The 70,882-nt window shown below is 40.8% G+C and overlaps 4 protein-coding genes across 7 annotated transcripts in view; 2 read left to right on the top strand and 2 right to left on the bottom strand.

The window, feature by feature from the left end:
• The window catches only part of GTF2H2 (general transcription factor IIH subunit 2), a 17,391-nt gene extending 16,167 nt beyond the window's left edge, over positions 1-1,224 (top strand). For all 4 annotated transcript variants that reach the window (XM_053408175.1, XM_053408176.1, XM_053408177.1 and 1 more), the window contains exon 16: positions 1-1,224. This exon is cut by the window's left edge and continues 50 nt beyond it. In XM_053408175.1, coding sequence (XP_053264150.1) covers positions 1-70 — 70 coding nt within the window. In that variant the 3' untranslated portion in view covers positions 71-1,224.
• Positions 1,225-2,953: 1,729 nt separating this feature from the next.
• On the bottom strand, positions 2,954-8,976 carry LOC128423295 (survival of motor neuron protein-like). The gene is made up of 9 exons (XM_053408296.1): positions 8,865-8,976; positions 7,726-7,797; positions 7,013-7,138; positions 6,229-6,426; positions 5,093-5,230; positions 4,800-4,871; positions 4,431-4,541; positions 3,950-4,011; positions 2,954-3,531 (listed from the first exon to the last, which is right to left on the bottom strand). Exons 1-8 carry the CDS (start codon positions 8,916-8,918, stop codon positions 3,955-3,957), a joined length of 828 nt encoding a protein of 275 aa, XP_053264271.1. The 5' UTR covers positions 8,919-8,976; the 3' UTR covers positions 2,954-3,531; positions 3,950-3,954.
• A 4,551-nt stretch (positions 8,977-13,527) lies between these two features.
• LOC128423337 (small EDRK-rich factor 1) lies at positions 13,528-16,460 on the bottom strand. Its single transcript, XM_053408392.1, has 3 exons — positions 16,335-16,460; positions 14,548-14,656; positions 13,528-14,094 (listed from the first exon to the last, which is right to left on the bottom strand). Exons 1-3 carry the CDS (start codon positions 16,339-16,341, stop codon positions 14,022-14,024), a joined length of 189 nt encoding a protein of 62 aa, XP_053264367.1. The 5' UTR covers positions 16,342-16,460; the 3' UTR covers positions 13,528-14,021.
• Positions 16,461-19,649: 3,189 nt separating this feature from the next.
• Positions 19,650-67,644, top strand: BDP1 (B double prime 1, subunit of RNA polymerase III transcription initiation factor IIIB). Its single transcript, XM_053409130.1, has 42 exons — positions 19,650-19,897; positions 21,209-21,767; positions 23,904-24,013; positions 24,471-24,530; positions 25,371-25,505; positions 26,289-26,422; positions 28,711-28,805; positions 28,975-29,029; positions 29,384-29,536; positions 30,910-31,191; positions 32,288-32,450; positions 33,211-33,361; positions 34,400-34,467; positions 35,537-35,687; positions 36,436-36,524; positions 37,153-37,288; positions 37,533-37,615; positions 38,346-38,583; positions 39,541-39,737; positions 40,463-40,661; positions 41,405-41,586; positions 42,401-42,584; positions 42,743-42,876; positions 44,185-44,392; positions 45,043-45,248; positions 46,149-46,371; positions 47,274-47,467; positions 47,877-48,261; positions 49,083-49,190; positions 50,688-50,721; positions 51,413-51,496; positions 52,385-52,700; positions 53,491-53,648; positions 53,951-54,104; positions 54,591-54,756; positions 56,037-56,088; positions 57,641-57,839; positions 58,788-59,013; positions 61,575-61,617; positions 62,629-62,923; positions 63,903-64,134; positions 65,400-67,644. The coding sequence occupies exons 1-42, from the start codon at positions 19,650-19,652 to the stop codon at positions 65,520-65,522; spliced, it is 7,212 nt and encodes a 2,403-aa protein (XP_053265105.1). The 3' UTR covers positions 65,523-67,644.
• Positions 67,645-70,882: the final 3,238 nt, after the last annotated feature.

Raw genomic sequence — 70,882 nt, 5'->3', positions numbered from 1 at the left:
TTTTGCTCATGATACTCTGCACTGCTGTCCGGGTTGCATTCACAAGCATCCTACCCTTCCCTGTGTGTGATGCTACCTAATGATCAACAATGCTGGGTGCTTTTCTGTGAGTAAAAAATTCAGCTTGACTGTTCAGTGAAGGTCTTCAGCAAAATAGCTTAAGATGAGGAAGAGCACCTTGCTGAATGCTTATGTAAATATTACTATTTTCACACCCAGTTTGAATATACATGTGTGTACAGCTATTTGTATGTGGAACTAGTTATTGAAACTTTTTCTTCTTCTGAAATAATCTGAATAGTGCGCAAGTTTGTACCTCTGAAATTTGAAATGGATATGCATCCTAAATTAATGGCTCTTGCTTTCATTTTAAATAATAATCAGCACAATAGGCTACAAGCCACAAAGCACAGTCATGGAGAAGCAAGTTTAATGTAAGTCATTAGGATTTAAAATCTAGGATGCAAAATCCCTGGTGCGATGGTCACTCTAGACCATCTCATGATAAGAGCTGCTTCTCTGTGTTGGCCAAGGTTGAGAGTGATGTCAGGCAATATCTGTTTCAATAAACAGTGTTAGCGTGCTGCGTTTTTTGTTTTTACTATAATGATTACAGATGGAAGAGTCTTTTTATGTTCAATTGCACTTCAGCTTCTGCAGGCAAGAGATAGAACTGTACCACACAAAGTTAAAAAAAGAAAGAAAAAGGTAAAGTTAAGTCCAGTCAAAGGCGACTATGGGGTGCAGTCTTCAGTAGAAGAAATCTATAAAGCACCTTCTAATGAAAAGTTGGTAGAGGGAAGTGCTATGATCTAAATCAGTAGGACTATGAAATGAATTTTTAAAAACTTCTCTTAGACGCATCCTTTAAGAAGAAATAAGGCACATGACCATGGACCAAAGGAATGGCTGAGAGACCTCTGTTGCCTTGCTGCCATGGGATTTTGAAAGAGAGAACTTAACTTTCACATATGTCACATCCCTGACTTTTGTGTTCCACTTGCTCCATTAGGTGTATACTCCCTTCTTTCTTTTCAGTATGGTTCTGGCAAACTGCTGCTCTCACTCTCTAAGCTCTGGGTAGTTAGGGACTCTTTTACTCTTCAAAACTAAGGTGGGTGATCATATTAAATCGTATTTGCAGCCTGCATAGTTGTAACATCGTTTTCTAAAGCACTTGTACTGCTCATCTTTCATTTCTGAATAATAAACCAATCATTTTTACTTTAGGTTGTGGCAGGCCCTTTATTAAGCATACATGTATACATGCTTATTTAATAAACTCATGTTCTGACTCCACACAAGTTTCCATTCCTCTCAGGGTATATGTTGGGCTCACATATGCAGTGGACATGCCTGTGGCTTCAGCCATACCCCTTGTAACAACCTGCAACTCCAGTGGCAGAGCTGGATCTCAGAAGCCACACCAGACTGAACCTGCTCCTACAGGGAAAGTGCAACCCCATTTAGAGCAGGCAGCTTTGTGACTTTCTCCCACAGAGCCCAAATCTTGCCAGGTTTCAGAGTCAGCTTATTAGTTCACATCCAGCCCACCACTACATCTAGACACCAGTCCAGGACCTTCTCAAGCATTCTCACTTCTGAGATTACATAGAAACCGAGCTGGTTAGCATCAGTGTACTGGTGACACCTCACTCCAAATCTCATTACCCCTCCCAGCTGCTTCACATAGGTGTTAAATAGCACTGGAGACAGTATGGCATCTTGCAACAACCTGTAGTTCAACAGTCAGAAGGTTGAGAAACACTCATTCAATGCTCTCTTCTTGAACCATCTCAAGATAAGACTAGAACCATGGCAGAATGGTGCCCCTGTTACCCATCTCCTGTAGATGGTCCAGGATTCCATTGTCAATGGCATCAAAAGCTGCAGGAACAGCAAGATTGATCTCCCCCTTCACCCAATCAAAGTCAGGATAACTAAGGCTGAACCATAATTGGAATTGATGTAGATAATCAGTTTACCTAAAGAATGCCTGCAGCTGCACTGCCATGACCCCGAGTACCTTGCCCAAAAAGAAGGTATTTGTGATTGGGTGGTAGTTATGAAATGCCATTGGGTCCAGGATATTTCCCTAGGAGTAGCTGCACTACTGTATCCTTCAAAGAGGATACACCTCCTTGTACAAGGACACATTCACCAGCTAAATGTTATTAATGAATTGATTAATGTTTAATTGTCAAAAATAAGCTTCAAAGTGGTTTACAAAGTACACAAATTCTGAAATATGAACATTTGTAATTCAAAATAAACAATAAAAATCTCCCTTTAAAATAACACGGAAACTAAAACAGGAGGCTCACAGAAGTTGCCTTATACTGAGTCAGACCATTACTCCATCTAGGACAGTATTGTCTGCACTAACTGGCAGCATCTCTCCAGGGTTGCAGACAAGGGTCTCTCTCAGTTTTACTTGTAGAGGCGGATTTAGGGTAGCACAACCAGTTCCTCCACAATGGGCCCAAGTCTAGGGCGAACAGCATGATGAAGTGAGCACAATGGAAAGTGAGGGGTGGGGGAAGCAAATTTTGGCTTTGCACAGGGTGCCACTGAAATTTGAAAGACCCAAGGGAGAAGAGAGAGGGAAGTTGCTGCCATATGTAACCTAGACTTTCAGAAGCTAGGGTTAAGGAGATGAAGGGTAGTTGTATTTCCGAAATACTATAATCTCATATGGTATTTTATTTAGGAATACTATTACATTCTGGTTTTGAAATTAGTGCTATTTTTTCCTGCTAACAAAATGTTTAATCTAGATGGGTGTGTGCTGAACAACCTAAAGACATCATTGCATAAAAATTCAAGTTCAATTCCCTCAGAGATGTAATCTTCATCCACAACAAAATGTAAAAAGATGTTTGGTAATTTACAAATTACCTAGAAGCTTTCTAAATATAAACACCCACCCACTGACATATTATACAAACACAAGTTGGAAAAAAATAATTTTATTGATCACTAATACAAACCAGTTGAATGGTGTAACTGATAAGTAATCTCTCTCTCAACTTACCTAGGAATTGTTCTAGTCCTAGGATTTGGACTGCTGCATAATTAACCACGTGACTACACAGTTTCTGTTATCCCCACTGCCATCCACAGCTAGAAAGGGACATACATCAGTTTCGGCAAAATATGGTTAGATCCCATAAAACTGACCTCGTTTAAGGTTTAAATGTGTAGTCAGCTTGGCATCACTGAAGAGTTAGAAATGAAGATATTCTACAAATTGAAAGATTGCTTTACAAATCAAAGCAAGTCCAAATAATCAGATTCACTTGAAGAACAGTTCACTTAGTCCAGAATAGGTACCCAATGATTAACAAGATACGGGCACCTTGCAAAAAAAGCAGGGCTATCCATTCAGAAATCTTGCTAATGATGATGAAAACATTGCTGGCAGATTCCTCTCTGAGTTATCCAGTCAGTAATCCTGCTACCATTGAAAGCTTCTTCGCTGACCAATACAGAGTTGGGGTATCCTCCTTCATGGGAATTTTTTTTTTAAACCTAGTTTTAAAAAGACCATGTGGGATAGTAAATTCATTTTAGAAGAAGTTATGCCAATGCTAAGGTCATGTTCTATCAAAGCTGATCTTTATATCAGAAATAGAGGAAACTTAAAAATCTGATGTTGATAGCCATCCATCCCTCATACACATGCACTCTTTTATGGAGAATATACTCATACAAGCGACATTCTAGTATTTGACCCCCCCCCCTTTGCAGCAACCCTGGACTCATTTAGCTACAGGAGCCTATTTTCTGTGGGCTCCCAAGGAAACACCATAAGGTGTGCTTTCCCATCTCCAGAAAAAGCAAAAAAAAAATGTCACCAGCCCAAAACTGATCTTGTGCCTTCAAAATGAAACTAAGTTCAGCTTGCCCTCCATTGCAAGTTAAAGTTAAAACAAAATGCAGTACTTACAACAGCTACTTAGAGTGGGCATGTCTCCCCAAGGCAGCTTCCATGCGGCTCTGCTTTAAACCCTGTGCAATACAAGAGACAGAATGGGTTGTTACAGAGGACCTGTTCATATTTCCGCTCTCTAAATTACTGGGGGTGGAAATCATATTACACTCAACCTGATTATCTAAATGTTCTTAATAGCAGTGGTAAAAGCAGTTCAGTAGGTCTTTGGTTAAGAGACGGCGCACCAGCTGGCACTCCCTATAATCGGAAGATAATACACAGCAGAATTGTCCCCCGATTAAATGTGTGCAAGTCTGTCAGCCACAGTGTTCCATGTCTCTTTAATGAGCTACAGAAATATTTATTTTATGTAATCTGTCAGGTGCTGACCAGCCACAAATCGAAAGATTAACCTATTTAAGCAGTGTTAGCACCTTAATTGGTGACTTAGGCAAGTTGCTTGCATTTTAGTACAGAAAAGATGTATGTTTCTTACCAGATAGTAACCAGTGTGATAGCCACTCATATACCAGGCTATTAACATACTTCCCAATGCTTCGTCGTCATCAGGAGAATCTGGACTGAAAGGTGGTGGAGGTGGTATCAACTAAAAAGATAAATGAAGGACTTCTGAACTGGAATAACTACCTTCTCAAGACATTGAACAAGAAACAATTGTTCACTACAAACATTCAGGACAATTCTTAATGCAAATTTAATTGAATTAGGGAAATAATAATTGTAGGGGAACATTCCAGTATTTAAATCCCCAGCTCAGGTGGTACCATTCAGCGTCTGGGTTATGAACTTTCCCTTTTGTGACAAGAGTATCCCTTTACTGTCACGCATTTTACCCATCACTCACCGGTGGTCCTGATGGAAATGGTGGAGGCCAGCCTGATAAAAAGGGTGGAGGTCCACTGAATTTCATTCCAGTCTACATGAGAGTAATTTAAAATACAATAAAAGGTCTTCATTATACCAATGTTTGCAAAATTAAGCATGCAAGATACAGCAACCCCCAAATCTCACAAAAACATCCATGACTAGAATGGCACCTGTAATTCTGCTTGTAAAGGTAAAGATACTACTCTTCTAAATAGCTGGAACACTACCATATAGTAATTGGATGTCTTTCAGATTTGCTTCTATGCTTACCCTTCCAAGGCCCGGTACTGGTGGTGGTGGAGGAAAGTGAGAATTCCACTGTGCTGATTTAGTACGATTGTATTTGTTTCCAGGTGACCGGAATGAGATGTCACTTTCATCTGTTGAATACTGAGTCTCGTTTTCATTCTAAAAAAATAACAGTAATTAGGAATTTGCAACCAGTATTTGCAAGCCATACGTAGCTATAACTAATGAAGCTCAAAAAAAGCAACATTATTTTCTTCTGTTTTGAATTTGTGACATTCCAAAAGACACCCTCTTAAATGCAAACTATTAAAAGGTTTTATGAACCTGCCCTTCTGGAACTCTACTTTCATCCTTCCCCTATTTCTACTTAAGTTTTGACATACTCTCATCCATGCCTGCCTTTTTAACTATTATTGCTTATGTCCTACTCCTCTGCCTTGATTTTAAAAAAATAAATAAATACTGGATGTTACTTAGAAGCATTTTAACATGCTTCAAATATGCACAATCAAATCCACTCCCTGGCTGCAACAGAAGTAGCCTGCCACAAGCAGCACAAAAAGGTGAAAACACAGCAAAATGCTTTCGATCTTTTGCAAAGGGAGCCAGTAGAATTTTTGTTTTACCTCACTATTTGAGCTGCTTGCCATGTGGTCTTATGGATAGACAGCAGTTGCTCGAGTAAATGGGATCCAAGCTACTACTAGACCAATATACAACTGGGCTCAAGAACCATGGAGATAGCACTGGAATGTGTGGGGGTGGAAATGCTGCCTTTTATTCTGAAATTGCAGGCATGTTTCATCTCCAACCTTTGTGTTGTATGTTTTCTACAAACTCTTTTCTGTGTGCTCTTTAGAGAAGCTCTATAAAAAGCAGGCAGTAGAATTTTAATCTCCCAATCAGAAATTGCTATGCAAACTGGCAGAAAGACTTGCTGTGAGGGTTTCATGTGGCTTGGCTGTCCACCCCTGAAATAAATCATGTGCAGGAGGCCCAGGACTAAATTCAGCTCCCACAGAAAAAGGTAAAATCCTATATTTCATGTGCTTTAGCTTTAATCCTCACACACTGTACTTCCCTGAGCTGTGAAAGACGTGTAGCAATGATAAATTGTTTCCATTTCAGTCAAGTGTAAATTTTCTACTTGGCCTCACCTCAGCAGCACTTTTCTCATTTGTTCCCTCAGCATCCGTTGGTGGTAGCAGATCTGACAGATTTTGCTCTTCCTTATTTCCGTATCCAGTATAGACAACTACACAAGTCCCTTTCTTCCAGTTAATTGAGGTAATAGTTGCTTGGTACACGTTGCCATCTTCAGACCAAACTGCACTGCACGCATCATTAACTCTCCACTGCAATGAAAGGAAAAAAGTTAAGTTGGCGGTGTTATGAATTTATTCCTCACTCTACTATACAAGTTTGATTTCCCTCCTGCATACATGTATGTAATATTTGTGACATACCTGTTCAAAACACCTATGTAAAAATTAACATATTGTAAACTGCACTCTCCTTCAATATTTGTTAGCTACATTTTAAAAACTCAACTTTGGGTATCATGCTACGTTTTACTTTGTATTAATCAGTTTTAAAACTTCATCCTTTATCACCTCTGTTTGAAATAGTTCTGCAGATGCACTACCTAAAAATACTTTCCAGCAGCATAATACATTATTATTGCATATGTAAAAAGTATTTCCCCATTTTACGGACTGGAATACCCGAACTGAACCAAAGGCACAATACAGGCCATTGCAAAAACCAGGTTATTTCCCTGTAAAAATTCAAGTGCAACAAGAAAAAGGTGGCTAAAGCTTTAGGTTTTTGCATATGGGAGCATATATTTATGCTTGAAGAAACAGGATCTTAATTCCATGATTGTAAAAACAACATTCTTAGTACTAGCTCCTGTCACGGTTCCTCTCCCCCCAAAATCACCTGTTTCTGTGGTCCAGCATTACTTTTCTTCCTACTCTTGTTCTTTTTATTATTTTTTCTTTTTGTCCCAGCATTTTGTTCTGTTTTATCCGAAGGCTCTGAACAGTCACCATTCTTCAAAGCATTCTGATGGAAAGAAGATACAAAATAATTATTTTGCAGGTTTCCAACTCCCTTCACTCCTTAAACTATGTTACAGCTATTGGTATTTATTTATTTTTTACTAGTATTAATACAATAATTATTACTTGAAATATTCATATATTTCATCTAGATCATTTGATATAATGATGCACTGTACCAAATTTGATTAATCAAAACATATCAAGCATAAAAACTTAACTTCTAAGCCAATGTTAAAAATATAAAATAGCATAGATACAGAATGTCCTTCTTAGAGCAGCCAGCTATTTCCTGGCAGGCTCCTATAGCTTTAAAAATGTATGTGACAAACTGAACAGGTGACGTTTTCCCTGTCACTGCATTTCTGCACTAAGAACTGTTTCATGGACTATCTGCTTTCAGCCCAGCTGTTAAAGACAACAAGGATGTTGAGAGAAGAAAAATGCAACAATCTTCTTCTGTCCCTTTCTTCCAATCCACCTATCTTTGAGGTGACAGTGAAGGATCAGAATGGGTGGCCACCATACAAGCTTGAGTCTTTGCAGTTCACATGCTGCATAGCAGGTGGGTCAGGCTAGAGTATGTTTTACCTTGAAGGACGCAACGGCTTTATCATATGCTTTTATGAGCGCTGTATCATCCCATATATCAGAATCATCACTCTGTAGAGACAAAACAGAATTGTAGGTTTCCTTTTTATTTTAAACTTTTTAAAAAACCCAAAAGATATTTTGAGAGTTACAGCCAAATCTAAAGGTGCGGCTTCTTCAATATATTAAGATTATCTCATGCTATATACTATATTACTGCTGGCATCTAAAAAGTTAGTTCAGGCATGGCAGCTGCCACATGGTTCCTTTCCTTTCTTTTAACCATCTTTGAATGACTGATTGCCATGCCACATCCTAAGAGCCTTTCCCCTGGTTACAATAACTGGTTGCCATGTGCAAATGCAAGCATCCCCTTGTGCATGTAGAACTTAGTTGTGAAACTAGTTGCATTCCAAGACAGCTTTACAGTATTTTGTGCATAGCTCATGCTTTTGTTGAAGTTGCTAGGGCAAGCCTTTGGAGCAAAAATTCAAGGCCCCACTCAGCAGAATGAACAGAAGCCCCTGCCCCAAGCAACAGGGCTGGTGTGCGGCATTTGCAGTTGGTGTACATGTCTAACTCAGAAGTAACCTAACAGGACCAGGTAAGTGGACTGAAGCCTAATCCACAGTGCCATCTAAAGAAGATATCCCCAATGAGACCACTAAATCCACTCACCTTACTATACCACTGCTTGCTTCCGTTTTGGAAGTGGGTCGACCTTCTTGCCCACCCCACTTAAGCAGTTACTTTCTAATGTGACATTAAGACGGGGAACATGCAGGAGAAATGATTTTGAGGAGCTATGGAAGGTGTGTGTGTAGAATTTGTACTGTTAAAACGGAAAGGGGTCAAACCCTCGCCAGAGGGTTTGGGAGGTTACAATGGAATGGTCTCGGTGACGGGGTGTACAATTTTATTCTTATTTACTTATATTACTTCGTCAAAGTAAAAAATAAAAAAGCAGCTCCTTTTCCCTCAGAATCCGCTCCGCTGAACTGCGAAGCTCAGAGTCCCTCCTGAGCAGCGCCTCACGCGGGAGGAGCGGTCTCGCCTCGCCCGCTCAGCCGACAGAGGCCCCCACGGAGGGAAAGCGAAACCCTATGAAGGGCCACGGAAAGCCCGGCCTACCCCAGTACCTGCCCGGCCCCGCGTCTGAACAGCACCGCTTCGTCGCCGCCGCAAGAAGCCATGAGGGCTCCGGGATGAAGGCGCTCTTCCACAGGGCCTTCTTATACGTCATCAGTCAGCGACCGGAGAGGAGGAGCTCCACCGACAGAGGCCTCTTGCGAGCGCCGCCACCTCCGGGGAGATTGCCTTACTGCCCCCTGCAGGCCAGGAGGCCTCAAGCTCTTCCCGGCGGCCGCCTCCTCCTCCTCCTCCTTCCTGCGACAAAAGCGGGGCGGGGCAAGGGGTGGGAATTCCACAGGTAGCAGCCGCGCTTTTGCTGCGCAACGAGAGTCTGGTGCAGGATTCCGTTTCCAACACTGGGCAGAGAGACCGAGGGATTAAAAAGCAATCCTCGCATCTCAGCTGCCCAGCCCTTCTTTCGATCCACGTATATGGGGAAGGTGTGGGAGACCAAACCCCACCAAGTCTCGTTAGTGGTTGACTTCGCCAGGGTTACGACTTGTTCCCTTGTTAGGGTTTGAGGTATTGTTTCAAAGGTATTTGTTGTTGTTGTTTTTAGTGTGTTTTTAATTCGTTCATACGTAAATCAACTTGAGATGGTTCAATCAGTGTTGATGAGACTGTAGCCTAGCAACATCCGGAGAGGGAAAATTCCCCTTTATCTGCTTCATAGGAAAGCCCGCATGCAGAGTAAATGAATAATACACGCAACAGCCCGCATTTATATGGGGCACTTGATATTCCGATGCTTATTGCCTCAGTCTGAACATTTAGCCATCAAACTCAACCGCTGCTGATAAACCACATCTCAATTGATTTGTATAATGCCTTTTAAAAACGATTTATAGTAGTGGCCGTTTCCCATAAGGTCATGAAACAAATCTGTCCCAGAAATCATCCATAGACTTGTGTGACCAGGAAATCGCAGATAGACACTTATAGTGGCTATCAAGCTATACGAGTTACAAGGCTTACCCCAATTTTGCACTCAGAGGGAATGAACCATTCTTGTGTGGTAAATGATTTCCTTTATATTAGTTGGGGGGGGGGCACCTGTGTCCCTCTAGGTGTTGGAGAGCCAGATTCCTCAACCCTGGGATAAGATATGGTCAGGGATGAACAGAACTGGATGGCCACAAGTTCCCAGTCCTTCCTCTTTTCTAATTGGTGTACCATTTGTATTATTGTGGTCTATTATCAGTTTCTTCACAAATGCCTGTTTCTGCACATTGCCCTTTCCCAGTAAAGTGTTTAAAATCCGTACCTGCTAGATGTAACCTGTAGAGGTACAAACCAAGTCTCCTTAAAGACCTCTCAGAACTGCTTAACTAAAGGTAACCAAGTGCAAACCAGCATTTCTATGGATTTCTGGCAATGTTTCATTGAACTGAGGGAGAGAATGGATACAAAGCTATTCCATTAACTCAACTTCCTTTGTCTATTCCTCAGTACCTAGTAACAGTTATTCTACCAAACATGTCACACATTTAGTTGATTGTAATTCCTGTAAGAAATTCCTTTTAAGAACTGGTGTCCTCCTCGCTCCTGAACCTATTTGTAGAACTTATATTTCACTTTATAGTTCCAAAAAGCTCTCAAAGTAGCTTACAAAAGGTTCTCAAATACTGGAGCAGAAATTACATGCTTCCCACATGAAACCAGAAATATTTAAGCAGCATTTGTTGTCCCTTTCCCCAAGAACTCCCACCCAGGTGCTCTACGGCAACTGAGCAGATGGATCTCATTCAGTCCATAGGAACCATTCTTCTCTTCCTTGCAGTTTATTTTGTGATACAGTATGTCTTTTGAATTGTTAAACTGGCCAAGGAGTGACTTTTTATTGATCTAGGAGTCTATTTAGTTAAGGTGTAGGGTAAAAATGCTTTAATAAATTTAAGTGGGCATAATAAAAAACACAGTTGACCTGAGCAAGTCTCATGAAATTTATATATCAATTTGTATGTGTATATGGGGAACAGTATATTTCCTTCAAAAATACCTTCCCATATAATTTTTGCCAATACCAGTTTCCTACTTAGCCATCTTGTTTTGTATTAACTATTTTTTTCTGATTGCTAGGCAAGTCAATGGATGGTAATAGACCCATTTTTTTATTTTCATCCTGTTACAGCTACAGTAATATGAAAAGTGCTATCCTGTTTTGGGATGCACTAGACCTCTTCAGGTCAGCCACATTTCTTCCATGTACATCTCAGTCTTGATAGCATTTGTACTTCTCTTTTTCTACTAAAGCTCTCCATTAGGTACTTCCCTTTATTAGATATATAGTACTTAACAAAAAGCATCATTTTCAATGGTGGCTTGCTAAATTTGAAACATCTTCCTTAGAGCAGGCTACCTTGTGCCAGTGTTGCAGTCATTCCAAGCACAAGGTAAACATCTGTTTACAGCAACATATAAACAGATATAAATGAATTCTATTGGTTGTATGTGGTTCATTGTATTTTTGTTATGACTGTACACTGCTTTGAAATCCTACAATTTTTTTTAAAAAAAATGTATACTTGCAACAGCAGCATTCGGCAAACCTGTGCACAGCCTCTAGCTAAGTGTAAAAGCAGACACCACATGGGTAGGATTAAGACTGCCATCATTATACAGCTCCAGAGTTTATCTCTGTATGGAAACAGACATGAAATAAGTAAGGGAGTGATTTCTTTATGAGGGAATACTGGTGTTTAGCTATCACAGTTGACAGCTATGACCACAGCCAATGCATCTCAAACAGAAGCTGAACCTTCTATTGATGCAAGCATGGCTTGTATAAAGCACTTGTACAACACATGGTGCATACACAGCTACTTGCCCACCGCAATTTCTTAAAGCTCAGTTTTGCATATTCCAATAGAGAGGTGTATGGGAAATGCATCTGCAAGGAAAAAAAATTATTGAGGAATTAATGGTCTGACATAGAGCCCTGCCAGCTTGTCCCTTCCCCCTCCCTCACTCTTGTTAAGTTTTTTGATGGTGTGAGAACATTAATGTCCTGAGAACTTGGGAGGTGAAGCACCACACAAAGCTGCCTTAATCAGTTGTGGAGGATAATGCTGGGTACCTTCTTTGATGTTGGACATTGTTTTGAGAAAGTGAGGGCTTGGGAGGGGGTGGCTAATGGATGATCTGCACATAGCCTGTGTGGCTTCCAAGACTGGCTATCTATAAAATTGGACTGTTTTGGGCAGTTTCTTTGAAGCTCGTGCGCTGACTAATTGGCCACAAAGCCATGCAAACTGAGGCTACCTGGGGGAGTCACTTCACCGCTTCTTGAGGGCTTCCAAGTGGCAGACTGAGTGCTTGCTTGGTATGTATACATTGCCTGCTGTTTTAGAATAAAATCTTTAATCTTCTCACTCACTTGTGTATTTTGTATTGCTTCTGAATCTCATTTTAGAAGAACCACCTTGCCTAGGGCAAGACAAGAGGGCAGTTCAAAGGTAACTCTAGCCATGGCTTACTGCAAATGAGAAACATGTAGTTTTCCCAGAGAGAAAGTAGTTGTTGCCTTGCTTCTCCAGTTCTGCAGTTGCGATTGAAGCCATGACTTGTCTGATCAAAGCATGGGTCTGGGTTCGGGTAAATCTCTTCAAGACAAGCCACAAGTGGTAAGCTATAGAACACACCTTAGCTATATGTTATGGTTTGTTTGATGAAAGATAAAATCATGAGCTTAGGTTTGGATGCAACACCAAGCCAAACCATAGCTTATAGCAGCACAGCACCAGGAAAGGCTGGAGAAGTAGGGTGGGCTGCTAGCTTTACCTTTTTAAAAAGCTGGACATTTTTAATTTACACACACAAAGTGGGTATGGCTAATCCATCTTCCCTTGAGATAGCAGTATTAGAGAACCATCTATCACTTAGTTACTTGCGATCACTAATATGCCTTACAAGCCAACTTCTTCTCCCCTCCCAAACTTTTACCAAACTAGTAGTGCACCTTGTTTAACGAACTGCTATACTACTGCTCCAAGACACTGAATGTTAGGTAAAATTCCAAAGGGGTCAGTTGCCTAGTCTGTTACAGAAAAGTCAAAGTATTAGAGCAGAGTGTTTGTTGTACTAGAACAACTTATCTAGTATGCTGGATTTCAGTGTCTTTGAACTTCTGAAACCCGAGTTAGGGTCACCCCGACTCCCTCCACCCCAATCTGCTAATATGCTACACAGAGCTCTATTGTTTTTAAGAGAAGTAGCAGGGAACAGAAGAATAAATTTGGCTTAATCCCAGGTCAACAGGCTTTTGTTCTTGCTCACTAGCTGAAGTACAACCATGAATGTCAAATACGTAATTCTGCTAGACCTTTAACATCACTATGGAAAACAGTCAGGCCTAAAAAAAAAAGCAGTAAAACTAAGCAACTTATTCTTGGCTGCCATTTTTATAATCAACCAAGCTTTAGACAAAAGAGGTTATTTATATTTTAGTTCAGAGTACAGATTTTAAGCTGCAGTTATACATAGTAATATATTTAGAGAATCTTGCTTAGCAGTTGAAGAATTGTATTAAGTATTCAGGCTGCAATTGAAACACAATGGAAAAGTTGTGCTGATGAAAGGACTAAGAACCCTCTGAATTGTGCCAAACGTGTCAGAAACAATGGAAAAGCTATTATAACTGTCTGGTGTACCCATTTCCAACTTAGACAGTACTTCATGCAACATTTTATTGTAAAAATAATTTACGGTTAATTTTACAGCTGAGCTTTACAAAGTGGAAAGCAAGAACAGAGACCTGGGCTTTTAAAAGTGGTATCATTTTTGAATGCTGTTGGGCTGCCAGACAGGATTCTCAGTCTATTTGCATATTTAATAACTGGTACAGTCACACAAGCCATTTACCAAGCCAACACTTAACAATGAAAATTGCAGTCAAGCCACTGCTATCATTACTAGTAGACATGCAAAGGGAACTTTGAATCCAATTTTACTGGAACTATTTCTAGTATTTCAGATAAAGCCAAGTCAGTTGCAAATGCACTCTACTAATCAGACATTCTAAAATAAATGCATACTGGACAAATGAGCTTGTAGAAGATAAACATTAACCATTTAATGGCTGGTCACTTTTACAAATATGTCTTTTCTTAGACCCTATTATTCTGAGATGCACTGCAGCATTATTAGGTCCTTCATGCAGCCACAGATTATTTTGCTCCTGTCTGAAGAGTTTTCTTCTCATTAGCTGCTTTCTGCTTTTGCTGCATAATTTCGGAGTCTCTGGAAAAGAAAAGATGAAGAGCGAGTGACGTCCATGTTTAGTGGAAACAATGAATATTTTTCAGGACAATAAGTGTTTTGGTTTCTCACCTTCCTCAAAAATCCCACAACCCTCTAGAATGGATTTTGGAGCACACAATGGGGAAGAATAAGAAGTCCTGTTGAACAATGTTGGTTCTCAATGTTTTAAAGTTCAGTGTTCTAGTTCTAAATTCTAAACTACACCTTCCCCCCCACTTCAATTATAATAAGACTGTATCCATTCCAAATAGCCAAATGCAAGCTTAAGCACATTAAGGTAGCTTCCCAAACATCAAATATATTTTTTCAGTCTAAGACAGGGCCACAGTATAGAAATTGTATTTTATCTTTAAGCATTCTGAGGCAGAATTTTACACTACTTACATATACACCAGGGTATGTGGGTTGTCAGAGATTGCTATGCAAACATACCTCTGTTTCCTTTGAGAAGCCGACAAAGTATCCTCTTTTCTTTTTCCTTTATTTAGTTCTTGGTTTTTCTTCATGTTCTTTTGGCGGGCAAGTTCACGCTGGTTCCCACCTAAAGTTGGAACAGTTTTAAGAGTTAGGCTTTAGGCCAGTTACTAGTACATACTTTTGACCAACAGAGCCAAATATTGTCCATCTCTTATTTGCACAATAGTAAAGCCTGCTGCCGATAATCCAACTTTCCCCCTTTACACTATGTTAAAAGTACCACACTTTGACTGCTCTTTGGTAAATGAAGCTTGTAAGCAAACCCTGTTGGATCAGCTGCACTACTGAGTTCCCAACTTCGCAGCCCACAGTATAGCCAATATCTCAATATTCCCGACAAAGTGTGGCTTTGGTAAGCGCCAGTCACCAAGGAAATACTTAGCTTGCCCAGGTAGTTTGAAATCCAATCAAGTGGGCAAGTATTCAGGCTGGCTTGCAAAGGAATGTGCTTCATCCAATAACATGGTGACATCTTAGCCTACAAGCTAATATAACTGATATAACCAAAGTGGGCTACTGCACATACATGTTGACAAGAACTTGAGCAGCACTGATACCAATGCCCTTTAGGTATGCATGCACAAATATTTTATGCTAGCCTTTTGATGCCATGGATCCCCAATATGAAATATTATATGTGTGTGCGTGCATATAATTTTGCTGCAGGTCGCTTGGAGACCTTTGGGTGACAAGCACCTAATAAGTTGAACAAATAAAAAACAGCCTCTATGCTACAACAACCAACTAATTCTGTAGTAGAAAAAGTTTGAGTGCTGCAGTACAGTTTACATACGCTTCAGCCATATTTCACGCAGCTTCAATCTGTGCTGAATAAGGAACTAGGAATTTAGGAACCACCTTTGGGGGAATGAACTTAAGGGGCTTTTTTCCAAGTAAGCCTGCGTACAAGTCTAGTTAACATTTCAATGAAGCTCTCAGCAAGCCTTAGTTCCTGCTGAGGGAACAAATCGGAGCGCTCCTCTATAGAAATAACACACACTGAGCAGCATCTTTTGTTTCAGTTTAAAGTCACTGGAAACTGAAGTCGGCGCCGCCGCAGCTGTTGTTTCCAAAAAGTTAACGCTGCAGTTTGAAAATACTGTACAGTACAGCCCGCATAGTGCAAACACTTAACTATTGAGGCATATTTAGCATCCACCCGTGGACACCGAGCGTCCCCCGCTAGCTCTCTCCTCGGGGAAGGCAGTTTGGGGCCCCGGATTCGGTGAAAAGGGCCCTTTCACACGGCTCATTCCGAATAGGGGAGACGGTAACGCGAGCGCAGCAGGGACGTATCCTGCTCACAAAGAGCATGTTGTCTCCCCGGTCGAGGAAGGAAAACAGAGCTGTGCTTTCTCAGGCCAGCCCTGCCTATCGCTTCCTCTTAAAAGAGAACCGCTTCCCTCCAGCCAGAGTCCCCGTTCACGCCAACAGACACACACAAGGGCGGCCTCTCCATCAGCCCTCGCCGGGTCTACTCGGGAGCAAGCCCTACTGAAGTCAACGGGGGCTTCTTCCCCGGACAAAGCGCGGCCAGGGTTGCAACGTCTCTGAAGCGAGCTTACAATAGCCGCCCGCCGGGGACCACAACACGGGAGCGGCAACCCACGGCTGGCCTACGATCCCCGCAAGGCCCGCTTCGGCCCCAGGCCGCCGCCGCCGCCACCAATTATACAAGTCCCAACTGGCGAGGGAAGGCCACAGCAGGGCGGTGGCGGGCGCCGCCCACGTCGCATACTTACGGGCCATGGCAAAACAATAACCCCAGCGGCGACGACCGTTACGCGCACGAACAGCAACAACCCCGCTATCCGCTCCAACTGCCAGAACCTTCTGCGCGCCTCGCCCGCCGTTGCGCTCCTTATGTAAGGGGCCGCCTCTGTGACGTCAGGCCGCACGTCGACGCCTTTCCTGTTCCCAGCCGCGCATCTGGAGCCGGTCCCGCGGTGCCCTTACTGCGCGTGCGCGCAACCCACCGATCGGGCCTCAATGCCTGGTATCAGCTGCACGAGTTGAAGCTGAGACGCTGTGCGCGCGTTACGCGGAAGAGAGGCTCAGGGGGTTTGCTTCCGAGTTAACGCGCGTGCGGTTGGGATGTAAATACAGTACCGCTACTTCCCTGGCACGCGCGGGATATGATTTCTGCACGATCTCCAGGTTTCAAATGGGATGCGAGGATCTTGCCCTAAAAGGCGGGATGGAAATGAAATGAACGAATATTCCTGTGTTTTCAGAAGCCCCACTGAGTTCGATGCATTTACCCGTGATTCATCTGAAATTATGGGGACTTTAAAGAAAACTGGGAGGATAAGGCTGCTTTTTGAATTATAATCGATTTCCAAAACTGTGGGATGTATTTTGAGATATACCATTTGTTCGGTGACTTCCAGTGTTTGAATTCTATAATGTATATTTGCACATTTCTGTTGTATTGATGTAATAGGTCAACAAAAAAGGAAGGAAAGAACAACAACAAATGCATTCCAATGTTATACTTTTATTGGCCCCTTCACATCCAGAACTCATCTGAACAGAACCAACTCCTATGGTTCCTCAAATCAACCAAATTCACAGGTCACACGAATGGATAGAATTGATGCAGTCACAAAGCTTAAGCAGAAACCACATTCTGATACCATTTATTGCCCAGTGTCATTTGTAGGTCAGATCAAAACCGATATGAATGAGCACTAAGCCACAAAACAGTGTGCTAGTTTGGAACCACATTGTTCAATGTGACATGAATTTGATTGGTTTAGCTACTCAGAAGTTGGGTGTTCCTGACTGTTCTTCTGCAATATTGTTTATTGCTTAGAACAGGAATGAGGATGTGGTTTCAGTGGACTTTTTGTGGCTTACCTCATCATTCCCACCTGTTCCAATGTGACCTGTGAATGTGATTGGTTTGGTTTGTTTGGAAGGTGGCGTTCTGAGCCATTTTTCTGAAATACCATTTTTGCCAGTAAGTGATATAAGGATGTGGTCTCTCTGGATGTTTTTTGGCATACTGTATAAATCCAATCATGGTTTGGTTAGCTTGATTTGAAAAAGTATAGGTTGAACTCATTAGGACACCATCATAAAATGGGTGGAGAGCTGCAGTCCAAGATATGGTCATGTCTTTTTGGAACCAACCGTATAATAATGGCATGTTCCATAGTTATATAAAGCACTGCACTATTTTTCTGCTGACACATTCCTTTTCATATCTAAAGCTCAGTATATTGGTTACTGTATATCACTATCCAAATGTTTAGATCCTTTTATGGATGTTTTATGTTGACCAACTGGATACTTTATGTACCAACCACATCTGCTCACTAGATCCTTGTCCACCATGGGTTATTAAAGCTGCGTGGATTTAGATGACTGAGACGGGTGTAGTAAATGTATTTTTGTGTTGGAGTGTTGCCAGCTGCCCTTAAAGAGGCAGTTGTGTGCCTACTTCTTTAAAAGCCTACTCTGGATCCATGAGCATAGCCAGGATTTGGGGGGGGGGCAGAACTGTGCTATTTGTGTCATTATTGGTCAGTTAGTTAAGTATTTTTAATTTATTTACTTGATTGGGGAAGGGCAGCTCCCCCCTTGCCCCCCTCTGGCTATGCCCATGTCTGGATCCAGTGGAATGTTACAACTATAGAATAGTTGCCAGCACCCCTTTCTTTCAGCAGTGTGGTGTAGTGGTTAAGAGCAGTAGACTCGTAATCTGGTGAACCAGGTTCGCGTCTCCGCTCTCCACATGCAGCTGCTGGGTGACCATGGGCTAGTCACACTTCTCTGAAGTTTGTTGCGGGGGAGGAAGGGAAAGGAGAATGTTAGCTGCTTTGAGACTCCTTTGGGTAGTGATAAAGCGGGATATCAAATCCAAACTCCTCCTCCTCTTCTTTATGTGCCTGCTGAAAAATTTTTTATGCCACTAAGCTTATGCAGACAGCTTCTTTCTCTAATAGTTGATGATCTCCAATTTTAAATGTTCACACAGTTTTTATTGCATGTAAATTCTTCTGTAAATCACCCCAATATAATTTTTAATGAAATAGTGGTATACAATTATGCTTTATATATGAAGAGTGCAGAATATAACCCTCTAAAAATAAGGAAAATTGCAAAACTAAAAGAAAGTTCCAGATTCTGTAATAGTAGTAGTAATTTATTATTTATACCCCTCCCATCTGACTGGGTTGCCCCAGCCACGCTGGGCGGCTTCCAGCACATATAAAAACATAATAAAATATTAAACCTTAAAAAGCTTCCCAATACAGGGCTGCCTTCAGGTGTCTCCTCAAAGGTATATAAATACTATTTCCTTGACATCTGATGGGAGGGCATTCCACAGGGTGGGCGCCACTATTGAGAAGGTCTGCCTGGTTCCCTTCAGCTTCACTTCTTGCAAGTGAAGGAACCGCCAGGAGGCCCTCGGCGCTGGACCTCAGTGTTCAGGCTGAATGATGGGGGTGCAGACGCTCCTTCAGGTATACTGGGCCGAGGCCGTTTAGGGCTTTAACGCACTTTTGAATTGTGCTCGGAAATGTACAACGTGGAATTACCTTTTCAAAGAATATTCGCTCTAGGAAAACACTAACATTTATAAAATCCAACTCAGGTCAGCCAAACACCGGTCTCCGGGTCCCTTCCTCGGGATGCGGGCTTCACGAGGCAAGAGCCGCCAAGCCGAGAATCGCTACGAATGCACTGGGCTAATAAACTAGCCGCCTTCCCTCTCCTCGTGCTGAATCCCCTGTAAACTAAGGCCTTAGTTTACAGAGGATTCAGTGCAAGTCAAGTTCGACATGAACGCGCGACGCTCCCCTGCGTTTCAGGCGGGTGTCCTCGCCGCCCAGGTGATGTTCCTGTTTTGTCGCAGAGTGATGACGCTACGCCGCGCGCCGTCCCCGGAGCAGCTGACAGGCCCCCCTCCCTCCGCGAGAGTCGGAGAGGAAGGGCGGGGAGCTGGGCTTGGGCCGAGCGAGGCCGGTGACATGAGGCGGCCTCGGCGGCCGGAGGAAAAAGGGGACGGTGGGCTTTAGCGAGAGTCGGCGGTTCCCCTTCGCGGCGCCATGTTCCGCCGCGCCAGGTTTAATGTGAAGCCCAACGTGAGACCGGGGGCGGCGGCGGCGGCGGCGAGGGGCAGCCACCCCAGGGGCAGCCCCAGCCCCTCAGGCGTCGCCGCGGCCCCGGACCCCGGTCCCCAGCCCGGCTCAGTATCCGCCCCCTGCTCTTCTGAGGATGCGGCTGCCTCGGCTCTCCCGTCGGGCGCTGCCGGAAGCCTGCAGCAGGACGACGGTAGCAGCCCCAGCCCCGAGGGGTAAGCTTCGCCTTTGGCTGTAGGCTGCGCGCTTCCTTTCTCCACAAAATAAAAGGAGCCTGTTTCAGGAGATGAGCTGGAGCGCAAAAAGCTCCTTTTTTGAGAGACGCGTTGAAAATCGCGGGAACTGGTTCTCACGTGCACCTCCGACACCTGATGGCCTGCGCCTGTGAAGGAACTCATCGCAAAGGCCGGTGCTTCATGTCGCCTGGGACACAGTGCGGCGCTTTTATCCGGAGTCACTACGCACGTGTAGTTGGGGTGAATGGTGAACCAGCTCGGCGTCTTTTTGTTTTTATTTCAGAAGATTTATATACCTCTTTGATTGTCGTAAACCCTCAAAGCACACAAGTGCACAATCGTCTATTATTTCCTCCCCGCCTTTAACCTGCATGACTTTGAATCTTATTTCGAGCGGTGTGTGTCTCTGTGATTCTAGGGCTTGACGTAGTAGTCGAAATTATAGCTGGCATTAGACAGTGCTACCAAGTTTATGTATTGCAGGTGTGGGGAGAATTCGCAATATACATTCTTTGGTTGGCTGTGATGAAGAGCGATAATTCTAGATTTGAAATAGTTGCTGTCTCCTGGTTCCAGAAACAAGGGTAGCTAAGTCATGATTTTCAAGTTGTTGCTGAATGGCCCCATCATCTCTCATCTTTTGCCATAGTGGCTGGGCTGATGAGACTTGTAGTTTAATAGCATCTACAGGACCACAAGTTTAGCTGCATCTTCACTAATAATAATATGCAATGTATATTATACCATAATACAATGATAATATATAAATATATTAATTATATATGCGGCCATCATTCCGAGCTTTTAGTCATTAATTTGGATTCTTCTGTGCTATGATCTCCGGCCTATTTTATGGTGTTTACCTTTTAGTGATATGGGGTAAGAGTAATTTTTTGTAGTTATTGTAGGATGAGCACCCTTAGAAATTTTGTTCTGTTGCATTTTTTCTATGTATTTGGTTTTTAAATTATTGTTAACCTTTTTGTATTATTATGTATTAGTAAGTCAGAAATGTCTTCTTGTGGAAAGTGATGACTGAAATGTATCAAATAATATAAATACTAGATTGCTAACAGCGAACTGTATGTGGGACTCTAGCCATCTATATTCTAAGTAGATATAAAGTTGTAATATATTTTTTGCTTTAATTTTTTATGTCTAATCAGAATAAGCATTTTCAAAAATAAACTCGTAATATGATGTGATTGCCTTTGTGGGAATACAGTGCATTTATTTATTTTTAAAACAGCCAGATTACAATTTTTAGATTTCTCTCTTTTAATCTTCCAGAAATGAAAAGACCAACGCTAGTGGTGATGGAGATTGTAGTAGACATGCAGAGACACTTCTGCAGAGAAGAAAACGAATATCTACAATGCCTAATCTTGCTAAACCACGAGTTGCACCACTATCCACACAACGTGTTGCCACTTCAGCATCAAAATGTTCTCAAAAACAAGTACCTCATTCTCCTGTTATTTGTAACCCTCCACTTCAGAAGGACTTGCCGCCTTCTGAGAAGAACAATGTGGAGAATTCCCCAAAGTCTCCCATACTTCCTGAAAAGAAAACTCCTGTTCCCCAAGTACCACAATTCTCTCCATTCAAAAAGTCTGTAAGTAAAGAGCCGAATGCATGTGTAACAGGTCAAAGAAGCGACGAAGCCCTGCAGAAGAACACATCCTCACCCCTCAAAGAGAGACCAACGCAGGAAAGTCTGATTCAAGAAGAAATACCACACTCAAAATGTATTCCAGGCAAAGAGAAAAGAATATGTTCCGATCGTGAGAAAATAATCAAAGCTCAGAAGCTAAGGAAGATGCTCAAGGAAGAGTTGAAGAAAGAGAAGGTATAACAACACTTCGGAGATTTGGTTATGAGGAAGAGGGGAAAGTAATAGAGCATATAGCCTGATTTCTGCATAGAAGTCATATTAAATCAAATTTGGCATTTGATTCAGTAGTATTGTCTCTGCCCTGATTTTCTAGGGTTTTGGATAGGAGATTTATGTAGTCTTACCTGGAGATTAGCATTCAAAGCATGCACTTTGCCACTTCCACAAGACATATGGAAGCTCTTGATGTCATGATATGATGCTTCCCTACTAAAGGTAGTTTGCTAAAGGTTTCCAGTTTTTAAAGGTAAAAGCTGGCGTGACCCTCAGCAACATTGTATGATACATCAATTTATAACAAGGATAAGGAAATTATGGTCCTGCAAATCTTGTAGTACTGTACTAACTCCCATCACCCTTGATGCTTGGCCATGCTGATTGGAGTTGTTGGACGGTATAGTTCAACAACACCTGGAAAGAGCAGCTCAGCCCAGCGGTTCTATCGACCAACACATTGCTTGGATCCCTCAATTGCTTTCAGCAGTTTGAGACCCATGGGTGCTGCCTGGCTTTAAAAACAAAACAAAACAAAACAACAACACCTGGAAGGTCACTTATTAGCTTGCCGGATTTAGTAGCTTAATAGCCAGCAGACATTGAACTTTGCTTGTACCTGGGGGATGTCTTTTTGTAAGATTATCATGGTTGTATAGTATGCTCTGAATGAGAAATGATATAATGGAACTGGTTAGTGCCTCTCTTTAGAAGGTGGCATCACATGAAATATGATTTTTAAATCAAGCATGCTACCTTTTAAAATGGAATGTGGGGGGGGGACCTGTTAGGATGGTCTGCCCTCGGAGTCTGATGGATCCAATCAGTTTCCAGGTGACTTTGGAGGATTTTCTGGCTGATATATCTGGCACTCTTCTCAAAGTCCTAGCTGACCTCAGGAACATTCGAATGGGTTGCCATGATCACTCTTGAGCTCCTCCCCTGCTTTGTGGAGCCTATTTGGCTTACTGGTTCACAATAGAGCTTAGGGCAAGGACACAAGCTAGGCGAGATGGCTTCAACACAAGTAGAGGAAAACTCCAGTCAAATGCGGTCAAACACTGGTGAGGGCTCTACATCAAGCCTACCTAGTGGCAGGGGGCAGACAGGTGTGGGGGACTCCATGGTCCTGAATTGGGTAACTGTATCCCTGAAAGAGCAGGTGCGAAGCCTGGGAGTCATTTTGGACTCACAGCTGTCCATGGAGGTGCAGGTCAATTCTGTGTCCAGGGCAGCTGTCTACCAGCTCCATCTGGTATGCAGGCTGAGATCCTATCTGCCCGCGGACTGTCTCGCCAGAGTGATGCATGCTCCAGTTATGAAGGCAGCCCTGTTTAGGGAAGTTTTTTAATGACTGATATTTTAATGTATTTTTAATCTGTTGGAAGCCGCCCAAAGTGGCTGGGGAAACCCAGCCAGATGGGTGGGGTATAAGTAATAAAATTATTATTACTATTATTAATAATAATTACTGAAACCTATACACTGCCTTTCTGCATTCAGTGCCTAAGGCAGCTTAGACTATTATAAAAACACATAAAAATAATCATATTAAAAGAAAACAATACATACAATTAAAACAGAGTAGTTGCAATTACTCCAGTAAAAAATACCGTATTTTTTGTTCTATAAGACTCACTTTTTTCCCTCCTAAAAAGTAAGGGGAAATGTGTGTGCGTCTTATGGAGTGAATGCAGGCTGCACAGCTATCCCAGAAGCCAGAACAGCAAGAGGGATTGCTGCTTTCACTGTGCAGCAATCCCTCTTGCTGTTCTGGCTTCTGAGATTCAAAATTTTTTTGTTTTTTGTTTTCCTCCTCCAAAAACTAGGTGCGTCTTGTGGTCTGGTGCGTCTTATAGAGCGAAAAATACGGTAACAATAAAATGAGCAGTCAGTTAAGGTTAATGAAAAGCTCCCACAAGGCCACTCAGAAAAAGAGCAACCAAGTTGTCATAAATCTGTCTAAAAAAGAAGGCTTTGTTTATATATTTGTTACAAAATACATGAACTTGATTTTAACGTATAGACTCCCAATAAGAAAGCTGATTAAGTCTAAAACCCTATCAAACTCATATAAATGTTAATTTTTGTGTCTAGCAACAACAGAAATATAAATACCCAGTAATTGAAAAAAGCATGCCAGAAGATCGTTCAAAAATGGTTATGAGGGACTTCATATACTATCTGCCTGAAAACAATCCAATGAAGTAAGTACACATTTTATTTTTTATTGTAAATGTAAATTGTTTTTATATATTTGTTATGTCTTCATTTTATCCTTCCTTTAAGATACCCAGGCCTCCTCCTTTTCACTTTTCAGGCTTGTGGAAAATTTGGGATTCCTTGTTAAGTTGCTTTAAATAATATCAGCTTTCTCTATTGTCCATGGGAAAACATCAGGGCTCATATAAAGGAATTTTAAGTAATTAGATTTCTAAATAATTCATAGTTGTCTTGTTCTGACAAGCAATAAATCACATAGATACATTTCCCCCCAATCCCACTGAAGTTTGTGTGAATAAACCTAATTAAATTAAAAGCCTAATATTTCACATTAAAGTGTGCTCTGAGTAGGATGGTAAATCACACAGGTAAACTAGTTGCTGTCTTCAAATTTTATTTTAATAAATGGCTAATGAAAATTGTGCTTTTTATATTTAATAGATCTTCACTGGTGGAAGAAAAGAAATCCGAAAAGCCTTCTACAGTGACTCAAGCAAAAGAGTAATTTTTTTGTCCCTTCTTTCAAATAGAACTAGTGATCTGTGCAATAATTTAGCACAGAGGGATTTGTATGAAAAAGATTTGTTTGTTTAATGTTATTGAAACTGAATTATTGCTCTAAATATTATAATCCCAGAATTTTTTTTCTTTTACTTGAAGATAATACTACTTTGGGCAGTGTATTGTAATAAATTACCCATATGGTAAAACTCTGCTAGGACCAGTTTAGACATAATCCTAGCTAAGACCAAGTACAAGTTGTGTTCTTGGGTACATGGGTTCCCCAAGCTTCTTTCCTCTCACATGGAAACTCACTGTACCTTATCTGCACTCTCTTTAACAGTTGTGGGCAAGAAATTCTCAGCAGAAGTCTTGTGTGCAAGTGGGTTACCAAAATTGGATTCCACCTTTTGCCTGCACTGATATTAACCATGTTTAACCTTAAGTCTTAATCCAGCATTTGATTCTTGATTTCAAATGCTGGCTTAGGAGTCCCCAAGGTTAGTACAAAAATAATACCATGGTTGATGGCAGCAAGAGGAATATTAGTACATCAGAGGAGTGGGTTAGGATTGTGATTTATTTATTTATTGCACTTTCTCATCTGCTAGTGGATGCTGGCTCTCAACAGCCAGTTTAAAATATATGCCTATTTAAAGTGTATGTGCAAGAACATATTACAGTCTTCTGAAAAAAGGTGTACAGTATAATGACAGTTGTTCCAGTGCCATGGTTGGAAGTAACTGATAAGCGCTTGGGCCATAGAAAAGAATTTTTATTTGAAAAGGAAATATGAAGAAAGTTCCCTGCTACTTAAACTGTTATCTCTTCCCATTTCAGGCCTGAAATCATTCTTGAAAGCGAAAATGAGGAAGATGAGGATGAAGAAGAAGGGGGAGATGATGATGATGGCCCTCTTCTTGTACCTCGGGTAAAGGTTGCGGAAGATGGTTCAATTATTCTTGATGAAGAAAGGTTAGGTTTTGTCATTTTGTATCTGCTTTAGGAAAAGAACAAACATTTGCAGAATTTCTTGGCTCAATATATCTTGCTGCCTGAGGCAAAGCTGGAATAGTACTTCCACCTCGGCTAAGACCAGCACTTTAAGAAAGCTGCTGCACCATTCATATACCAATTCTTGCCTTAATTCCTTCCTTTTCTAAGTTTGGAATCTATGAACTCTTACCTGGGAGTAATACCTATTGAGTTCAGTGGAACTACTTTTGAGTAGACCTGCATTGGACATTGCTGCATTTCCCCTCTGACTCTGTTTCGGTCTCACATAGGCACTTTCTTTCTGTTGCCCCCCTTCAATAGCATATGCTCAGTTTTAAACTGCAGAGGACGGGGAGCAGAGATTTGAGGCAGTGGGAATAAGTGGTGGCGGCAAGTCAGCTTGTCCTTAATTATAAAAAGAAATTCTACCTGTGGAAAGTGTGCCAAATCTGTCACCTGAGTGCTTTGCTTCCGGTTGCCTAATAGCCAGCTGGGCCCTGGATCTCTTAAGGCTTCTTGTTTCTCACATTGATCTTAATGGTTGTTGGATTAGTGAACTATATTCATATTGGTATGGAATGATAACTTAAGGCCATACCAGAGTTCACTGAAAAACTGTAAACTGTTCATTAAAGTGTTTGCTAGTAAGAGCAGAAATTTTAGTAAATTTGAGGTGGGAATCAATTGGTCTTCACTATTTATTAAGACAGTTTTCTTGCAACATTTGTTTTGTATTCTAATATCTCTCAATTTCACATTTAGCTTAACTGTGGAAGTTTTAAGGACAAAAGGGCAATGTGTGGTAGAAGATAATGATCCCATCTTTGAGCGTGGATCCACAACAACCTACTCAAGTTTCAGGAGAAGCTATTATACCAAGCCATGGTCAGAAAAAGGTAGGTGCAGCTCAGTGATATTCTTTGCATTTGACGTTGAAGGACCCCTGGACGGTTAAGTCCAGTCAAAGGTGACTATGGGGTTGCAGCGCTCATCTCGCTTTCAGGCTGAGGGAGCCAGCGTTTGTCCACAGACAGCTTTCCGGTTCATGTGACCAGCCTGACTAAACCGTTTCTGGTGCAACGGAACACCATGATGGAAACCAGAGCGCACGGAAACGCTGTTTACCTTCCCGCCGCAGCAGTACCTATTTATCTACTTGCACTAGTGTGCTTTTGAATTGCTAGGTTGGCGGGAGCTGGGACTGAGCAACCGGAGCTTACCCCGTCGTGGGGATTTGAACCGCTGACCTTCTGATCAGCTAGCCCAAGAGGCTCAGTGATTTAGACCACAGCGCCACCCGCGTCCCTGGCTTTGAAGACCTGCACTCTTTTAAGTATCTTGGCTTGTATGGCTTGAGGTGGACAAAGCTAGTGTGAATGGCAAGAGCTGCATGCATCCTTATCTTATTTCTATCCTGGACTTCAGTCACTGCAAAATAATGGAGTTACTGTCATGAAATCTTACTCAATACTGATCCAGTGTAGATTCCAATGTCTAGTTGGCAGAGTAACAATCTAAACACATTGCAGGATTTAAAAAGACAAAAAAAAAAAAAAAGACCAGAGGCAGAGCTTTACTGTTACTGAAGGCAAATGAGCATAATAGTCACAAATCCAATACATTCAGGATTGGCACAGTCCATAAGAAATCCAGTTGCGGCAGACTTAACTTAAACTTACAGTAACTTACAGTAAGTCTAAACCTTAACACTAAGCATACTATGTACAGAAGGAAAAGAGATAGAAAGAGAAAAGTGAAACCCAGGCTCCTTCTGGCCTTATTTTTATAGTCAGCCTGACCTTGACTGAAAGAGATAACAGGACCAGTTTAAGCCAGCTGTACTCAGCTCCTCTGAAGGAATAACCCAAACATCATGAACCTTCTGCTTGTTTCTTTCACACAGAGAAGCTTCCAGAACCCTCTTGAATTAATTAGAATAGGAAAGATCTCTGCACATCAGATCAATACTTCTGCATTAAGAAATGCAAACTGACAGTTACATCATGTAGCATAATTTGTATTTTTTTACAATCCATGGTGTGTGTGTGCATGCATGCAAGTTAATTGCAAGAGTAAGTCTTAGTGGCATTTACTGCTGCAAAGAGTTACAGTGCCTTTGACTTTCTGTGCAAATCTGGCAGTAGCGATCAAATGATTATGTATACTCCTGTATCCATATAATTTCAAATAATTCTCATGTTCTGTTTCTGTTATCATGGGCAACCACAGTGGTGCCCATATACATTGTTGGACTGTAGCTCCCATTAGCCCCAGCCAGCATAACCATTAGTGAGGGATGTTGGGAGTTGTATCCCAACAACAACTGGAGGGCGCCAGGTTAGTTACCCCTACTCTAGATCTACTGTACAGAGTTAAAAATAAGGTAAAGGTACCCCTGCCCGTACGGGCCAGTCTTGACAGACTCTAGGGTTGTGCGCCCATCTCACTCAAGAGGCCGGGGGCCAGCGCTGTCCGGAGACACTTCCGGGTCACGTGGCCAGCGTGACATCGCTGCTCTGGCGAGCCAGAGCCGCACACGGAAACACCGTTTACCTTCCCGCTAGTAAGCGGTCCCTATTTATCTACTTGCACCCGGGAGTGCTTTCGAACTGCTAGGTTGGCAGGCGCTGGGACCGAACAACGGGAGCGCACCCCGCCGCAGGGATTCGAACCGCCGACCTTTCGATCGGCAAGCCCTAGGCGCTGAGGCTTTTACCCACAGCGCCACCCGCGTCCACAGAGTTAAAAATAGCTGGATGCTAATTGACAGTGTTTATCGGTGTGCTTTAAACTTGGTGACTCACACTAATTATTCATTGCTGCCAGAGGAAGATAAGTGTTAGTAGTTTGCTTCTTTAGGCTCCATTTGTGGTCCTGGAGAGATATAACTTAGTTCTGCACCCTAACATTTGGAGTGAATAGCTTAAAATCGTTTTCAATGAGAACACCTGAAAAACAGAACTGTGTTTCACTGAATTGTAAAGCTATGCAACCCTTACTAAAATGCGCAGTACAATGCAGTAGCTAATGTTAGTATGAAATATTATCCATTTCATAATATGCAGCTAAAGGGAGATGCTTTGGCATTTAGCTGAATGTGTACATTTATTGATCATGAGATTAAAACTGATATACCAAAATTGCTTAGTAAAAAATGGCTAAACTGTTTTTCTCTCTCTTACAGAAACAGACATGTTCTTCTTAGCTATAAGTATGGTAGGAACTGACTTCTCGATGATCAGTCAGCTTTTTCCTCACAGAGCAAGAACAGAGATTAAGGTAAGCACTGAAAAACCCCCAAAATCAATTGAGAAGTGATAATCTGGTTGTGGATCTATCGTTTTATACTGTTCTGTTAAACATTTGCATAGATCATTTCAATTGAGTTTGCTTCTGTATCAGCTAATGATCTGAGAATGGCTTATATAGCATAACTTTCTGTTTTCAGAATAAATTTAAACGTGAAGAAAAGGCCAATGGATGGCGAATAGATAAAGCATTCAGTAAGTATTACCACATGTTTAATCATTTTTTTGGGGGGGGGGAATGGTGTGTGCACTCTAGCAAAACTAAACTAAAATTCCATAACTGTACCTTTTAACAAGAGAAACATTTTGAGTAAAGGGTCTGTTTCATCGCTCTGTTAGATCTCGTTTAATGGTTCTTGATATTCAGTAAATATTATGCTTTTTCTTGGTATTAAGTAGCATCAGGACTACATGTATTTTAAAATACTAATTTATAGTTGCATGAACTTTCAGTGACAAATCCTTTTAGGACAACAGAAGCTCAAGACAAAATTATTACTTTTAGCTGGAATGTTTGTACATAAAATAATCATCTCCCTTTTTTTACAGAAGAAAAAACGCCATTTGACTTTGATTTCTTTACAAAACTCCTTGAGAAGGTCCTGGAAAATGAAAAGAGAAAAAAGGATAAGGATGCTAAATGTCAGCATCAAAAAGAAAAAAATCCCAGTGAGAAAAAAACACTCAAGAAAAAGCGAAAAGGTATTTCTAAGTACTTAAATGTATTAAGGAGTAAAAGTAAATCCTATTTATTATTAAACTTCTCTTCTAAGATCTGATGGACCCACCATTTTGCATACCCTTCTGTGTGCAATGTTAGATTTGTCAGTGTAGACCAGGGGTTGGCAATTTTTTTTAGCTGCAGGCCGGTCCACTCTCCCTCAGACCTGTGGCAGGCTGGAGAAGCATCACCGGGGGAGGGGGGGGAGCTAGAAGAAGAGGCGAGGGCGGAAAGTAGTCCTCCTTCCCACCCCCCAGCCGCTGCGCTTACCTTCCCAGGGGCTGCTGCTGCCCCCACTACCACTGCCACCGCCGCAGCTGCTTCTCATGGGTAGGCAGAGGGAGTTCGTTCGCTCTGCTCTCTGGCCCACAGGAGCACCAGGGCGGCGACGGCTGAGGAAGATGAGCGGCACAAAAGGGCTGGCTCCGGAGAGGGGCTGCTTAAAATGGCACCCAGCCAGCTCAGCCCAGCCCCCTTCCTCCTCTAGGCAGGGCAGAGAGAAGCCAGGAGGAGGCGCCGCCGTGATGTGTGGGAGGGAGGGAGGGAGGGGGAATGGAATGTTGCAGAAAAAAATATGGTGCAGCCTGAATGAACAGAATCCCCACGCTGATCCACGGACAGTCCATGAGCTGGATCCTGAAGGCAATTGGGCCTGATCCAGCCCCCGGGCCTTAGTTTGCCAACCCCTGGTGTAGACAGTACTGCACTCTAGAAAGCCTTTCCAAAGGCTTGATTGGCAATGAAGGCTGCAAAAACACTTTGCCTTACAGGCATTTCACATAATGCATGTTTGATTGTTGCTTTTTTCAATGGTAGAATTAGTTTTGTTTTGATTTCTTTCACTGTTTTGACAGGTCTAGGGCTTGTTCTGTCATATCCTTGGGTTTTTATTTTAATTTAATATTACCATCTTGAATAGTTTTGATTGGAATATGTCACATGCATAGTCACATTGGGTGATATCTAATGGTGCCCATCTGCCGGCAGAAAAAAACTTTGGCTTCTCCTTCTCCGTATAGACCTTATGTTCTGGGACACATTTGGTTGGTTGGATAGATTTGCTGCAGAGAAGGAGAGGTCCCATTCTGCTATGTTGCATTTCTCTTATTTTCATATAATATTGGCGTGTGTGTGGAATTAAGACTTTTCCTCACAGCTAAAACTGTCTTTGGGGATGGAGGGAAGGAGGACTGATGGAAGGGAAAGCAGAATACGTTGAATAGTCTTATATGGAGGAAGTAGAATTCTATTTTTGTTCTTGGGATTTTGAAAAAAAGCTTTTTGGTATTTTTTTTTAGCTTCCTTGTTGAGAATTGTCTTGCTGTAGGTATATTTACATTGTATACTTTGATAGCTAAAGTTGTCAATGGACAAGCAAACCATGGTCAGGATGACCCGCAGAATGCCAGAATTTCTGATGCAGAAATGGAAGTGGACGCTGGCACAGCCGAAAAAGAGAACGAAGAATCTCCTAGCATTTTGGAACAGGCAGACGGGCAGACAGTTACTGAATCAGTGATGGTAAAAAAGAAGAGAAAAAGGAAGAAAAAGGATTCTGAACAGGAGGCAGAGAATCTTCCTGACGAAAGAACTATTTCTGCAGAAGTGGCTGAGGGAGAAAAAACTAGAAAGAAAAGTAAGAATCTATAAATTGTTGCTACTATGTCACAGTGTGCATGTGTGCTGATTTTGCTAATCTTATTCCAGATGCTAAACTATTTATTGCAAGATAAAACAGCCTTAGTAACATAACCAGATTTAATAATCCCTCAACTGAAGCTCATTTACTTCATCTTAATGACAAGTGTACAGCATAAATAGAGATGATTTTCATATTGAATTTGAGACTACTTTAAAACCTGTATGTAACAAAATGGCTTGATGTGCACCTGCAAGTAGTTGGATACAATATGTGTTGTATTCCCAAAGATTTGTAGGCTGTGCAATTGCACATCATTGTTCTTTATTTCAGGGTCAATTATGAAAAGCGAGTTTTATAATGGTTTATGATGAATTGTTGCCATAGTCACAAGAATATAGCCACTTGAAGTTATTTTATTAATTTATTTTTCATTAATTTTTATGTCATTTATTCCATTAAGTATTTTCAGGAACTGTTGCCATAGTTAAAGTGCCATATTAATAATTATAAGAAATAATGAAAGATTCAGCTTACCGTTAAATAAACTCCATATACTGACTGGCATTAGAATGGCTGGGTTAGGGAGGACGTTGTGTAATTTTATTTTTCCTTCCTGTTAACTTAAATACATGATTAATGCTTTGTGACAGTGAAAAATCACAGATCACTTTAGGAAATTGCACTTCTTTCACACTAGAGTCCTTCCAGTAAAGGAAACCAGTAAATTAAATGCTCTTCATCAGATCCACTGAATAGAGTGCAATAGAATTAACTGGATCTGGTAGGAAGAAGCTTTAATTAAAAGTATATTAGTTATTCAAAATCATCCTGCCTGCCCATAACAAATAGACCAGTGGTGTAACTGAAATTTACTTTGGGGTGGGTGGGGAGGAAATGACCAAAGATCAATTTGAGAAAATGGGAATGAAACACAGAAAATACTGAAATGTAGTGCTTTTGAAAATTGCCACCTGGATAGTAATTTCAAAGAAAAAAGTTAATGTGGAAGCAACCAGAGGCTCTGTCTTTTAAGTGTGTTTGCGTGGTAATTGCTTCAGTGGACATATAATGTTCAACAATACATTGTCAGGAAAAAATCTACCATCTAATGTGGAGATAAATGGCACAGAAGAAATTGGTGAGGAACTGGAAGTCCCTGATGAAGAAACGCCTGCCAAAACTCTTCCATCTGTTGAAGAAGACCCACAGGTGGATGAAGAGACAGAGGGAGACCTTGGTTCAACTTTATCTGGGTAATAAGATATATTATCTTGGCAGAATTATATGAAGAAGCCTTGATACAAAGTATAAATATAACATCTTTATTACTTCCTTTCCAAAAGTCCCCTAAAGGTTCCCTGCATTGCTGTGTTACATAGAGCCCATTTCATTTGCCACTCAGATGTGGCTGACAAATCTGCCTTAATTTTCTTTATATGGAGCTATTGAGTCTTTTATATACAGAAACAAACATTTTTTTTGTTTGGAGAGTGCATAGGAGCATTCAAAACAAATGTCATAACTTGCTTTCTCTTTGGGCTGGGAGAAAGATAGCACACCTCTATAGAATCTCATAGGCAAATATTGAATAACTGCAGAGTGCTGTGAACTTCTTTTTACTTGCTATCTGTGTGTGAGCAGCGGTCTTCTGCTTGAACAATGTGGCTTCATCTTCTTTCCCCCCACCTGTAGTCCCCTGCCCCATGCAGCCCCACATTTGCTCTGAAAGGTTGCAGGGGGAAGAGAATTGGAAGGCCTATTGTGTGAGCAGAAGTGTGCTTGTACAATGCTGAATTTTGCCTTCAGATACAAAGTTTGAGTATTGGAGGGGGTTCTTTGATAGGACGTTACAGTGCAGTCCTCTTTTCGCTTATCAATCACTTTGAGCAAGCCTCTATCTCAGTTAGCACAGCTGTTGAAAGACAAAAGTAAGAGACAAGAATCTGCCATGAGCCTATGGGGTAGAGTAGGAAAATCATTAATGCTTTCTTCATATTCTTCTTACTTTTCCAGTATTCAGAAAGGTAATGAATTCCTAGACATTGATTCTGGAGAAGCAGATGATTCAGATGCGAGTTCTGAGCACCATGTTGGGCAGCCTTCAGAGTCTCAGATGTCTCTCAAAACAAATAAAGAAGGTGTTGAAGAAAACAGTGCAGCGAAGGTAAACAATATTTACATGCGTTTCTAGCCTACTTCCTATTTCAAAGAAACAACTCATAAAAATAAAACCCACAAGAAGGCACTGAATGCCACACTTAAGGTTTCTGTTCTGATTTGGCATAGATTCCTGCATACGGATATTGCTTTTGGATATGGGCTATTACGTACAGAACAGGGTGGGGGAGGTAGTGCATTGAAGACACGGCACCTGCATTTGCAGGCCTGCTACCAGATAAGGGGGTGTTATCACCTCTGATAGCTTATTTGGACAAGAACTCATACCAGATATTCTGGGAGCTCACTGATCGTTTCCCATTTCTTTGTTCTGGATTTGTTCTTTCGGGTAAAACAACTCAGAATGAGTGGAGGACCAGCTGGGTGAGGAACTGTTTCAGCCTTCTTCTTCTTCTTCCTCCCAGTTATTTGCCCACTTAAAATTGCCTTCGTCTCAAATGCCTTTTTCCCTTGAGGAAAAACAAATAAAACTAGAACCTGTTTCCCTTGGGGAGAAAAGCAGCCTGGGAGAGGAGGCAATTCTAAGAGATGACTTAGGTGAGGAGGAAAGGATTAAGCAGTCATCAACCCACATGGGGAAAACATTCATGTCCACCCAGAGAGTGCCTGCTATTTGTTCAGTGGGGGAGATGCACAGCAGTCTGCAAAGATTTTTGCTTCGTATGCACAAGCTGTAAAAGCTTCTGACACATTATCATCATCATCACTATTACTGTATTTATGTATTTATATATTACATTTATATACCACCTTTATCTTCCAAGGAGCTGAAGGTGGTGTACTTGGGAGCTGACTGAAATTCTACTTTGGTTCAATTTCCCCCCAGAGAGTGAGAGAACAATATGTGGGGTTCCCCCACCTTCAACCATGACACACTCATGAAATTCTCATCAGTGTTCACTTCTGTTTTGTAGAGAAGTCAGCTTAGTGGGTAGAGGTTCTTGCTCCCGGGCATAGCCTCTCCCTTAATCATTAAAGAAGCCAGGACCATAAGATCATACTAACTGTTCTGATTGCCTTGCAGAATGATGTAGCAGACTTAGATCAACCAGATGAAAATACAGCCTTTCCAAGTTGTACTGATGAGCTTATGTGAGTAAAATAATTGGATGTGATTCCCATTTCCCCACATATAATGAAACTAATCCTATAACCTGATTTGGGGGTGGAGGAGGCTTTCAAACAAGTTTGGAGTTCAGGTGATCTCTCTATGGATAAAGTAGGAAGGAGGGTCATGTCTATGATCTCATAACTCCTATTCCTGGTTCTCAGCCTTGCTTTTAATTTATTACATGGGCTTGGTAAAGTTGGTCTGGAGATTTTAGAAAAGAAAACTCACTACTATTTGAAGTGAATAAAATAACAGAAAAGAGGTGGAAAATATATGATGGGTGTGAGGTCTATTTGCCTAAAGGAATCTGTCTTTTTAATTCCATATTTGCTTTTCTAGAGTGCAATCCTATGTATGTAGATTCAGAAGTAAGTCTTTTTGAGTTCAGTGGGGCTTACTTCCAGGTAAGCACATAGGAATGGAACCTATTCACCTTCCTACAAAGGTGTGGCATTGGAATATAATGTTCCTTTTGGTCGGTGAACTAACAAAGGCTTTGTCACAGAGACTTTATAGACCTTGTGAATACCTAAAATCCTCTGAATACCTGTTGCTGGAATTCACAAGTGACAAGAGTGCAGTTGTGCTCAGGTCTTGCTTGGAGGTTTCCCATAGACATTTGGTTGACCCCTGTGACAACAAGATGTGAGAGTAGATGTGACTTGTCTAATCCAGCAGGGCTCTTTGTATGTTCCTATTTCTGTTTCTTAATGTTTATAGTAGTAGATCCTCTGTTGTGCAAGATTGAAATACATAGTTTGAATCCAAAGGTATGAGTATTGTTTAAGTGGCAAGTCTTAGATTTTTACCAATTTTTCCATCCTGCAGAAAATTTCTAGGCTGCATTGCATGCCTTTCTGGAAACTCCTGTTACACTCAGAAGTGGCTTTTGAGACACAGGGGGCTTCAGCAGGAAGTGACTGGCAGGAAAATATAACAGATGGCACCACCACTTCTACATCCCATAATAAATTATGTTAACTGAGACAGTTGGTGATGGACTAGATTTGTGTCTCTTGGAAAATATAAATATATTCAATTTAACTTCAGGGAAACGGATAGAGCAGCTATTGAAAAGCCCACAGTGAAAGGACAGCTACAGAGACTTGCATCAGAACCGTCAGAAGAAAAAGAACTTCCAGTTAATGACACATCTGAGGGCAAGATTTCTCTTTCAGAGGTTCTGGTTGCTGCAGAAAAGGTATGGGACTAAATAATTTTAAATTAATACAAGCTTTTCTTGTCTCTTCTGTGCACATGGAAGCTATTTTAATTTCACAACCCAATCCTGTTATTCAGAGGGCTCAGGAAATTGGCTGCATTGTTGCACACACCCCTGTTGTTGTTATTTCAATTTGTATACTGCATTTTATCAAAAGATCCCAGGGTGATGGACAGCATTAAGGACACATTTTATGGAACATAATTGTCAGGGAACTGCCATCGGAGCCAGAGGGAGAGGGAGGGCTCCAGAGGGATTCCGGAGAGCGTCCCGGGAGGGAGAGAAGCAGCACATCTTCTGGGGAAGGAAATCAGCGTAGCACCAGTGGAGAAGGGGGCCAGATGGGGGAATCGGCGAGGTGGCTCCATGACTCCTCGCCGGGGACCAGCGGGGAGAGCACGGGTGCTCCGCTGCCCACACCCTCCCTGCGCAGAAGGCTTCCGCGCAGGGAGAGTAGGCGGAGACTAGGCGTCAAAGAGCTTCTTTGCTGGAAGAAGTTCAAGAAACGCCCACTGACGGATTCTGCCAGCGATTGAGACAGCCACGGGCGAGTGGCTGTCCAGACAGAAAGGGTTCATTCAGTCAACCCAGCCAGGTGTGGCGCCGATTTACGACGAGCAACCCCTAGAACCATTACAATAATAATAAAAACATAATACAAAGCACAATAATAGACAGCATAATGATAATAACTCTTATGTAAGTTCTTTATGTCTCTTTCGTTTAGAGTTCTGTGCAAGATACGACTGCTAACATAACTGGACCTACCATAGAGCAAACAGACAGAGCAAGCAATGATGTGGCAAGTGAATCCCAGTAAGTATATGTAAAGTAGAAAGACTGAAAAGTATGGCTTACAGTGTGCATCACTTCACCACTTACTGTATTCAGGTGTGGTGAAGGAAGCAGCTCCTGATGGTGCCTACAGAATGTCATCTCCTAATCAGACATTGTAAGAACTACTTGGAGTTAAGCAGTTTACACTGATCTGTGTTTCTTTGGGATAGAAGAAGAGGTGACATTGTGGAGCAAAGTCTTGCTTTGATACTGAACCAAATCTATCCTTTTTAGAGATGAGTCAAATAGGACCAAACTTTAACCATAACAGAGCATTAGGCATAACTGTTGTAATGAGTGGAAACTAAAAACAGAACTTTTCACAATTTCTTTTTGGATTTTTTGCATTTGAAATCACTGGGACATTTTAGGGAAGGGAGGGGGAATCTGGTCCCATTCCCGATGTTGTTGGACTATAGCTCCCATCATCCCTGAGCATTGGCTTTGCTGAGTGGCGCCGATGGGAGTTGTAGCCCTACAAAATCTGGAGGGCCGCAGGTTTTCCGTCTCTGTTTTGGAGAGAATAAATAATTGTTCTTATAAGTTATTTGCAGGTTTTGCCTAAAGAGTGTTGGGATTATAATTTTTTCTCTCTGTGTGTTTCCAGAGACACTCAAAAAGGTCCTGTAGTGAGAGGCCGTCGGCAGAAACCTAAACCTAATATATTGAAAGTGTCCAGCAGAAAAGAAGCACCTCTCCGGGACAAGCCTGAAAAGCCAGAGGCTAATGAAACAGTAGGAAAGGTATTCTCTATGTTAGATTTAATTCTCCCCTTACCCTGCTCCTGCAATTTGGGAAATTAGGAAAATAACCCTCTATTATTATTATTATTATTATTATTATTATTTATTAATTAGTGATTTTTAACTCCATGTAAAGGATTATGTTGGTTGTTTTCTATAGTAGCTTTCTGCCACGTTATTAACTACCATTAACTACTATTATTTTAAAAATGTATACTCCCCTTATTTTATGCGTATTCCTCAGAACAATGACCAGCATGATGCACTCGGTATCATCGCAGAGGAGACTGCAGAAAAAGATTGCCAAGTTTTAGATACTGAATCTCTGTAAGTATGTTTATTCAAGTTTATTCTATAATTTATAGGCTGACCGTTAGAGTTACCCCACAGCAGGTTGCTCACAACATATTACAAACTGTAAAATTGTTCTACAAAACACAATACGAGTAAAACATAATAGCAGCAGAAGTTAAAAACAGTATCAGAGAATTAAGCAGATTCAGATAAGCTGGTCTCTAACCATGTCATACTTTAAAGACCAAAGCCAGCACCTTGGATTGGGCCTAGAAATTAATAGGCAGCCACTGTAGTTGGCGCAGAATAGGTGTGAGATTATTGGAACACTTAGTTCTCATAACTTTTCTTACTACTGCTTTCTGTACCACCTGAAGTTTCCAGACAGTCTTTAAGGGCAGACTAGTGTAGAGCACATTACAGCAATCCAACTTGGAGGTAAGAAAAGCGTGTATTACAGAGACAATGTCTGCTTTCTCTGGATAAAGCCACAGCTGGTACACCACTCCTGTTTTTATTATACAACTATGCCTGTTTATATACTGTTGTTGTTGTTGATGATGATGATTATGGTGATGATATACCTTTGGCTTATTCATAGGGGGAGAGTTGATCCTCCATGGTGACAAGCTTCTAAAATTCGAAGTGGCACCTGTAATTGGTTCAAATAACAACCAGGTTCAATTACATTATGAAATGAAGGATCTTTGCAATGTTTAATACCCCCTAATTCTTTTCCTCCCTGAAATCATTGTTCTTTCAGGACTAGTAAGAAATCACAAGAAAGCAGCAAGCAGGTTGTCTTGAAACCTGCGCCATTAGCAAGGGGACGAATACAGAGGCCCAAGCCAAATTTAGGAAGGGTTGCTAGAAAGCCAGAAGAGCCAGCAAGAAACACGGAGGCAGAAGAAGAAAAGGCAACTGATGCGGCCATTGAATCATCTGAGAAGATTCGGATACAAGCTGAATATAACAGCCATGAACTCCTAACTGTTACCACAGTAAGTCCCACAGCCCGCTTGCTACTGTACATAAAACATTATGTGAGCACTTGACATTTTGGATGAATTAGATTCCAGCCAGTAAACATTTATGTTTCTTATAAACCAGTTAGTCTAAAAGGTGTCAGAGCACTCGTTTTGTTAATATAGATGGTAAGATCACATCTAAGTACTCAAAATCTTTCCATATTATATTTTTCCTGGAACCCCACACCCTTTCCGCCCCCTTTAATTTTTTTTAGCCACATGCATAAAATTGAATGCGCACAAATTACATGTGAGGAAGTTGCAGGCTTACTATACATACATACTAGATCTTTAATTCAGAATTCTGGAAAATGGGCTTCCTGCTGATGTAGAAGATGTACACTGTAGGTGCACAGGGCATTCTATCCCTACTTTAGCAGACAATGTACAAAACTTTCTTATGTTTTTGGGACTGGGACCTATATTTGAAAACATTCAAGAGCACAGCATTATTTTGCTTAAATAAGATGTAATCCGGTCCAGAAAATAACATGTGCACATATTGGTTTTGGTACCCAAGTTAAAGCTTGCCTTCTTTTTTCCAGATGTAATCCTCAATAATTCAAAACATATGTTTTGTTGTGCTAACTGTATTAGTAAGAAAGGGCAGCACACTTTTGAATTGCATTGACTTCATGCATAGAAGAATCCTAAGCAGCGTGAAAGCTTACTGCTTTATCATACCAAAGCAGTCTAGTACATTAGCAATTTTGACACCCCCAGTACCAGTGTAACCTTTTTTTTGGCAACTATTATTTTTAACTGTTATTTCCTTTTATATTGGTATTAATTTCTTAAGTTAATGCAGGCTAAAGGCTTAAAAGAACACTTGTTCTCGTCTAAGTATACACTAGCTGAATGTCTTCAGATTATTTTCTTTATGAACTCTTACACGTTGGATGTTTCAGAGAAGTTTAATTTGTTTCCTAGGAGGCAGCTAGTTATGAAGCTGACATTCCCCACTGTGATGTCTTAGAAGACAAAGCTGTTGCCAGTGCTGAGAAAGTGCTTTTGACACACACAATCCAATCTCCTGTAAAGGCACTCTTCGAATGTGAGAGCCATGAATTTAAAAATGTGTTTCCATCAAGTGATAAAGTGGAGGACGTGAAGGATCTTGCTACCAGGTAAGGTTTCTTATTTTGAAGGTAAAGAATAAGGGGCACAATGCCATCTTCTTAATGGAAAAGAATGCATACTGACATATGTATATGTTTGTGGCAAATACATTGTGCAGGCACTCCCCCCGCCCCCAACGCACATTCCACTCGGGTTCAACCGTGTTTACGTGCGTTGCCACAAAATAAAAAATAGCGCCAAAATGGTGTGAAAAGAATGGCAGAGAACTGGAGAGCGGTGAAAAACAACTTGCATGACTGCTGTGAGTGTCTCGCTGCCTCCACCCACTCATCCTTCTTGGCTTTCTTCTTCCTGGCCGCCAGAGCCATTGTGTGTGGGGTGCTCTGTGCTTCCCCCTGCCTGCCCACCTACCTGTGCCTCACTTGTCAATTTTGTTCCTTGAGCAGGATCTGAGAGTCCCTCTGCCCTCTGACTGCCATCACCCTCTCCCTCGCCGCCCCACAAGCAGGCGGCAACATTATTTATTGGGGTATGAATGAGAACATCTGTTGCCTGCATGATAATTATAGGAATTGTCCTTAGTAATTGAAACATGTGCAAAGAGTGTAAGTGAGCACATATTCATGTGGGTTGTGGTGTTGTATTGAGCAACACTGTGTTGATTGGTTTTTTTCGTTGCTCCTGAGATTTTAAAAAGGAAAACAAAATCACACACCCTTTCTTGCTTACTTAGAAGTTATAGAAGTCCTGTTGGCTTTTCTTTATCCAACAGCGATTCCAATTTTGTACAAGAAGAAAAAGAAAATTCTGCTGAAGTAGAGCCATCTTTGAAAAGTCTAAAGGAGAACACAGAAAAGGCGGCAGAAACAGAGGAATTAATGCAAGCAGAAAAAGAAATGCTTACAAATGAACATAAGACTGACTCTAGAGAAAATACCAGGAGTGAAGGCAGCAAGTCCTCTAATCTGGGTGTAAGGCTTATTTTTAATTCTGGTACTTTGTTCTTGATAATTTAATAGCTTCAGGTTGCTGTATCGTTTGCTCCTGAAAGTACCTATGAATTCGCTTTCATAATAAAACATTAAACATTAAATTACACTTAATACTGTGATTTGTAGAATGCCCTGTGTGGGACAAATGGTGTATTGGCAGTCACTTTGCATGTTGTTTCCTATGAGATCACTTGTTGACCTTAGGCCATATATGAGATACTTGCAGTTTAATTTCAGGAGCACAGTGTCACTATTTTTTCCTTAAAAAAACCCAGGAGTTCCTGGCATTGTATGGCAAATCATTCTTGAAACTCAATCATGAAGGATTTCTTTGAGAAGGATGTCCATGTCCAAAGACATTAAGATGACTTTCTTAATTTGGGGTTGTTGTTGTTTTTTAAAGTCACATAGGGACAGGCTTGTAGTAAACTGCATGGACTGTTTACAAAGCTTAAGTGAATATCAGATTCTTAAAATGACTGAGAGTTAGTAGAACAGTTCAGCTGGTTTAATGCCACTTTCCCCCTTGCTGATGTTGCATTACTTCCCTGTACAAGAACTGAAAAATATTACCCTGTATGTTATAATAGAACAAGCTGTTGATAGTCTTGTGTTGTACTTGGATTCCCTGCCTGATTTGTGTGTGTGTTTTTCCTTGAACTTTATAATTGAACTGCATGCATTTTGCACCAGGTATTGAACATTCTGATAATATATTTTAGGAAACTATAGCATGCGTAATCCTGCCACCGTCACTTTTGTCAGAGGGGAACTCTGCAGATACTCAAGAAGCAGCTGCAACAAATGAGACCGACTTGTCTCCCCCAAGCCATTCTGACTTCAAAAGTAGTGATCCAAGTGAAGTTTTATCATCCCCAGATATCCAAGAAAAGATTACAGTTGGGTAAGGATCTATCAGCTTTTAAATAGCTTTATCAGTTGGAAATCCACTTTCCCCCCTTTACAGGTCTGCTGATTTGAAACATAGGTTGAAAAATATCTATTCATTTGATATGTTGATAGATGTTGGAGATAATGGATTTTCCTTAACTGTAAATGAGATGCAATAACAATATCCAAAATTAAACCTTGTTTTCCATCCTTCTGTGATGGAGCTATTGCCAGAACAGGTTTGGGGCCAGGGACACACAAGCAGCCTTGCCACGGATTGGTTTATTCCCTCTAACTGATCACTGCAGTACCATTTCTGGGGATTTCCTGATCTTCAGGAGTAACTGTTCAGAGGTGGAACAAGGTGCTGCAGCAGTGTAGGCATGGACCATGGTTCTCTGCATCTAAGCTGAATTTAACTAGGGAATCCATGGGAAAGCAATGAATGTGTGATTACTGAAGATGAAAGCAAGATAACACCACATAATTAAATTTACTGATGAACTGAAAAGAAAATTATTTCGATTGGTTGATTGAGTTTACTTACGTGCCACTTTTCCACTATGAACTGTGTCAGAATTTGACAGCCACAAAAGGCATATGTTGGGAAGGGCAATGATGGTAAGTCTCTCCCTCAGCCTTGTGGAAGTACCGAATGCAGGTTTTATTGCACTTGTAGAAGTGCACTAGTTACCATTAATCTGTGAAACATGGGATAAATTATTTAACCTATGGATGTAGTTTTGTTACATGTGTGTATCAGTAGTGATGTATCTGATGAGAATGATTTTAACTGCCATATGTGCTGCTTTGGGTCTCCCCTCCAGCAAACAGAGCACTGTTCCGCCAACACCTTTTCTCAGAGGCAGATTCCAGAGACCGAAACCTAACATAGGAAGGGCAGTTGGAAGGAAAGAAACACCATCTCTAGGAAATGAAGCAGCAGCAGCAGCTGGAACTGAGAAATCAGAACTGCAGAAACATGGACCTTCCAGAACTCTCCCTGCAGTAGTAAGTTAAGAAAAGGGCCAGACTTTCTTTAGTAGTAAAGACATTTCAAATTCAAGAGAGATTTTGTTTCTATATTTTTGCAAATACAGTGTAAAGTTGAGACCATCATTGCTAAAATGGTTCCATGTTTTGATGTTTATATTGCTTCTTATTGCCAGCCTCAGTTAAAGAGTGACAGAAAAAAATTACCTGCTGAAGGCTTGGAGAACAGATTGGTAGACATGGAGAAAGTGATTCAGGAAGACCCTCAAGCACCCAGTACCTCTCAGAATATTTCAGATCAATATCCCAGGTGTGTGTTCTTCAATAAGGTCTTGTTAGCTTGTCCCAAACTCCCTTTATTATGTGTGCATGACTTTACGAATCCTCCATATTTTTAAGAGTGCAGTTCTTCTCTGCTGGGACCCCAATGGGGATAACTTTTCTTATGCCCTCAAGGTGGTGATGCTCAGGTTTTGATAATACAGCAAGAGGAAAAACAAAGGGGGTTCTGCTGTGACACAGAGTAGGCAAAGGTTCTCTAATTAAACCATCAGTTAGCTATAGGAGAGCTTTGGGTTAGTGCACTCCCACCAGTAGCCACTAGAGGGCACACAGTGATAAGAAAAAGGCAAAACAGGCCCTCCTTAACTGGGGGGAAAGGGAGTCCTAGGTTAGAGTTCCGCCTTTCCCTTTTCTTGTGTGCGCTCGCCTTGGGCTTTCTGGAGCTCTCTGCTTCCTTCCTTGCTTGGGCAGCTGCTAAAACCTGTATCTGCTTCCTAAAGTCTCCCACCTGCTCCCTCATCACCCAAGGCTATCAAAGCATGTTTGAATGACCATTTATCCTCCTACACACTTTGGGCGATTCCACACCCTCCTTTCTGTTCTAGCTGCAACTGTTTTTCTCAGGTGTGGAGAGTATTGACTTGAGACAAGGACTCAGCTAGCATGGGGCACAGCTCTGGCAGAACCCCAATACACTTTCTTTCCAACTGCAGTTTCCTAGGTCTGAATTCGGGAAATGGCAGTTGTTGCAAACCACAGAGTCAGATTTCCTCTCCTGCTTCTTTGTAGAAAAGATGAATGATCCTGGACCCTTTTCAGCATATTAGGTCTGAATGTAGCCATTCAGCTCTTAGGCAGTTACTTTACTTCCTCTGGTTAAGTTTGCTCTTTCTCACGCTAGAACTGCCACTGAGAGAGAAGCAGTTGGTCAAGTGGGGAAATCTGTGAATTTATTAATTAAGAATATTTCTAAGCTAAATTTTAGGGTGGAGCCATCTTCCCTTCCTCAGTAAAACTGTAAACAACAACAATTGAAAACAGTTAAAACAATTGTAGCGCTGGCTTTGTAGCTGGTGCTTCAGCCAGGAGATATAGCTTGGCTGCAGATGCAGAGGTCACAAGACTACTGCTGCTCTCAGCTGCTGAGGCTGGCTTGCCTAATGGTGAGAGGCTCAGCATGTGCAAGGCTAGCAAGGGGAGGGGGAGTAGCTGTAGGTGGTGAAAGGACTAAAGTCTCCTCCCCTCTTCCCTGTTTGGCTTTTGCCACAAACAGCACTCCCTTGGTTCTTGGGCCTGTTGAATCACTTCAGTAACATTTTCTCCTTTTGTGGGATAGGGAAAAACCAACTTCCCAAGAGAATAAGCCATGTACTATCAAACCAGCTCAGCTGGTGAGAGGTCGATTCCAGAGAGTCAGGCCGAACCTTGGAAGAATGAATGACAAGAAAGAAGACCCTGTGTCAGAGAGCGTTACTGCTCTAATTGAGGGAGACATAGAAAAAACAGAGATGACCAAGGAAAGCGATCTGCACCCGCCTTCAGAGGTTAGCCACACACTTTAGTTTTCTTTCATTTAAGCACAGCTTTACCTGTCCCAACATTGTGGAAGATGCTGCTGTTTTTCCGGTTCATTTTTGGGCAGGTGAGGGAGCAGAGGGGTCTGCATTAGGAAAGGGGCCACAGAAGCAAAATAGCTCTGGCCCACATTCTTGGATAATTGACCATTTTTCTTGCGAAGGCTTTATGGAGTTTTTCCTGCATATCTTTTTCTGTTGTATATTTTAAATTAATTGTGTTTTTGAACAACGAACCTACTTGTGTCACCTTAAAGACTCATAAATTTACTGTGGGATGAAGTTTATATGAGCCAGAAAAGCCAAACTTAAACTCCTACAGCAATGATAATTCAGACAGAAGTCAAACAGAAAATTCTTAGAGTCGACCATCTTAAGACTCTACAGGGAAATTCCAGTTCACACTGACTTCTGGATCACAATCCAGATGAAGCTTTTGAGCAGGGATGCCATGCAGACGTTGGTAGACTTCAGCTCCCATAATTTCTGATCATTGGCTGTGTTGGTAGGGGCTGATGGGACTTAGAGACCAGCAACATCAAGGGGGTGAGCACTATGTTGTTAGGGTTATGTTTGCTCTGTTATTAAACTGACAAGCGTATTTGTTCTAAAAAATCAAGAATAATGTCAATGTCCAGGCATCCCTTGGTGATCTGGAGAAAAAAGAACTGTCAGAATCCAGTGAAGCCCCATCACCCGAAAGGTATATTTATCAGCAGAAAATTGATTGTCCTGAGAAGCCACAGGGATGCGAACTTCCAAAAGACCAAAAAGAAATGTTTGTTTCTAAAGATGTTGAAGGAAAGTGTCTGGATCGCCCAGAAAGGTAAAATAGTTTTCAATAAGTGTTTCTTTGAGAACCCAAGTCTTTATATCAAGCGTTATTAGAACTTTCAATGATTTCCAAGCTGAAAATAACCATGCCAGAGGGGTGGGGGTGGGATTTTGTTTTTACTTTTTCTCACTACCACAAACTTATTGGGTTCATGTAGAGGAGCTAAGGAGGAGCATATTCACCCAGTGCTTTCCCGGTAGAGTACAGGGTCAGATTTAAGGTGCTGCTTTTGACCTTTAAAGCCCTCCATGGCCTAGGACCCTCGTACCTACGGGACCGCCTCTCCCGGTTTGCCCCACGGAGAGCCTCAAGGTCCATAAATAGCAACACCCTAGTGACCCTAAGGAAGTTAGATTGGCTTCAACCAGAGCCAGGGCCTTTTCAACTCTGGCTCCGGCCTGGTGGAACGCTCTGCCTCATGAGACTAGGGCTCTGCAGGATCTGATTTCTTTCCGCAGGGCCTGTAAGACAGAGTTGTTCCGCCTGGCCTTTGGCTTGGAGCCAATTTGATTCCCTCCCTCTCTTTCTTTTTTCCTTTCCTTCTCCTCCTGCGATGAGGCTACATTTTAATATTTTAATGTTTCAATATTTTAATGTTGTATTTTAATTATGTTTTTAAGTTGTAATCATTCAACTTGTTTTTATTATTGCTTGTAAGCCGCTCTGAGCCCGGCCTTGGCTGGGGAGGGCAGGGTATAAATAAAAATTATTATTATTATAATTATTATAAGATTGGTTCTGGGTTGTTAAATGAAAAAATATTAATATGGTTTAGACTCTAGAAAATAAAAGGTAGATATACAAAAACACACACACGCACACACATTTTCAGGAAGAACTAAATACAGGAATGATCTAATTGTTTTGCTGTTACTTTTTCTTTTTGGTCAGTGATATCTCTGGTGCTCATGAAGCGAGTCTTTCAAAAAGCATAAAATCCACACAGCTGTTGAGGGGTCCTCTTCAGAAGCCAAAACCAAACCTAGCCCAAGCAGCTAAAAAGAAAAAAGCCTCTTCAAAAGGAGAAGTCAGCACCAAAGAGAAAACTGGAAGCAATACACAAAGCAACACAACCCCAAGCGACAGCAAATCTGGGAAAACACCCACATTAATGGTGAGCCCTGATCAGGAATTCTAAATCATGTTTTGATTTAAATGGTTTTGACAATATTGGATTTTCATAAAGAAGTTGGTGTTCAACTGCTTTTATGCTGTCTGAAATCACCTGCAGCAGCATGGGAACAGCAATGAAATCCTAGGATGAGTGGAAAGCACCCAGTCATGGAAAGGGATTCCCTTCCCTTCCCACCCACCAGATGCAGTGGCCTGTGTCATAGGGAACCCTTTGGAGGGGTTTTCAGGGGACACATAGAGCTGCATCAGGAAGGAGAAGCCAGGAAATCCCCAAGGTGTATGTGTTTTGTTTTTAGCAGATTCTATTCTCAGGTTCAAAGTCCTTGAGATTGCCTCCCGCTTTCTTTTTTATGGCTCCTTTGGCAATAAGATACACAAAATTAAGATTTTGTAGCATTCTCTCTCCATTTCTTTCTCATTAATTAGTATTCTTAAAGTGGTAGCCTCACTGGCCTGGTGTTCACCTTTTAAACCACAGTTAAGCTTAACTGCAGTTTAAAGTTACGTGCAAAAGAGGTCACTCTGCAGACCTAGCACACTATCCACTTCATTACCAAAATTAGTAATGGACTACAGATATAAATCAACTAGTATAACCTGGCTTTTTTTCTGTAGCTGTTAAAACAGCCACCTTCAGTGTCAGTGTGGAAAGGCAGGATATAATTTAGATAATAAATTAGACATTTTGAAAAGAAAGACAATTATTTCAACATTTTAGATAAAATTTAAAATTATTCAAATTATTTCAGTTTTACCTGAATGTTAAAGAATCTGGTTGTCTGCTTTTGTTTAAAGCTGGAATTGAAAGGAGGGGTAGGAGATCTGAAAGAACACAGAAGAGTTTAACGTATTAAATTTGGCACAATTTTGTATTGTTTCCAGCACAATTCCACGTCATCTTCTGAATCAAGACAAAGAAATCACATAGATAGTATTGAGACGATGTCCCCAACAGGACACGGGCACTCTGGAAAATGTGATTCCTCAGAACAGTCCCCTTGGAGTGGAAGTCAAATCAAGAAAGAAACCTCTAAGGCCCATTCTGTCCAGGAGAGAGCATCTCAAAGAATAAAAGGGTAAAGTTACTCTTTGAACACTATTCTTTAAATCAGGCACCCCCAAACTCAGCCCTCCAGATGTTTTGGGACTACAACTCCCATCATCCCTAGCTAACAGGACCAGTGGTCAGGGATGATGGGAATTGTAGTCCCAAAACATCTGGAGGGCCGAGTTTTGGGATGCCAGTATTAAATGGAAACCTGGAACATAAATGCTTCTATGAATAAATAAAACTCGAACATCTAGTCCATATTGATAATGTAAATGCAGGCCCCTACGGAAAAACATGTTAGTAAGAGTTTCGTATCTTTTTAAAAAAGAGTTGATTGTCATCTTTTTTCACCACAGAAGAAACATAAATACGCACCCTGTCTTTTCCACCCTTTACAATGGACTCTTCTTAACGAAATGTCTTTTTATACTTAGAAAACAAGCGGGAAGGACAGTGAAACAGAGGAAAAATATAAGTGGATCAATAACACCTTTCACTTCCGAATGTGAGAATGACCTAAGTGAAAAGGGGAAACACTACCAAAAGGGGAAACCAAATGTTGGTAGAGGCAGAAGTTCAAAACCAGTCCTTCGCAAGAATGCTAAAAAGGAATATGGGAATTCAAAGGTCAACCTGGTGACTCTTAGAGCTTCTTCTCAGCAAGAGGATGATGATGACGATGATGGGGATGACTTTGAGCCAGACTATGAAGTTGAATGCTTTTCACCAGAGGAAGTAAACAAAGCTCCAGTGTTTGTTCCTAAAGGGCTTCGATCTCCAAATCCAGTTCCTGTTCAGATTGAGGAAACAATGGAAGAGGTATGACTGAAACACCTGTAAAGTGGGGGGTGAGGAACAAGTGCCCCTCCAGATTTTGGACCCCAACACCCATATGGCCCAGCCAGCATGCCCAGTGGTCAGGAATTATGGGATTTACAGTCGCATAACATCTGGAAAGCTATAATTGCATCATGCCTGCTGTAAAGGGATGACTGCAGATGTGCCAGTTCAGTGTGTGTCTCTGATTGGTCATACTTACAGATAGCTGCTCAGCATCCTTTAAGCTAAAGTAGAAAATTGAGGGTCTTAGACATTTTATTGTCAAGTATGAAAGAACAGCTAATGGAGAAGAGTTGATGGATCATTTTGCCATGACAAAGATGGTCTACGTTATACAATATGGGGCCAATTGCTTGCCATGACTTTAGTTTTTTGGCCTCAGTCATAGTCTGTGACATGGAATTCTTTCCCATGTGTTACCTTACTGGCAATCTGATGACTTGTTCTTAAGAAAGTTATTTCTTCAACATTTTATTGATGTTATCTGTCCATTCCTTCCGTGGCCCCCTCTCCCATTAGCAATTGTTCATCTAAATATTCCTATTCCTAAGAGTGCATGCATACTTAAGTCCCATTGAGGTTTTGCTTATGCCTCTTTTAGGAAGAATTGCATTTTGAGAATTGTGAAACATATAGCATCTCCACTGCATCTGAAAATATATCATGCCATCACTTCCAATATATTTTAGTGTGCAGAAAGCAGTTACAATGCACAAAGGACATTTCTTAGATCCTTTTTCAGGATGTGTTTGCTTTTGGGGAACTGCTAAACTGAATTGGTATGCTTCCCTGCCCAACAGCTTGAGATATATGAGAATGTTGCGGATGAGCCATTTCTGTCTCACGAACTGAATGTAGATGCTCAGCCTGTAATTCAGACAGACAAAGGATTGTATTCCTCACAAAATGTAAGTATTTTGATTTCTCTCTTTATGCAATATCCTTAAATGTATTTAAAACTTATTTTCTCTAGCATAATTTAGTTCTTGTTACTTTAGGACAGTTAACGTATCATTTGCATGACTAGGGAGCAAGGCTAGCAAAGATATTACACTTTTGTGATGCCACTTGAATAATCCCCACTCCCTTAAGCAAGATGAGAAGCAAATGTTTTAGGGAGTGGCAATACTGATTAAGGAACTGAGTTATTTTTAGCAGTATATTCATCTACTCAGATAATGCATATAGCACACCATTCCAGTATGGCATGATAACAGGCAAACCTGTGGGAGTGTGTAGCCTTGTTGTTTGTGCTGATGTAGGCCTTGTTTGCTCTTCCTCCTGGTGTGGCTTGTATCTTCCTGCTTCTCCACAAGGTGTCCACGTGGCTCAAATGAGCCATAGTATGGCTGATCATGTCACTTGAATATGGATCATGGTTTACGTGTTTCAGACAAACGATGCACCAGGTTCATTTAAACAAACATGAAATACTGTATTTTTCGCTCCATAAGGCGCACCGGACCATAGGGCGCACCTAGTTTTTAGAGGGGGAAATCAAGAAAAAAAATCTCTGCTTCTCCCAGAGCTGCTGGGGCTGCCGGGGGAAGTCCGGGTTCCCCCCCAGCCCCAAAGAGCAAAGAAGCCAAGACAGCGAGCGGGATGGATCCCGCTTGCTGTCTTGGCTTCCTCTTTAGCTGCGCGCAACCTCTCCCTGCCGGATGGGCTGCGCGCAGCTATGGCACAAGCCAAGACAGCGAGCGGGATGGATTTCACTCACTGTCTTGGCTTCCTTTTTAGCCGCGTGCAACCTCTCCAGCCGGGCTTCAGCAAAAGGAATCTGAAGCCTCCGGAATGCAGCAAGAACTCGTGCTGCGCTCCGAAGGCTTCAGGCAGCTATCCCTGAAGCCTGGAGAGCGAGAGGGGTTGGTGCGCACCGACGCCTCTCGCTCTCCAGGCTTCAGCGAAAGCAACGCGAAGCCTCTGGAGCACGGAGGGAGTGCTCCCTCTGCGCTTCGGAGGCTTCGCGTTGCTATCGCTGAAGCCAAGGAGCCTGCATTCACTCCATAGGACGCACACACATTTCCCCTTAATTTTTGGAGAGGAAAAAGTGCGTCCTACAGAGCGAAAAATACGGTACATGAAACATGAAATAAACATTAAATGAACCTTGTGCATGGTTTGATTGAAACAAGCAAACCATGATCCAGATTTGAACAACACAACAAGCCAAAATATGGTTGGTTTGAGTTGTGTGGAGAGTGTGGAGCCATGTGGCAATAGGGGAGCAAGTTCATGATTAAAACATGCTTTATGACAAAATGTGGCTTATGATATGCCAGTCAAGCTGTTATTGTCACTATCCATGCTAAATGAAAAAGCTGATCTGTAGAATTTAATTTAATATTGGGGCGGGGGAGGGATTCAGAACTACAGTCATTAACTCGTGTTTCTTTTTATCTAAGGTGGTTGCACAAGAGGATCAAGAAAAGAAAGCAGGTAAATGGTCCAAGTTGTTGACACTGAACAACTGAATAGCCATTTAAAGAAGCTTGTAGTTATGAAATTCTTATGCGTTTGATTTTCCTCCTTTTCCTTTTGGGCCATGTCTTCTAGCAGGAACTGTCTTATTATTGATGGATATAGGCCACTGGGAGCCTTGTTTTGAATGAAGGGTAAAAAAACTATACGTAAATAAATGTACCATTGAGACCAAGTTAAATTTGTGAATTTTATTAATAATGATCTTTACCAAAAAAAAGTTTTTAAAAGATGAGATCCTCAAGTCTCTCATTCACTAAAGAAAAAAATAACTACTCAGGCTGCAGTCCGAAAGACCAGCCTTGCTGGCTGGGTTCTGACGAGAAATGTACGCCAAAAACATTTGGAGGCCACCAGGTTGGCAAATGCTGCTATAGACACTTACCTGGGAGTAAGCTCCACTGAAAATCAACAATACTTACTTCTGAGTAGAAAGCATATTAGATTGCACTGTAAAACAAGAACTTTGAAACCACTTTCATGGTTTGTAAATGAGGGATGCTGAAGGATGCACATGTTAGAAACTGATTTTAATATCTAGGATGATCCAAAAGCAAGTAATCGTTTTTAAGACAAGCATAAGCAGTTTGGGTGTATTAGAGAAACAAAATTTGATTTTGGTGGCTTTTGTTTGGTAAACATTTTTCAGGGATTAGTGATGGAAGTACCGAAGCAGCCATGACTTTACTTGCTATGAGAGATCCAGTGTTCCAGTTAAACATTGGCATCCAAGGTATGTTCAGTATCATCATATAGCACTTTGGTATAGCAGTGGTACAATGGATTTTGTATTGTTTTTATTCTTTTATAGCATTGTGATTATTTTGGAGGGTGGAAATAAAGGTTATATACTTCTTTTTTAAGATTTTAGTTTATTTTATTTTTCCTTTGCAATATTTAATTAACATGCACTGAACACCAAACTAAGTTTGTTTTAAAAGCATGCACTATTTAAATATGGGAAGACCAAATTGTCTCCTCTTCACTGTGATTTCAGGCCATCCACTTCTGATTGTTAGCCACGGTATATTTTGTGGATTCTATACTTAGGTGACAGTAGTAGGTTCTTATTTCCAGGAGGTCTGCTCCATTTTTAAAAAAATTACTTTTTATTAAGACAAAGAGAAAGAGAGTGATAAGTGTTGGATGCTTTTACTGAAGAAGTGAAATATGAAACTTGCACTTGGGGACCATTTTACATTATTTCCGCTAGTCATACATTACATTACAGTCTTTTGGCCACTAAAAATGTCTGAAGGATGTCCATCTGATCTGGACTAAGAAGTATCTAGTAGACCCTAAACATCATTATAGGTACTCTTCGATTTAACCAAAGAACCAGACTTCGCACAAGATTCAAATATTGTAAAATAAAAGTATTGGTTTAGCTGCAAAATGGATTCCAGTTGTAGAATTCTGCGTTTCTAATCTCATGGGTATTTTTCATTCAAAATGCAGTGCTGTAATTTAATGAAATTTAGACATGAAAATGTATCATTTAATTAGGATTTCAAACTGTAATCTTTATATTGTCCCAACTGAAATTGCATAGTATAAATGTTTGTTATACATAAATTAAGAATTTAATTATTTTCAACTTTTTCTTTTTGTGGAAAAAAAGAACAAAAAATTCAGGAGTTTCCCAGTAAAGATGAAATGAATGTTACTGATAGCTTCTCAAATGAGTGTAACGAAGAGCAAAGTGTAGTCCATTGTCATATGCAACATCCTGCCCCTTCAGAAAATGAATCGCTTTCTTCGGTCAGTGCAAACGTAACTGCTGCAGAGGATCATATTGTTGAAGCATCAGGCTTGGAACTTTACTTACAGGAAGCAACTAATGTATCACTTTCAAAAAATACGAATAAAGCTGCTGCACAGCATTGCAGCACATCAGTTTTGGAAGCATGCTCAGAGGAAACAACTAGAATCAGCAGGTTTGCATTGTTCTATTTAAAAATCTGATTGTGTTAGTTAGGAATCCTCCTCATTCTTTAGGTTGTAAGAAGCTTTACCATGATAGCATGATATCACCTAGCTCTTCTCCATTCTAACTTGATCTTTTCGAGCCATCCCATGTAAATATAGGTAAATGGACAACATAGGTATATAGTGTTATGTATCCTGAATAGTCTTCTTCATCTTCAGTCTATGATTTTTAGGACTAGGTCACTCACTCTAAAGCTGCCCAAACACATTAGGACATATAATTGTGCTTGCCATGTGGTGGTGAAGACAGCAAAGAAGACATACTTTGCTGCATTTGCCACATCCTCAAGGGCTCGGCTGGCATTTTTTTTGCTATGTATCCAAATATTAGTTATCCCAGATTCCCCTTTAACAAACTGTGATTAGTTTGACAAGACACTTGGGGGATAAAGCCCCTTGACTTTGTAGCGACTTGGATGCCACTATTATGGCAAATTTGGTCAAGGTGTCCAGTGCCACATCTGACCAATTGTTATGGAATCGTGGCCTGATGATGTGGACAAAATTCTTGCACTAATGTGTCCAACCACATGCCCTCTGCACCTCTGCCCTTCTTGTCTAGTTAAAGCTAGTTGAAGCGGGGCGGTTGGTTGCGTCCAAGGTGTTTGAAGTGAACTGTCACAGACATTCCTATGCCTTTTCCAGATTGGTTGCATTGCTAGCTAAGATTTTGACTATTTCTGTTGGATAAATGTTGGAATTAAGGGGTATTCATTGGTGGTTTCTGTTTCTCTGCAGTGATTTACTGTCATCCAAAGGAGATCAATCATCCAAACAAGCAAGATATAGATTTCCTAAGCCTAAACCAAATCTCAACAGAAGTCTGAGGCTGAGCAAGAATGCTTCTCAAAAATATGTTGATCCGTGTATTGAACAATCTGAAGAAATCCAGAATGGTAAGTTTTTGGTTCTTGTGTTTAAAGCATTTAGTTATCTGGACTTTACGAATCCTTTACCCCGTGCAGAAATTGTACTCTGTGCTTGTGGAGATGTTTTCTGAGAATATCTGATTTCATTTTTCCTAAATTCCGGCCCCCAAATGTGCATCGAAACCTGTAGGTACCTGTGTCTGTCTGTTCATCCTTCCAGCTGGGGGTTAGGTGATGTGATGCCCTGCCAATGTTGTAACCTCATCCAAAATAGTATATATTTATTCCGCAAACTATACTGAGTGGTGTTTTAATGTCTAAAGTAATAGAAAAGAAGGTGTCAGACAATGCAATAGAAGAGCAGAAAGTTGAACTGGAAAAGAATCTCAAATTGAATGAGCTAACTAAGAGCAGCTCTGCAGAGAAGCATAATCTACAGCTTCCAAGTTCTGGTCCAGCCATGCAGAAAGACAACATAGAAAGGTAATAACACTAATAATTTTCACATGCTAGTACTTTTGGCTTCTCTCTTAGATATCTTGAGCTGCTGTATGTGAGATATGTAGTAAATTGTGTTTTATAGAATAGGAGCATATCCAGTAGATAGTTGACTAGAATTATGGGGAAATATGCAACTGCACATTTACTGGTTCTATATTTAAAGAGGGTGTCATTTTTTAGTGAAAAGAAAGGAAAATAGCATCTTTAATTGTTAAGCCACATCATCTCACCCAAGTAACTTTTGAGATGTGAGAATAATAAAACATCTTTAAGATACTTGAGGAAGACACTTTAAGACATTGTATTTTTTATTAGCTGAACTTATATATGGAACGGTTAATAGTACTTTTAATCACTTTGACAAACAGTGACTGTAAACCTGGCATCATTTGTTTCAAAGCTATGCAGCATGAAAACATTTAACTGATAAACATTTTATGAAGTGAAACTGGCTTAATTTTTCCAAAGAGACAACACGGCGAGAGAGACTTGGGAAGTTGCATCACTGTTAACTGCTCCAGAAGTTTCTCCAGAAGCAGACCCTCCTGAAACACCCGGTGGCTGCAGCACAAACATCAGTGGCCAAGTTTCTGCTCCTGCTGAGCACCAGTTGTTGGCAATTGAACCTGCACAGGTATTTATTTTATATAACTAAAACTGCTACCTTAAGGGAGAGAATAAAAGGAGGAAGCTGCTTCAAGCGTGCGCGCACGCGCACACACACAGAGAGAGAGAGAGAGAGAGAGAGAGAGAGAGAGAAAGAAAGAAAGAAAGAAAGAAAGAAAGAAAGAGAACCCTTATAGATAGAAGCCACTCTGAATACAGTAGTACATTCTGAGTGTTCCTGATAGTTATTGCACAAACGACACCCCTGCTTATATGTATATTGTCTGTCTATGTCTCATTCATGGCCCTGGCCCTCATTCTCAGGAGGAGCTGGCCAATCCAAAGACCGCTACTGGCTGAGGAACTGGACTGGACTGACCCTTCAAGAGAGACTGTTTTTTGAACAAGCGGAGGTCGGGCTTGAGGGGGTAGACTGTGTGTCATAAGGCCTCAGGTCACCTCTCAGCCTTTATTAGAGCACGTTAGTCACTTAGGACTATCTGTGACACTGCAGTTGTATTGCTGCCTTGTGGGTTCCTTATTGGAATCAGGACAGGATATTCTTTCCTCCTACTAGATCTCTTTTTCCACAAATGGTTTCCGTATCCTTGCTTGTTTGTTGCTAAACTGTATTTTCTTTTTTCTTTTTTTAAATGTTGCTTTGAATTTGGGGTTTGATCCATCTTTTCTTTTTTGATTTGTCTTTAATGGTCTTAACACAAAAGGCATGTCAGACTGTTCTTCTGACAAGCATTTAAACTAACTTTTGTTGTAAATGTGCAAAAATACTGTAGGAAAATGTCATCAGTGAAGCAGCCTCAAGCTCTGTGGGTTTGGATGAACACTTCAATAATTAGAATAATTGAAGGAATTTCTTTGAGTTACTGAGCAATCTTTTCTGTGAGTCACTTCAGGCAAAGATTGTGCTATAGGCCAAAGTTGTTCGTTTCCATGTAGTTATAAGGTAAATTTATAAGCAAGATTTTATTTCCTAATAGTACATGTTTCCAGTCAAATATTCTTTCTTTTGGGTTACAACTTTTGCCAAGTCTCTTTCCTTTATTTCTTAGTGATGTTCTTTCAAAGGAGGAGATCATGTTTATTTATTTTAAAAGGGATTTTTACTCCACTCTTCTAAAACATTCTTGCCAGGTGGCTTGGCAGAGGGGAACAACATGGATAAAAATATGTCTTCCTTTTAAAGAAATTATCAATAATTTTTCATTGCTTTATTTTCCCCTTTATCTTCTGTGCATTAGTGTTATTTGGCAAGCTTGTGATTTTTATTGTGATTTTTTTAATTGCCAGACTGAAGCAGCCAAGTGTTCCAGTATTTCATCCACCACAGAGATGACAGCAGGTACATTTTACACTGTTTTATGATCACATATTTGCTGCTTTAGGGAACTAGCTTCACGTAAACATTTGTTATGCACTTGTCATTTACAAGTTAGATTAAAAAGAAGAAGAGACAAATGCAAATGTGGATCATCATAACCTCCCCTCCCCCGGAACTAGGTATCATTAAGATGTCTCAGACTGAAGCATGTAATGGGCTTATACATCAATGCTTTGGTGAAGATTGAAGAGTTCTCCCTTTGAAACACTGTTACGACCAGTTCTGATTAATTTTATTGCCCACGCGGGTGGCGCTGTGGGTTAAACCACTGAGCCTAGGGCTTGCCGATCAGAAGGTTGGCGGTTCGAATCCCTGCGACGGGGTGAGCTCCCATTGCTTGGTCCCTGCTCCTGCCAACCTAGCAGTTTGAAAGCACGTCAAAGTGCAAGTAGATAAATAGGTACTGCTCTGGTGGGAAGGTAAACGGCATTTCCGTGCGCTGCTCTGGTTCACCAGAAGTGGCTTAGTCTTGCTGGCCACATGACCCGGAAGCTGTACGCCGGCTCCCTCGGCCAAGTAAAGTGAGATGAGCGCCGCAACCCCAGAGTCGGTCACAACTGGACCTAATGGTCAGGGACCCCTTTACCTTTACGGCTGGGACATGGGACTGCAGCTTGCTGACCTTGCCTTTAGGCCTGCTTGATGGCCACACTTGGCATCTCCCTTATGTACTGTGCATTCTTGAAAAATCCAGTTTGTAGAATTCAAGTTGTGCTGTCAAATTCCTAGTTTTATGTGGGATGTTGATCACTCAGTTTGAGTCTATGTGCATGGAATGTGTTGCTACGAGACGCTATGCAAACAAGATTTCCACATGTGGAGATTCAGTGGGATAGGCACTTGGAATGGCCTGTAGCAATCCTTCTTTCCCTACTACATGTAGCGATAAAATTAATTATAACTAGTTCTTCAACATTGTACATAAGGCTTCTTTGCGTTTGCTTCTGTGGACACAAAAGATACTAAGAAAACGGCAATTTTGGTAATAGCTAATGTTTATACTAATAAGCTGTCAGGAATGTTTTTATAAATGTAAGGTGAGGCATAAATACTTAAGGAATAAAAATTGGAGTTGGCACATTATAAAATGTATAATGTAGTCTAATTACATTTGATTTTAAAAGATATATAGATTCCATTTGTTTGGCTATATCTCTAATATGTGTTACAGTTGCCACTGCTTACATACAAGAAGGGAATTTGTACATGGCATTATTATCATGTACAAATTATCAATCGTATATCAAGGCTGGCTGCAGGGGGCAGAGAAAGGGATGATCTGCTGTGAAAGTTTGCTATCTGTTTGAACACCATTGGATACAGCCCAGGATTGTATTCATTATGTAGCTGAGCATGGAGCAACCTTAATCTCTTCTTACAGCACTTGCATATCACTTTACTTGTGAAAATAAAGAAAAAATACTGCAAGGGTTTTTGAAGAGAGCAACAGCATGCAGAACAATGTTATTTTATATATTATTAATCTTTTATTTCCCCCACATGTATATCTTAGTAGTTAGTGCTGGAGTTGAAGAATATCCGAAGGGAGAGGAGCCAACCTTCATTTTAACATTGGTGGAAATCTCCGTTGGTTCAGAGAATTGCAGTGACGGATCCGGTTTGCTACAACAAACGTCTGAACAGCTGCTTCCAGCACCAGTTTTTTTTACCCCAGACAATCTGAACTCCACAGAAGTGGCAAGAGAAGATGAGTAAGTAACATTATATTTTAATATGAACTGATGTTCTTTTGTTGGGTGTACTTAAGACTGGAGATGGTAGTGCCCTAATATGAGTGTGCAGCTCCCATAGAATTGGCCAAGATGGGAATAAAGCCCTCTGGCTGAAATAAAATTAGTTATGCCTGATTTAAAGGGATATTATGGAAGAGAATTTGCCCTTTTAACAAATGAAAGTTTTGAGGGGATTCTCCTTGTGGGAACATGAAGTAGGCTCTATGTTTCCCCTCTTCTTGTGGTCAGCCAAGTTATTCATGATAAAACTATTAGAACTGCCAGCTGATTAGAACTGTACCTTGTCAAAGGACAGAATGTCTCCTTGTGAGCTCAAGGCAAGGAGCGACTTTCAGGAAAAGAGTAGTTTTTACTGCTCTGTCCTAAGCATACAGTAGTTACTTGGACTAAGTGAAACCTCTGCCAAGTATAGGAGACAAGCATTGCAGCTTTCAAAGGGCATTAAATTATTTCTATTAATGAGAGCTTTAATATAATAATAATAATAATAATAATAATAATAATAATAATAATAATAATAATTTATTATTTATAACCCGCCCATCTGGCTGAGTCTCCCCAGCCACTCTGGGCGGCTCCCAATCAAATGTTAAAAACAATACAGAATTAGATATTAAAAACTTCCCTAAACAGGGCTGCCTTCAGATGTCTTTTAAAGATAGGATAACTGCTTATTTCACATCTGAAGGGAGGGTGTTCCACAGGGTGGGCGCCACTACCGAGAAGGCCCTCCGTTTGGTTCCCTGTAACCTCACTTCTCGCAATGAGGGAACCGCCAGAAGGCCCTCAGTGCTGGATCTCAGTGTCCGGGCTGAACGATGGGGATGGAGACACTCCTTCAGGTATACATTTACATTGAATTAAATAACACTAATTTCACAACTTTTGCATGGCAACTTTGTACAGCTTTGGATCCGTAACAGCTGCTGTTGAAGAAAATGCTGTCTCTTTGGACAACAGTGCGAGGGCAGAAGGATTGCTGGAAGCCTCGTTGGAACAATTGGCAGAGCTTGGTTCAACCTCTTGGCGGAATCTGAAAAGGCATGCTGAAGCCCTTGAAGAAAGCGGGAATGCCCCTGAGAAGAAAAAACTGTCTTCTCCCATAGGGGAAAACCTGGAAAGCACCAATAAGGTCAGAGATTAATTCAGAGAATCACAAAAGTTAGAATCTTTTGGGTTCGGTATCTGTTGCCTGAGTGAAGAAAACTTGGGAGGCTGCATGAAAAAAGGATGGAGAAAGCACTTCTAATCTGTCTCAGTGCTGTTTTTTGATGGCAGCAATAGAAAAGAGTCCATTTTTAAGAACCCTGCGCTATGGTGAAGTGCTGCAATTGAAAACAACATGCTTATTTTTTTAGGATGTTCTGATTTTTGACTGCTTTCTTATGCACAGTAGTCCGTTCCATTTTGAGAAATGTATTTAGGGTATTTATTACAAAGAAGAAATCTAAAATTAACAAATGTTTTAAACCACTCATTTGTGAACTTTGAGAACAGGTGTTAAAGAATTTGGCTACTGAGTTGAGAATTAGTTTCCACTGTATTTATATTTTGTGGTTGTTTAATTTGGAGAATTGTTAGGTACATGCACATAGGAAAGCCAGTACAAAAGTTAAATGACACTATCTGTTTAAACAAACAGGCATAGTGGGCGCCTTATAAATCTTTGCAGAAGCCTATGACCAGCCCAGGGACCTAAATACAAGGAATCTAACCAGAAAGAATCAGCAAAATCAAATCAAAATGGAAACAACCTGAAAGTTTCAAAAGAACACAGATTGGGACCGGCACAGTCAAGTGCATAAAAAACCAGCAATATTTGTTTAGCTTGTGCTAAAGCCAGTGTAAATTTCACCTGTTTTCATCACCATTTGTGAGCAGCAAGACAGTTTCTGTGAAATTTGACTAGGATTCTTGACTTTCCTAACAATTCTGAAAGAAATCTTTTCATCACAGAGTGGATTATAGGACTGTGCAAGAGGTAATACAGTGCCTCTTCATTCTAGTTTAATCTGCATTCAAACCCCATCACTGGATTGTATACTGCAGGGGTTGCCCAACTCGTGGCCCAAGGGCTGTTTCTGCTCCCGCCACCCATGCCTCTGAAAACAAGTCTCTCAAAAAATAATAATTGGGGGGGGGGGTCCTGACTTCCCCATGCTCTGATGCCAAAAGGTTCTTGTGATCCAATCCAGACCATATCAGAATTGTTCCTCTTTTTTTTAAACTGATTTTGTAATGAAATATTTTTAAAATGAATTAAAACAGAGGGAAATGGCTAATGAGAAAGGCTTTTTGAAGGCAGCCACGATAATTTGGTTTTTAACAAAGCTCACGTCTACATTTTGGTCCCCAGAGACATCACTTGCTGTAGTCACATTAAAGATAATAGTGGCATTTGTTATCTTTCTACTGTATTTTGTAGAGTAATTCTTGTGTGTTAGGGGTCATACACAAAGCTGCAGCTTTACTGGCTCAAGAGGCTTAAATGTGCGCAAGGGATTTTCCTCCCCCCCCCCCCGTCCCCTGAGCACCATCAAAATCAGCTCTGAAGATTTGGGAGATCTTCCTGAGCAGATTTGGGGGAGATGTAGGAGGAGAGTAAAAGTCCTGTTGAGCCATTGGAACCCCACTTGTGCAACATTAGATAAAACCCTAGTTTTCCACTTTATGGGTTGCATCCAGTGCTGTGTGTGCAGAGTTCTAGGTGCACAGTGGAACTTCCCCTTCCTTTCATCTCCTTGTGCACCCTCAAAAGCTGCTCCAGGAGGTCCTCTAACTCTCAGGGGCAGATTTTGAGGGTGCACATGAAAGGAAGGGAAAGTTCTGTTGCATGTGGAAGTCTGTTGTGCTAACAGAACAGCAGTGTTGAACATGACCCCATGTTTAATCATTTGAGAACCAGGGAACAAACATGGGGTCATGTCCAACATTGCGTTTCTGCTAGCACAGCAGACTTCCACTTATACAATAGAACTTTTGCAAGACAAATTTTGTGGATATATATATATAGTCTCCTCTCAACCTGCTGTACCTTAGAGTAGATACTAGAAAAACAATTAATTGAAAACCCAAATCCAAATGGTTTTCTGGAAGCAGTGTTTAGGTCAGGAAGTACATAAATGAATTAGTTCATCATGTAAATTTTTGGAAGTCCACCACTGGCATAGATGTTATCTTGAATCCCCAAATAGATGTACAGTGGTACCTCGGGTTACATATGCTTCAGGTTACAGACTCCGCTAACCCAGAAATAGTACCTCAGGTTAAGAACTTTGCTTCAGGATGAGAACAGAAATTGTGCTCCGGCAGCGCAGCCGCAGCAGAAGGCCCCATTAGCTAATGTGGTGCTAAAGGTTAAGAACAGTTTCAGGTTAAGAACAGACCTCCGGAACTAATTAAGTACTTAACCCGAGGTACCACTGTAGTATTTTTCCATTCAAGATGGAGGATTTTGTAAACTGTTTTAACACATTTACCCTTAGCCAGTTATCTTAATTCACTTGTACTGAAATATATTGAGGGACAAATAATACTAATTCAGCCTTACTTCAGGAAATGAAGTTGATGTATCATTAAAAAGTTTAATCCCTGTTCTTTCACAGTCTAAATAATAGAAGCAATTGTATTGTCCTTTTGAATCATATTTCTGAAAATGAACTTATACGGATGTTCATATTTCCTTTCTTGCAGGGCACCACTATGAAATCAAGTTGTATACCAAGGAAAGCTGCTGGTAGGTGAAATTTATATTGTTTTCACATACAAAGGCACGGAACATGTGATTTTCTATAGTTAGCTATTGATGTACGCCAGCATCCCAAATGCATTATTGAATTTTTTATTTTAACAGCAGACATTAATCAATTAAATTTCTATACCAAATTAATTAATTAAATTTCATCCGAATATCACGGGGCAGTTTATAATATACATAACATAATAACAAACAAAAACAGTACCTCACACAGTTTAAAAGGCCTTAGATATGTTTAATTAGCCAAAGGGTTGGGAGAAGAGGAATGTTTTTGCCTGGCGCATAAAAAGGCACCAGACGGGCCTCTCTGGGGAGAGCATTCCACAAACGGGGAGCCACCACAGAATAGGCCTCCCAGATCTCTCATGGAGGAGGCACTCAAAGAAGGACTTCAGGTGCTTGCTGGGTCTGGCTTGGTTCATATTGGGAGAGGCAGGCCTTGAGGTATTCCTCCGTCCAGATCAGAAACATCTTTCTTTAAATTACTTACATATCATCTTTCATTTCAAAGAAATACCGTGGTGGTTTACATGACAATAAGTAAAATAAAAATATACCATATAACAACAAAAGATTCACATCAGTAAAACAACAATAAAACATTTATTACAATTGCAGTAGCCAGAGATGCTAGCAGCTGGTGAGCTTGGATGAAGATGTAGGTAGAAGCACTCAACTGTCAGTACCCACCTGATTCCTGATTTGGAAACTCACCCTCTAGTTTCAAAAGTAGTTTGTGTGCTGTGTGGTTGAGCAGATGCTGTTTGAGAAATGCATCTATAGCCACTTTCGGATTCACAGAACTTGTTGTCTCTTGGTGTTGATGCTACTGAATGTCTATTTCTGTGGGAATATCTTATTTGTGGGGAAATGAGACAAATTTGTTCTTTTGTATAGAGTAAAATGAATTTCCCTGTAGCAGATACAAGTAGCAGATTCTATATTTTTTTGCTTATTTATTTGTATTTGCTGTCGTTTTTTTTAAAAAAGGGAAAAAGTCAGGAAAATCGAACATTTCAAAGAAGAAAACCACCTCCACCTCTAGACCAGTACCTAAATCTACGGAGGTAAAAGTAATGGAAAGAGAGAACCCTCAATCTTCTCTGAATTTAGGAGCTGGGCTCCTTGATGAAGCAGCTGCTACTGGTGACCAAGTGTCAAGGACACTCCATGCAAGAAAATCAGAAACAAGTGAAAAACAGAAAAACTCAGTTGAAACCTGTAAATCTGTACAATCAGAGCAAGCTGGAGGCACAGCAGTCATTCCAAAACCACAATTATCCAGGTACTTATTTAGTAGCTGTCTTTAGTATGCTATGCTGCTCCCCCGATTTGTAGTGGTGTAGAAACAGCCACATGTGCTCATCACTAAACGGCTTTTCCGTGCGCTTTGGCTTCTGTCACGGTGTCCCATTGCACCAGATGCAGTTTAGGTATGCTGGCCACATGACCAGCATACCTAAACTGCAGAGTTGGCCTGAAAGCAGAGACACCATTGTTGAATTTGACTGGACTAAACCATCCAGGGGTCCTTTACCAATGCACTAAGGTCTGCATCAACCTGCTTTACTGCTAACAAGGTGCAGACGAGACTAAAGTACTATGTAAACCCAATGCAAGCGGTAGAATAACCTCACATGAACACAATATCAAGTAGCAATACCACCAAAGGAGTTGACTAGCTCCCAATTCTGTACCATATACAGTGGTACCTTGGGTTACATACGCTTCAGGTTACAGACTCTGCAAACCCAGAAATAGTACCTCAGGTTAAGAACTTTGCTTCAGGATGGGAACAGAAATCGTGCTCCGGCAGCGCAGCGGCAGTGAGAGGCCCCATTAGCTAAAGTGGTGTTTCAGGTTAAGAACAGTTTCAGGTTAAGAACGGACCTCCAGAACGAATTAAGTACTTAACCCGAGGTACCACTGTACAGAAGAAAAGTTAATCCAGATGAGGGGAAAGCGTTTTATTGTTTTATTTTTAAAATCAATCTTAAGAAGTCTTAGTTACCCTGTGGCACAATGGGTCAGTGCATCTGGCTGTTAACCAGAAGGCTGATGGCTCAAGCCCACCCATGGATAACTGTTAGCAGGATTCTTGCATTGCTGGGCTTTGAGCTAGAATAACCCATGGGGTCCCTTCCAACTCTACAATTCCGTGATTCCCATGAGAGGGTTGTGGGGTTTTTAAAAAAAACTTTCATTATTATCACCATATGTCGGACAATTTATCTTGACATTTGTATTATTTTTGTATTGAACAGGTCATATAAAAGATCTCTGGGATTTTTACCTTTAATTTGCAAAAATAATAATAGTGATGATGAAGTAACTAGTAAAGGGAGTAAACAGCCTCTCCAGGAACCTCATATATTGGTCTCTGAAAGCACTGTTGAATTTCCAAAGTTGTCCTCAAACAACAAGGAAGATACTCAAGAAAATAGTTCGTTTCCATCAACCTCTAACTGTGAGAATGGAAGCTCCTCTACTGTTCAGGTATGCATGATTATATCTACACATCATCTATTAAAGTGTGTTGAACTCCGCAGCTCGTAAGATAATGTCCTGTTCTTCATTTATTAGTGCATTCCTCATTGTGTTGTACACAGAAAGGTGCTTTAGTAGTTAGGCCATATTTTGTATGAATTGTTTCACTTTGTGACTGATGGAGCGTAGAACTGCATGGCCTTTTAAAGAAAGGCACTGCCTGTCTTTAAATCTCAAGCAAATTTTTGTTTAACTTATTTATAAAAAATTAACAGTAATTAGTTCTCCACAACCTCCTTGGTCTTTTAGTTACTTAGTTCTTCCAGAAACATATACGGTAGGCTCCAAACCGCTCTAAAGGGTTTTTTTTTACAATCAAGCAGTGTATAAATTTTATAAAACAAACAAACATGGTGTCCATGGAAAAGTAAACAATTAAGCCAGAAACAAAACTTCATTGCCCTGTAGCTGTGTCAAAAACCTATGCAGAGAGTGAAATAAATGCTTTTCTCCAGAAGGTATTTTTTAAAGACCATGTCACCGTGTGCAGTCTGGTGTATGCTTTGTGGCTTTACATCGTGATAAAGCAAGGTTTGAATTACTTCAAATCAGTGAAGAGCAGAGACAGGGAACCTGTGGCCCATGTTGGACTCCCAACTCCCATCAGCCCTAGCCAGCATAGCCAATTGTTATGAATCATGGGAGTTGTAGTTGAGCAACATTTCTCAACCCCTGATGTAAAGACTACTGGCTATACCTCTTTAGTCAATAAGGGAATCTCTTCTTTATTGGGTTGAATCTAAAGCTTCCCTGAAAAGAGCTCCTGTCACAGAAAGAGTGTTCCAAGAGACTACTAATGGGAGCCAACAATTTTTGTTGGTTGACCCCCCCCACCACCCCCAGTTCCACAAATCTGCTCTGAAGAGTTTGGAGACACTCCCACAACAGTGAGAGGTGTTGCATGGTGCTGCAGAGGACATGTGAAATTGGAAAAAAACAACCCACCTCTTCTCTGCCTCCTCTCCAAGTAGAATTCTCCATTGGATCAAAAGCACTTCTGTTCATGGACAGACTCTCAAGCAAGAGCCACTTTTGGATTCAATCCATTAAAAAATGTTTTAGAATAGCTATTGCAGTGTGATTTGTATAGAAAATTATATTCTGAAACATGTGAGCAAAATCATGCACTCCTAGCAGATGTTAGTTTATTAGGCATACATTTAACATTTACATATTTCATATCTGTTGCTTTTATCTGTTTGTTTTTCTTGTAGATTTTATCTGAGATATCTGAAAAGGAAGGTATTACTAAGGAGCCGGAAAAAGAAGAAGAACCAACCAGGATCTCAGAATATTTCTTTAGTGATATTTTTATGGAGGTGGATGATTCAGAATAACTGAGGAGCTTATCAAATGCCTGGCATCCAAGAATGCATTGTAGCAGTAATGTAATGCCTTTGACTAGTCACAAGTTTTCAGTTGGCCCTTACATTTAATGCAGGATTATTTTTCTTTTACTATGAATAATCTATCATTTGGAAACACTGAAGAAAACACAAGTCTCTTAAGTTCCAAGATACTCGCAAGAACAGCACCAGATCTGTGTTTTATTTTGGTACAAGTAGTTTCTAGATGCATGGCTACACTGGAGAAATGCCATGAAGAATGAGCAGACACCATCTAAAGATAATGCTCATGTTTGTGGGGGCTGTAAATTATCTTTACTTCTTTTTGTGAAGTAAATGTTTATGGGATGCGGATCATAAAATAAGCCAAGTTCTGATTTTAGTCATCTTATTAATCTTATTATTTTATAACAAATGCCTATGTGAATTTGTTCAAAAATGTAATGTTTAATTTCTTTTCAATGTACAGAGATAAACGTGAAAAAAATATTTATTTAAGTTGAATGTATAGAAATTTTAACTATGCCAAGTTAGTTCTGTCCTGGAGATAAAAGAGGAATTGAATATTACTCATCTTCTAAGCACTAAATTTTAAATGAAAAAGCTAAAAACAATGAAAAGCATAAAACAACCCATCAAACACCCACTGACAAGGAGGAATTGGATGTTCAAGAATAAGATCAGCACCAAAATATAAAAGGATAATATATCATGATTATTACTGGTTCCCTCCCCCACTTTTGTTACCAGTTTAGATTTTTGACTCTTATCCTTCCCTGTTTATAGCCTTGGTTGGCGATGATTTTGCTAAAAGGCACAACTTCCATGCGACATTTTTGGGGAAACCTGTCTAAATCAGTTGTGCTCATTCTGAGAAAGGTGTCCTATTTTCTCTGCATTTTTCTTGAACCTAGTGATTTGGATACCAAATATTGCTCATCTCCTTTACTACAATTAGCAATTGAATATAACTTTATTCTACATTTCCCCATAAATATTAATATTTGCAAATACTTGGAAGTAGTTGTTCTCATTTGCAATTGTCCAACTAAGCATACAATTTTGTAGCTGTTTCTCTTTCCCAAATCATCTGGTTTGTGACATATATCATCCCAAAACAAAATTACTTATGTTATTAAATTGGATAATAGAAGCATTAAAATACTCTTCACTTTTTCTAAAGGTGTATCATATAGTTATCAGTAGCAAATCAGTGGATGTCCACTAAGTGTGTCAGTTCTCCGCCAGAACAAACACTGTCCAAATTCTATCCAAATCTGCTCAAGTAGGTTGGACTATCCTCTGGAGCAGATTTGGGCAGGTGAAGTCGAAAAGAAAAGAAGGGAAACTCAATTGCACAAGTAAATGTCCATTCACACGATTGCATGTTGCCCAGTATTTTAATTTTCAAACTAACAAGTCTATATTTGGCTGCTGGTTTGAGCATTTGAATTTTGTTTCAATTCTGTCATATCTGAAGCCCTAAATAGAACAACAACAAAAAAAGAGCGCCAAATAAATGTGAATAATTTACCAAATATAAATTTAGATCAACAGACTCAGAGAAAGTGGAATCCGTTCCAGTATGCTGTTACTTCATGTTAATCACATGGAGGAGATATAATGTACTCTCAAATTATGTACACTCAAGAGGCTGCTGAAATAATGAAATACGTTTTTATGTAATTTGCTGGAATTGTTTTAAATTACAAAACAAAACTAATTGTTTTTTAGAAATCACATAAAAAGCTCAGCTAGAAGGTGCCTTATCTTTCCTTGCTAAATGGAAAGAACAATCGATCCTATTAGCTTTCACTGTAAACCATGTTTTCTTGGTTATCCCTTTTAAACGTCTTTAAAACATGCATATTTCTTTCATGAGTATTGTATATATTTAATGACAGAAGGGAACTAAATATGCTGGGTTCAGAAACAGAGCATTTCATTTGCATAAAAATATGATAAGGGGTTGTTGTCCTGGAAAGTGTGACACACTTTTTTTTTCTCAACTGTGTGTAATGTTCCTGTGGAAGCTTTCTATTTCAAAGAAAGCGCTAGTAGCGCTTGTGTTATATATGTAAATTATGTGAATAAATAATTTTGTACCACTGAACTTGTTAAGTCTTTCTTTAAAGGCTGGTGATGTAGGGTACAGTAAATGGTACTGCCAACCTAGCAATTAGAAAGCACATCAAAGTGCAAGTAGATAAATAGGTACCGTCCCGGTGGGAAGGTAAACGGTGTTTCCTTGCGTTGCTCTGGTTTCGCCAGAAGCAGCTTAGTCATGCTGGCCACATGACCAGGAAAAACTGTCTGCGGACAAACATTGGCTCTCTCGGCCAGTAAAGTGAGATGAGCGTTGCAACCCGAGAGTTGTTCGTGACTGGACTTAACTGTCAGGCTTCCCTGAATATGAGCAAGTGTGGCTCAGATCAGTGCCTGTCTGTAGAGATAGTGAGATAATTAAAAGATTTGTCCTAATTGTTTTTGTTTAGAACTAGTTTGTTTTTCTGCAAAATTGCAAGTGATTTAGCTTTAACAAATTGTATGTCTAAGAGAACTAGCTGTGTCTACAGACTGTGATCCCTGTTAAGACAGTCAGTTTTTGAGACTAGTCAGAGCAGATGAAGTGTCTCTCAGCGCCAGCAGCAGCAAGATATTACCAACAGCAAGTTCTGTATGCCATATGTAATAACAGTAGGCTCTGTGATTATTGTGGACAGTGTTCTGTACCTACTACTGCTCTGTTGTTGTTGTTTAGTCGTTTAGTCGTGTCCAACTCTTCATGACCCCATGGACCAGAGCATGCCAGGCACTCCTGTCTTCCACTGCCTCCCGCAGTTTGGTCAAACACATGCTGGTAGCTTCGAGAACACTGTCCAGTCATCTCATCCTCTGTCGTCCCCTTCTCCTTGTGTCCCCTTCTCTTTCCCAACATCAGGGTCTTTTCCAGGGAGTCTTCTCTTCTCATGAGGTGGCCAAAGTATTGGAGCCTCAGCTTCAGGATCTGTCCTTCCAGTGAGCACTCAGGGCTGATTTCTTTAAGAATGAATAGGTTTGATCTTCTTGTAGTCCATGGGACTCTCAAGAGTCTCCTCCAGCACCATAATTTAGAAGCATCAATTCTTTGGTGATCAGCCTTCTTTATGGTCCAGCTCTCACTTCCATACATCACTACTGGGAAAACCATAGCTTTTAACTATCCGGACCTTTGTCGGCAAGGTGATGTCTCTGCTTTTTAAGATGCTGTCTAGGTTTGTCATTGCTTTTCTCCCAAGAAGCAGGCGTCTTTTAATTTCGTGACTGCTGTCACCATCTGCAGTGATCATGGAACCCAAGAAAGTAAAATCTCTCAGTGCCTCCATTTCTTCCCCTTCTATTTGCTTCTGGTGAATATTCACAATATTCTCAATATATACATAGGTTGATAATTAATAAATTTGTGCCTAGTTTATCTACCAAATGTACCTTTTTGAATGGCCCAGCATTGTTTGGAAGGTGGAACTGGCAACCTTGTACATGCATCCAAAATGCTGTATGCTTTAGGGCTGTGCTAAGCTTCATGGACATATATTAATTTTATTTAAAAAGGAAATTTGTCAAAAATCAATTTGCCCTGCTCAAAGCAGTGTCTTGCTCACTTGGGTCAAATATATTGATCATTTCATTCATTACATTTATAGACCTGTTGTGTCTATTACATAATTGTATGCAAAACCTGTTTCTCTCTCCATGCTTAACAGAAAGCACCAATCAAGTTTCATAGGCTACTGCTGTTTGCATTTCTTCCTTTTTATTTGAAAGTCTGTATGGCTGGCCATTAATTTTCCTATAGGGTAGGATGTTTTGTTCCATAACAGAACTTTTAACAGGTCTATGATGCATAAGCATTCCAATAGGTGTAGTTTGTCCCACTACTGAATCTCTACACTAGTAATCTGTTTTGTTCACTATTTCACTGCCGCGGAATGTGGATGACAGTAATTAGCTCCAGCAGACTTTGAAACAGTACTGGTGAAATTTATGGAAGATACAGCTGCTGATGGGCTTAATTTCTTTATGCAAACCTCCCCACCTCTTTCTGCTACGTTATCTCCAGCTGTTTGCAGCTGTACAAAACCTCCACAACCAGAGGTAGTCTACCTCTGAATACAACTTGCTGGAGCCACACAGCAAGGGGAAACCTTTTACCTTTACTACCCTTGCTTGTGAGCACCAGTGCAATTGAATCGGTTAAGAATGGTCCTACAGAAGGTGTTGGACTACAACTCCCATTATCTGCGAGTGCTGGCTGGGGTCGCCACTATCTAGACCAGGGTTCCCCAAACTTGAGTCTCCAGTTGTTTTGGGGCCACAACTCCCACCATCCCTAGCTAGCAGTGGTCAGGGATGATGGCAATTGTAGTCCAGAAACAGCTGGAGACCCAAGTTTGGGAAACACTTAAGGGGCAAAACTATTTTCAAAAAGGGGAAAAGAGAGGTCCCAAATAATTACCGCCCAGTCAGTCTGACATCAATACCAGGGAAGATTCTGAAGCAGATCATTAAGCAAACAGTCTGTGAGCACCTAGAAAGGAATGCTGTGATCACCAATAGTCAGCATGGATTTCTGAAAAATAAGTCATGTCAGACTAACCTGATCTCGTTTTTTGACAGAATTACAAGCCTGGTAGATGAAGGGAACGCAGTGGATGTAGCCTATCTTGATTTCAGCAAGGCATTTGATAAGGTGCCCCATGATATTCTTGTAAAGAAGCTGGTAAAATGCGGTCTTGACTATGCTACCACTCAGTGGATTTGTAACTGGCTGACTGACTGAACCCAAAGGGTGCTCATCAATGGTTCCTCTTCATCCTGGAGAAGAGTGACTAGTGGGGTGCCACAGGGATCTGTCTTGGGCCCGGTCTTATTCAACATCTTTATCAACGACTTGGATGATGGACTCAAGGGCATCCTGATCAAATTTGCAGATGACACCAAACTGGGAGGGGTGGCTAACACCCCAGAGGACAGGATCACACTTCAAAATGACCTTGACAGATTGGAGAACTGGGCCAAAACAAACAAGATGAATTTTAACAGGGAGAAATGTAAAGTATTGCACTTGGGCAAAAAAATGAGAGGCACAAATACAAGATGGGTGACACCTGGCTTGAGAGCAGTACATGTGAAAAGGATCTAGGAGTCTTGGTTGACCACAAACTTGACATGAGCCAACAGTGTGACGCGGCAGCTAAAAAAGCCAATGCAATTCTGGGCTGCATCAATAGGAGTATAGCATCTAGATCAAGGGAAGTAATAGTGCCACTGTATTCTGCTCTGGTCAGACCTCACCTAGAGTACTGTGTCCA

Source organism: Podarcis raffonei, chromosome 11 (assembly GCF_027172205.1).
Source record: "Podarcis raffonei isolate rPodRaf1 chromosome 11, rPodRaf1.pri, whole genome shotgun sequence".
NCBI classification, from domain to species: Eukaryota; Metazoa; Chordata; class Lepidosauria; order Squamata; family Lacertidae; genus Podarcis; species Podarcis raffonei.
Note: the sequence above shows the minus strand (reverse complement) of the source record. Positions and strands in the feature narration are given on the sequence as shown.

Excerpts from the sequence above, each read along its gene's own strand:
- LOC128423295 (XM_053408296.1), bottom strand. The coding sequence starts at position 8,918 with ATGGCTTCTTGCGGCGGCGACGAAGCGGTGCTGTTCAGACGCGGGGCC. Across the intron at positions 7,798-8,864 it reads TCAGACGCGGGGCCGGGCAG|AGTGATGATTCTGATATATG; the intron begins GTACTGGGGTAG and ends TTGTCTCTACAG. Across the intron at positions 4,542-4,799 it reads CATTTCCATCAGGACCACCG|TTGATACCACCTCCACCACC; the intron begins GTGAGTGATGGG and ends TTATCTTTTTAG.
- BDP1 (XM_053409130.1), top strand. The coding sequence starts at position 19,650 with ATGTTCCGCCGCGCCAGGTTTAATGTGAAGCCCAACGTGAGACCGGGG. Across the intron at positions 28,806-28,974 it reads GAGCAAGAACAGAGATTAAG|AATAAATTTAAACGTGAAGA; the intron begins GTAAGCACTGAA and ends TTCTGTTTTCAG. Across the intron at positions 57,840-58,787 it reads GAAGTGGCAAGAGAAGATGA|CTTTGGATCCGTAACAGCTG; the intron begins GTAAGTAACATT and ends AACTTTGTACAG.
- LOC128423337 (XM_053408392.1), bottom strand. Across the intron at positions 14,095-14,547 it reads GCTTCTCAAAGGAAACAGAG|AGACTCCGAAATTATGCAGC; the intron begins GTATGTTTGCAT and ends TTTCTTTTCCAG.